This window comes from Labrus bergylta, chromosome 14, assembly GCF_963930695.1.
Source record: "Labrus bergylta chromosome 14, fLabBer1.1, whole genome shotgun sequence".
In the NCBI taxonomy this organism is placed as follows: domain Eukaryota; kingdom Metazoa; phylum Chordata; class Actinopteri; order Labriformes; family Labridae; genus Labrus; species Labrus bergylta.
Window position 1 is genome coordinate 6,599,066 of NC_089208.1, and position 60,948 is coordinate 6,660,013.

The 60,948-nt window shown below is 40.1% G+C and overlaps 3 protein-coding genes across 3 annotated transcripts; 1 reads left to right on the forward strand and 2 right to left on the reverse strand.

The window, feature by feature from the left end:
* Window positions 1-28,913: 28,913 nt before the first annotated feature.
* Window positions 28,914-42,760, reverse strand: LOC109993296 (A disintegrin and metalloproteinase with thrombospondin motifs 15). Its single transcript, XM_020646204.3, has 8 exons — window positions 41,573-42,760; window positions 37,091-37,223; window positions 36,825-36,992; window positions 34,474-34,757; window positions 34,209-34,386; window positions 33,934-34,106; window positions 32,274-32,449; window positions 28,914-32,148 (listed from the first exon to the last, which is right to left on the reverse strand). Exons 1-8 carry the CDS (start codon window positions 42,506-42,508, stop codon window positions 31,353-31,355), a joined length of 2,844 nt encoding a protein of 947 aa, XP_020501860.1. The 5' UTR covers window positions 42,509-42,760; the 3' UTR covers window positions 28,914-31,352.
* A 2,168-nt stretch (window positions 42,761-44,928) lies between these two features.
* On the forward strand, window positions 44,929-53,461 carry stk36 (serine/threonine kinase 36 (fused homolog, Drosophila)). The gene is made up of 20 exons (XM_020646203.3): window positions 44,929-45,085; window positions 45,158-45,298; window positions 47,902-47,979; window positions 48,075-48,205; window positions 48,282-48,531; window positions 48,664-48,757; window positions 48,884-49,071; window positions 49,157-49,329; window positions 49,422-49,500; window positions 50,095-50,226; window positions 50,308-50,478; window positions 50,569-50,660; window positions 50,782-50,845; window positions 50,951-51,061; window positions 51,155-51,229; window positions 51,313-51,430; window positions 51,520-51,646; window positions 51,746-51,926; window positions 52,136-53,041; window positions 53,241-53,461. Exons 1-20 carry the CDS (start codon window positions 45,002-45,004, stop codon window positions 53,283-53,285), a joined length of 3,240 nt encoding a protein of 1,079 aa, XP_020501859.2. The 5' UTR covers window positions 44,929-45,001; the 3' UTR covers window positions 53,286-53,461.
* Window positions 53,462-54,326: 865 nt separating this feature from the next.
* On the reverse strand, window positions 54,327-59,237 carry atf5a (activating transcription factor 5a). Its single transcript, XM_020646167.3, has 4 exons — window positions 58,982-59,237; window positions 57,857-58,105; window positions 56,354-57,545; window positions 54,327-56,263 (listed from the first exon to the last, which is right to left on the reverse strand). The coding sequence occupies exons 2-4, from the start codon at window positions 57,996-57,998 to the stop codon at window positions 56,077-56,079; spliced, it is 1,521 nt and encodes a 506-aa protein (XP_020501823.1). The 5' UTR covers window positions 57,999-58,105; window positions 58,982-59,237; the 3' UTR covers window positions 54,327-56,076.
* Between the last annotated feature and the right edge of the window lie 1,711 nt (window positions 59,238-60,948).

Below are 60,948 nucleotides of genomic sequence, written 5' to 3' on the forward strand. Positions count from 1 at the left end.
GGACCAAACCAAAAAAAATCACAATACATATCAAATTCAAATGGCAAAGAGTTGGTTTTTGGGTGAAGTTTATTTTAAAGAAGTTCTTTGATGCTTTAAAGGTTACATGATATGCTTGACAGCTTTGTTTTCAAATGCGGCGCCTGTGGTGCAGGTTTCACTGGGAAAGCAACGTAGATGAGTAATGGGGACAGGAAATGTAAAACAAGAGTAATTTAACTTTCCGTAACCGTTAGTGTCTGCTTCAAACCAACTTCAGCATCTGTTCTGGTGCCGACTGCCGACCTGAGTCATCTTTGCTGTTTTATCGTTAAATGTTTGTTTTGGTTTGCGGAAAGGGCAAGATGTGAAAACTGAAACTGCGGCAAAGTCTGCTGTTCAACTCTGGTCGGGGGGGTGGATTTGCCTTCACTTTTAAAAAACAGAAGGAGGCGAAGATGTGTCGTCAGTATCTATACAGTCAATGGTACTGGTGTGCAGTATACTTGGCCGAGTTAGCTGTGCCCTCCAAGCCTCGAGTTTAGTTAACCTAGGCTAAGCTGCTGGCTCTAGCTTCATTTTGATTGGACAGATAAAAACAAGTTACAATCTTAAACCAGAGGCTGAACCCAATCTGAGTTACACTTTCTTTATGCCCAAACCCAGATTGACTAATTATTCAAAAGTGTTTCTTGTAGAAGATCAGTTTTGCATGGATCTACCAAAGTTACAAGTTCCAGCATTTTCTTATTGTTTTACAATTTATCCAACTTGGTTATAATGTTTCCTGCCTCTCGGCCCCATTTCATGGCCTCGTTGCAAACATACATTCTCCCTCCTCCTCATCACTGCTGGCAGCTTTCCTTCATATTGTAAAACCAGCTCTCTGTTTTAACCATTACTCTGGGAAATATCAAAGCTGCGAGTCTTGGATGATGTCCACATCCACTAGATTGTGCTTGCTCAGAACTGTTAGCAGGGAGTGTAAGCATGTGTTATGAACTGTTAAACCAAAAGATAACTGCGGTTACTCACTGGTGAAATGTTTCAACTCCTTCTAAAGTTGATGCATTAACTGATTATCAGACCAGAAAGTGACAGATGCTGCTTGACTGTCTGTGCAAAAACACAGCTTTTCAACCTGTGGAAAAAAAATCCACATAACGGATTTGGTGAAACTTGATCAGCATATTTGGGAGATGATTTCAGAATGAGGGATGACTTTCCTCAAGTGCAGCATTCAAACTGCTGGGAAGTCAAAGATGTCAAGCCCGGAGCAGAGGCGAGGAATGTTGGGGAAGTTTGACTCAAAGGGAGAAACTTTATTATTGAAGGAGACACCGACCAGGACTCTAGACATTGGGACTGATGAAAACATTGATGGAATCGGAGAGGATTTGCAGTGAGGTTTGGCGTTAGTCTGTTCCCCACCTAAAGGACTGAGCAGGTGTTTCAGTGGGCTGAGACCCATGATGATCTCAGTTGGTCTAAGGAGTTCATATGAAACTCATGTTCCATAAAGTGTCAGCAGTAGTGTTTTTCTTTACTAAATGTTTTTGTGTTTTTGCCTTTGAATCACTGATATTGCACATTTGCTGTTAATAAAGTTGTTACGGCTTCTTGAAGAGCTTTTTTTTTCATTTGCAGCACATGTCCAATTGTTATATATTTTTATGTGTTTTGGAATTGTAGGAGTTTGCCCAAGTAGGAGTCACATTGGTCAACAGAGCTGTCAATAGTGATGTTATTTCTGCTCATTTTCAAATTGAGATTCAAGATCTTGAATCTAAACTTAAATTTAACTAATTCAACTTTATTATTATTATTATTATTATTAATAAAGTGCTCCTTTTAAAATCAGCAAATCAAATTTTTAAACTGTGTTGCCTCTCTCTGAGAAACTGCTGGATTGTTTTGGCCTTTCTATGTGAAGATTGCATGTTTATTCCCAAGTAATGCTGGTTCCCTGGACAGTACGAAGACATGCTGGTGTTGTTAAATGTCTGTAGGTGTGATGATAAGAGGGAGTGGTTGTCTGTCTTTATATTTTAGCTCTTGGTTTCACTTGATGACCTGTTCAGGGTGTAAAAGGTTTCCCAAGGTCAGCTGAGATTCAGCCACCCACGATCCTTCAAGGATAAGCGATGCAGCTAATGGATGGATAATTCTAAACATTAACAGAACAAGTCAACACATGGGGGTTTCCCTTTTAAAACATTGTGTGCGAGAGAAGAATCTTCGCTTTATGAAATTTTGAAAGATTTGGTCAATTATTCTTGTTTGTACTCGAACAAAAGGAAGCAATTACTGGACTCTGCCTGATTGCTGGTGATGGCGATGATTTCAGGCTTCCTCATGTATCTGACATTACCATGTTTCTCATGTCCAAGTCTTCTCTAGATGTGGTTACACTTTTGGTACTCCGTTTGTGAGAAGGAGGTCTGTTTTCGGTACAGCTGTTCTCATTACAGCTGTGGTCAGTGTCTCCACCATCCACAGAGGTTTTCAGATGTGGGAGAAGAGATTCATGGGAAAAAATGTAGTTCACTTACCATCTGAGGTCTGCTCAATGTGTGACCACAGCGCGTGTGTGCTCTTTGGAAAGCTCTCAGAGGGATGATGATGTCTCCTTAAAAGGATGAAGAGCACCATCTGTCCACTCTTTAATCTTAACGTATTTATGTGTGCAGGTTATTGGAAAAGCGATTAAATCCAGCATCGAGAGATCATGCTGATTTTCATCGTTTTGCATTTATCTTTGCATGTTTACACTTTCACTCTTTGGTGTTAAGTAATTGAGTGCCACATGGACTAAAGCTTAACAATCAAGGGACTTTTACCATCCAGGCAGTTTGATGGAATTCATTTGGACAGGTTATGAGCTCTCTCTAAATCATTCGCAGGCTTACTTTTGTAGGCCTTAAAGCAAACAACTTAACTCAACATGCAACTTTTACAAACTCCCAGGTGAGGAAAGTTATTATTTCATTGCAATTTACCATTTTAAAGGCCTGCTGGGCTACATTTAGCGAAACAACCCCTGCTGTTAACAGACGTTTCCTTCTGGTATCAAGTTGCTGCCCTCACACTTGCAGAGATCCTTAATATAATTCGGCAGACGCATACATACGAGCTCACTTTAAAGCAGTGAAAACACACATTATATGCTACAAGTTTTGACCACAGTTTGACCCCTCAGTCTTGCATTGGAACACGACGCCTGCTTTCACTTTCTTACCTCTCGTACTAGAAACACATCACAATGTCTGATAAGATATCTCGTGTTGATTTTCCACATAGATATAAAATGTTTTTACACATTTGATTGGAAATAGCAGAAAACTGCCTTAAACAAAATCTAAATTTGAGGGGAAAAAAACAAGTTGAACTGAACTGCACCAACCTTCTCATATAGATCTAAAAATGTGGATTGATTTTTTTTCTTAGCTGTTTAATTTCATGTTCATGTATCAAAGACAGGATTAATAACAGCTGTTCGAATGAAGCTTATTTCCAAGAATAAGAACGTGAGGATTTATCTGTGCTGGATGTCACATCATAACAAAGAACCATCATGCTGTTGATCAGAGGAACCATGTCTGTTGCTGTGGTTTTCTGCCAAATGTTCATTATCTAAAGAGTACATTTTGCCTTTGAGTCAATAACATTTTCTGTGGGCTTTACAGATGTTTGGAAAGAAAATGAAACAATATGGCGGACGAGGAGGAGGAGGAGGAGGTAAATGACTCAGCCCTCCTGCTGAAGAATAAGCAAATTTGATAATTTAGAGGGAAACTCCATAAATGCCAGATGAAATCAGTTAACAGGTTTTGAGAAGTACAGCCCTGTGAAGAAGTTGGTTATAGCCGGTTGTTGATCCAGAAGGGTCTCATCCTGTCACACTTAGTCTTTAGGATTGGCTGACACAGGAGCGATGTCTACTGGTCAATCAAACGCACACGATCACACATTACTATTACGTAGTTTTCTTTAGCTTACCTTGCAACCACCAGCATTGAAACAACCACCATGACTGTTTGTGTTGTTTTAATGCTCGACCATTTCAGACTAAAACGCCCTCTACCATAAACTTGTATGACCTGAGGGCAGATGCACACCTGCAGATAAATAGATGGTGGAGGGCAAAATGTCCCCAGACTCAAAAGAAACTACCAGCTTCAAAGTGTGTGACTGAAATTAAGAGTGTCAGGTTGGATAGAGTACACCTCCCACACAGAGAAAATAAAAGGCTTTGGAACATCTATAAAATATCTTTTATTGAGGTAATTGAAGGTTTCTTAAAGGTAGAATTACAAGACAACTTGTACATGTACAATAAAGTGCATGAGCTGCACCTGTACTGAACTTTCAGATTAATAGAAAATACTAAACTACTTGAATCCTCTGATTAATTTTTTTGTGCCCCAAATGCTGTTTCACAAAGTTTTCTAACTTCCTTTGTAGTGTAAACACAAAACCCAAACCAGCGCCATCCAGCGCGCTGCTTTCCAACAATGTTTCTTACACAGTTTTACAACATTTTTTTTGGGGTCCTCTATACAATTTCATGCCAAGATTTCCATTTTATGTGACACAGAGTGCATCTCTCCATGTGGAACCAATTTGCTGCGAGATAATGAGTTTTGCAGGTGGCTGGAGCTGTTGCGTGCTACACTGTAGTCGAGATCAGAGAGCAGATAGTGCAGTTTAGCTTACGTTACTCCTCCCAGCATTGTTACTGATCGCAGAGTTGTATTGAATCCAATTTTTACCTTGAGTGGTGTTTTTTTTGTTTTTCAAATATCAGGCGTTTCTTTCTTTTTTTTAACTTAATGCTGGGAGTCCACTGACTGCAAATTTCCGAAAAAGAGTATTGCAATGTCTTTGAATCCATGACTGAATCTAACTTTCTTTGTTATTTTTTTTGTTGCAAGAATGCTGGGTTTAGTGCTTCTGTCACAAATATGATTTCATACAGAGGAAGCTGAACGCAGGAGGACTAACTGCTGCACAATAGTGATAAGCTGCTGCTCGATGTGTGTACATTTTCTGCAGAAGAAATCAGAGTTACACCACAGCTGTTTGAAGGCCATTGCTAAATACAATGGATGGCTTTTGCCTTGGGGGGAAAAACAGAAATGAGGAGGGGAAAAAAAAGAATATTCTGTGAATGAGTCACTGGGTAAAGGGCGGAGTGATGTCGGCCCAGTCTTCACAGCTGAGTGTGTGTGTGTGTGTGTGTGTGTGTGTGCATGTTTGTTGGGGGTGGAGGAGGCGGGGGCACCATGAGGATCACTGGGGCCTTCTGGACCCAAGCTGTTGTTCTGAGCTCAGACAGAACACACTCTTACATACAAACACACATGATTGCAGACAAACAATGAAATAAACCAATAACACTTCAGCTGTCCTAAGACTGGGGTCAACCCCGACGCAGCTACTGTCTGTTCAAGCTCAGCATGCTGCAAACATGCAGAAAAATTCAATTTTTCACAACAATTCCATAAAAGAACTGATCAAAATGAACCTTTATGAGCTTTCCAGAAAATGTAAAGAACTGGTCTGAAGAGAAATCTGAGAGTATCATTCTCTTCTATTAAATACCAAATGAATTGTCATGAATGCTGATCAAAGCTCACTATGTCAATTTTGGGAATCTCCACATTTACAGGTTAAATGTTGAGAAAGAATTCATGTCAAAAAACAACGAGGCTCTTATGTATAACTTTACCTACAGTCTGACTTTGAAATACTCTCTTCACCTTATTCTTGCTTTAAACTTTCCCATGACAATTTAACGACAATGTATTTTTTTACCTCTTTGCTGCTGTGCTAACTTTATTCCAGTAAATTGTATTTCCTCATGTGGAGAGGAGTAGGCTGGCTGAGTTACCCTGATGATTAATGGGTACACAACTTTTTTAGGAAATCCATTTCAACAGATACCAAAGTTTGTACGAAAGGAAAAATGATATTTTGCAAGCAAGAGAGATGAATTCAGTGCTAAACGCTGCCTACACCAGAATTACAGAGAAGTTGGCCATCGTTCCCGGAGATATAGGAGAAAACCAATGGGCTCTTAAATTTGTTGCTATGTAGCCATGGAACTTAACTCACAGGAATGTATACTACAGGTGTGACATTGCCTCTGAAGTGCCTGACTACAGAAGTCTGTAGGATCAAGGCTAAGAGTGTGCAAGTTCCTGCAGTGTTGAATGTTCTGTGCTGTCACTATGAAGTAGTTAAAGATGTTTGAGACTCCCACTGTTGGCTCATCTTGCAAGATAATTTGTCCCATACAAAATTAACATCAAGTGTCATAATCCCAAGTAGATCTTAAGCAATCATTTTGGGAAGTCACATTCAGTTAACTTATTATTGTGTTGAATATTCTTTATCTTTTCTTTTTCTTTTAAAGGTTTATTTTTGGGCGTTTTATTGAGAGATAGGAGAGTGCATGGAGTTGGAAATCAGGGAGAGGGAGAGTAGGGAATGACAATCAGGAAAGGAGCCACAGGCTGGATTTGAACCTGGAAGACTATAGCCTCCATACATGGGACTAACCACTGCGCCACCAGCGCACCTTGAATATTCTATATCTGAATTATTAGCGGATGTATGAGTGTCAGAATAGATAGATAACCGATACAGAGTAATGTAGAAAGAGAGCAAAGGAGGTCACAATCAATAACATATTCTTAATCACAACCACCAGGCCAGTACTGTGGGATTTTACCATGAATCTGTTGGGACACTTTTTTTTGTGGTGTGTGTGCCCTGAGGGCTCAGGGAGGAAAGTATTACTGACATCTGCCATTTTTCAGTTTCAACATTTTCGCAGAGAAATAGGTGTCCCAATCCAGATAAAGACAAACCTTATCAGACACATCAGCTGCAGTAGAAGAAGAAACAGCTCCATAAAACAGCTTGATTTCACAAACCTGTAGCTTTACAGTGTGCTGACTCTGCTGTGAATATTTTTATATCAAATCTGAGAATCTAACACTGACAGCAAAACAAACTCAAACCTGTAACATCACGTTGAGGTGGCAGCGTGAGCTTCATGCTTTGTTCTGCCCCACTTTCCAGTCGATCAATGACTCGGAGGAAGACGGTGAAAGCGGGATATCCTGCAGGATGATAATTACGTGCTGTAGGCATAGAGACAACGGCCAAAACAAAAAGGTTGAACAGTTTCCAGTTTTTAAGCTATTGTGGTTTTGAATGGTTAATTCATCTTGAAGTCCCACTGCAACTGCAGTCAATGAGTCACTTCTCAAGTGACCCACTTCTCTCAAAGTGTGGTGAGAAACTCTTCAAAGAAAAAACAACCACAAGAAGTGTAGTTTTTACCCTCTCTATATACCCTCTCTAAATGTAGTTTTAAACCACTTTGACCTCTTTAACCACTTTACTCTGCTCTCTCTGCCTAAATCCTGCTGTCATCTCTGAGAGGAAGACCGGTGACATCCTAATCTCTGTCCCGCCGCCGCCGTCGCCGCTGCTTTTAAATTCTATCAACATCCTGCTAATTGCTGTAACTTCAACAGTCGTCTATAACCATAGTGTTCAACTTGTTGTACAAAAAGGTGGAATAGGGACTCTCCTCCATGCCTGGCTAATGTTCTCATGTTGGTCTCTGCTCGCTGCAAAATTGAACATTTCCAAAAAAGGGAAACAGAGAAACCCTCAGCTAAATGTTCCTATCCAGCTTTTAGAAACCAGATCCCTAAAACATTCTCTAAAAGCAGGTCTGCTTACCTAACTCCCATTTGCCAACTTTGTAAACCATTTGCAGAACTGCAGAATCTGCTCACAGACCCAGTCAATATTTACCTAATTAGTCTCCTTTTTTAGATGTTTTAAAGTCTTGTACACCATGCCAAGTCATGTTATAACTTCTACATTGTTTAACTGCCCAGCAGAAGCGGTGCATCATGGAAATATGCTATGTCGTCTGTGTTATTGACTGCCTGAATGTTTTTATTCTGTTTATGTATCTGGAGAGCCAAATTTCAACCTCTAGTGGACAATCAAGATGTATTCTATTCTATTCTATTAGTCATGTAAATGGAGGCTATTAAAAATGTCCTTGAAATAAGGTTTAACAGCACAGTTAGCAACTGTGAGTACAAGAAGCTACATCATGCACATCAGTCAGTTTTTTATGGATGCTTCAACAGTTAATTTTTTTAGCCCCTCATGCTGAACTTTAAATCACTTGTAATTTTTTTGATTCAAAGACACAGAGTTGATAATCTCTTGAATCATTTGGTTGGACGAGTTGTAAATCTGTTGCTAAATGTTTGTTTGAAATGTTCTTCAATGCCGTTTTATGCACTATAGTCTCGAGTATAGGTGTAGCTGGTTGTCTTTGTTCCAGACATCAATCTTTTAATTCAAAGATTTTGTGAGAAATCAAGGAAGGATTTGAATGGAAAAATGTACTTCTGGAACCAGAGCCGGCGAAAAAAGTGGGCAGTCACTGTTGAGCTCTATAGTAATCATGTAAGAGTTACATGGAAGTCAATAATGTTACAGCTCGCTGTAGTGTAGTAACAAGCTAACGTTACAGTATTTAACTAAGCCAGCACAACACTAAGATCATGTTTTCTCCATATTGGTAAATGGCAAAAAAGCTCCTCTAAAATAAAACACAACATAATAATTTAAAATGACTAAACTTTTGTCTTCAGCTGTTTTTTGTTGTTGTTGTTTGTTTTTTTACTTCTCATTGTTTTAGTATTGTTCCTGAGCTGTAACACAAAGGGTCTCTAACACCATGCCCCACTTTAAACTAAACATATACCAGAGATTCATTTAGAAGAAGCAGAGATCAAAAAGGAGGAGTTGGAGAGAAATCACAGCAGTATAATGTCAGGATATCAGTGGCAGGTCATCTGTTTGTAGGGCGTCGCTTTACTGCTTTGTCCTGTGTTGAAATGAACTCATACACTGATGCTCTACTTATCTGTTAGACCGGCTCTGACCCAGAGCCACACCTGCATGAAGGGAAGCCGGAGATGTCTGTGCGCTGAAAGGGCCCTGAGCTGCTGTGACGGCTTCAGTGAAGACATCCACATCCGCTTCACATGAACTCGAGTGTCTTTGACTGACGCCTTTGGCAGACAGCCAGACAGAGCCTGTGGGTCATAGCTCCGCAGGGTGACAAGTGAAGGACATAAAGAGATGAATACATCCTGCCAGACATGTGTGCACTTGATAAGACCTTTGAAGTGGCCTACTCTGAAGAGTGCTCTTTTTTAAAAACATAAATTCAGCCCATCACTGCATGTTCTTTTTTTAAATGGACAAAACATTGCTTCATTGATGCATCAGCATATTCACCTGTTAGACTGTGTAGCCTGACTTTAAAACATGGGGCATGAGCTCAGTGACTTCACTGTTTGTTCCTGAAGAGGAGTTGTGTAGGCCAGCGATGGCAGTCACCATATTGGAATAGATGACGATGAACAACCAGCTAATCTAGAAGACGGCAAAAAGGTGGAGTTGAGGCTCGTCATCCAGTTAACATATTCAAAACTACAGAAAAACAGCATGAACAAAGCCGACAATTTGTAGACTATAACAGGATTTGAAGCCTGGCATCCTTTGTATATTCCCTTATTATGCCTAATTATGACATTTAGCCTGAATAGAATCAAAACAGAGGAGTTATAAAAAAATATCCCCCCATAGAGTTTTTACCAAAACATGTTTCCTTTTTGAACTAAACTGTTAACATATTTCTAATGTAAAAATTGGCATTTTTGTTTTTAGCTCTAGTGGGGATTCGTTAGTGAGCACGCCTCAAGTGGACACTTGAGGAACTGCAGTTTTTTGCATCACTGCATTTTCTTAGTTTTTCTTTCAACACGGGAAGATGCTGTTTGGTTTGCACACAAAAAAGACCAAGAACTTTTGTTCTTAGGGGCTTCTTTGAGGGAACTTGAAGCTTCAAGTCTGTAGTTATCTGACTCTCCACCAATGTCTAAAGAGGTCACAATTATGCAAAAAAAAGTCTGGAGACGTTTGAAATGTCATGTCAGTGAACTGCTCCAGTATATTCTGAATGCATGAGAACATTTCACAGTTACATAATTCAGTTTAAACTTATTAACCTATCAGTGGTGAATCAGCCAAAATACCTTTCCCTAATCCTATGTGCTATCCCCTGTGTCAAAATATTGAACTTAAAGGATGTATAATGGTGTATAACAGCCAATACTTCCTTGGAGCGCTGTAAATATTTAAAAATGGATTTTCAACATTTCCAGACATGCCAAACCACCTGCTGCTCAGTCTGTCTGCCTAAACACGAAACAAAACAAGAACAAGCCCATTGTTAAGGTCCGTTGTACTTTTGGAAAGAACTACGGGTAAAATGAAGTCTGAAGAATTTAATTTTAGATGATCCCTGTGGTGGAATTGCAGCTTGAGAATCAGCTGATTGATGTTAGAAGATGGAGATAATTTTGTAAAAGGCTTAGATAAATTCCCTCCCTTTGTGGTTATGTTGACATTTTAGATTAACCACATTATTTTCATTCCAACACTTAATCAACCAGAACCAAACAATAAAAAGGGCTCCAAACAAAGAGTGCAAACATAGCTATAAATACTTTTTTTTCCAGGACAGCATGTTTCTGGCCTTACAGATTGCGAGCATGTGAAGGGTTAGCGGAACCATCTGCAGTCCAGATAACAAAGAGACATTGCCATCTCTCATTATGAGCAACACTGGAGTAAATAATCTTTATACTTTCATGCATTACATTGAAACTCCCAGATTGTATTGCCTTCAGCAGTCAGCAGAAAAAAATATTCAATGTAGGAGATAAAAATTAAAGTGGAGTTTGCTCAGCATTGATGAAATGTTACATCAGTTCCCTGCAGGGTTTGAGAACACTTTGTCTGTCTGCATTTTTATTACCGACTTTTCCGGCCACTTGAACATCATCTGTATTAATAACGTTACATTCCAGCTTTGCTTTATTGGACGAAAAAAAGAGGAGGACGACATTGCTCGTTGATCACTGTGAGTGAGTTGTCCCAGAGCTCCACATTTCAACATTTATTTCTTTGACTGTGATGAAAGTGAGAACAGTGACAGGTCCCACAGGCCCAGCTAATTTACTCTGAAACTATTGCTTTTCTTGATCGTCTTGTTTGTGTTCATGTGCAGGAGGAGGGTCGGAGCCTCTGTGGAGCTTCTGAACACAACTCAGCTACTCGAGGGCAAAAGTTTAATAGACTGGATCAGATAAGGCTTTCTTGTTGAGTGATTTAATTTTAAGAAACAAATGTAGCAAAACTCTTCAATATGTTTTAGTCTGACTTCTCGTATTTTACACCGACACATACTTCTGAAATTTATGTACAGCTACAACATAAACAGAAAGAGGAGACAACTGATTAAAGGTTGTATACATGCAAAGTGAATAAAAAGAGAAATATTTTCTCTGCAACAAGGGTTTGAGTGTAGCAATCAGGTAACTCCTAGACAGCTTTGTTTGTCTTTAGACTGCAAACATGTGAGGTTGAATCAACACTGTTGGATATGTCTCAGGACATCAGTCTTGCAGCTTTTTCACACGTCCTGAAAGTTTTTCAGGTTGGGCTGTGTTGTGTGAATGCAAAAAGCTGAAATTTTCACCCGGACTTTCAACACTTTTCACTACCAGCCTCATTGTGGTGAGCTTAGCAGCATGTCATAGTCAGGAAATTCACTCCCAGTCAGTGGGGAGGATGTGACAAATAATGTTTCTTTCCAGTGCAGTCCTCATGCTTTATACTATTCTCTGCTCGCCCGGTATGTTCTCTTCTGCTCTCAACTGTCAATGTAGATACATTCAGAAACATGTAGCATAAACATGAAGACAAGAACTGTGAAAGGGTTGGACCCTGTTGCTTCGTCCTCCATCTTGGATGTGTTGTAAACATAACGGCGTTCCTTTTAAAGTCATGTCCTGCCTCCTTAGACACCGCTCGCCTGAGAAATCTCCCGCTGTGATGTACATGTGAGAAAAAGCTACTTAGGCAGATCTCAGCAGCAGACTGTACTGAAATGTTCTAGAAATAATCAGGAATGCACATGATGTGTGAAAAGGGCTTCACTTGACTACTTTACAATGAGAATAGCTTCTACTTGTAGTATTTGATGCCAAAATATCATCAATTATTACATTCTTAATGTGTCATCCCATTTCTCTTTTATCTTTATGTTTTTTTTAAATATATTCTTTTAAATGGTTCAGTTCAGAGGAACCAAAGGTAACTACATCTAATCTATCTTCATGTTTTGAAACATTTTTGAACAGTGTCTCTTAAACAAACCTGTGTGCTTTTTAACTAAGAAAGCTGGAAATGGTTTCACAATCATTTGACCACACGAGCTTCAAAAACCAACACAAAAAAAAGTCTGCATGAAACGATTAGATGAGAAGCGTGCTCTGACATAACAAAACAGATCAAACACAAATATTGAAGCTGTGAAATGATACTTATGGGTCTCAGTCTTGTTGATGTTATCAGGCTGGAATGTGAACTATTCACCCACCACTATACATTTAAAGGACTTCTCCAAACACGCTTATATCATATAGAGTCCCATATTGAGATGGTTCACTTGTTTTGAGAGGAAACAAAGCCGTTTGTTATCATTGGAAGGGAATCATGGTCGTGATGAATAAATTGCAAACAGAAATCATGCAAGCAGTGGATGATTTCTTTGGAAAGGCTGTAAAATTCATGAGCCATCACAAAATAATGAATAAATGTCTGAATTAAATGTGTTTTTAATTATCTTTCACATTCATTTTAGACAGACTTTTCAACTCTTCATCCAGGAAACTGTTGCACCAGTGGTATAAAGTTACAAGAAAGAATTTAATATAGTCATCAGATGCCATTGAAATGAATGTTTTCTAACTATTAAAGATTTTCAATAAATAGTCCAGACATTAAAAAGCTGGCATCAGGTGGCAGCATTGTTTTGTTATCAGTATGAGACAAAAAAAACGACGTTTAAAGCCTCAAAGACTGTGCTCAGTTAAAGCTCCTGTCAGGAGATTTCATCTCGTTATGAAACATATTAATACTAATGTGACTTACAAAAGCCAGACCATCAGGAAGAAGACTGTTTTACAATACAAGTCACATTTCCATTGCGTTCAGCAAAGTTCACATCGTGCCGTTTCAGCGCAGCTGTGTGGCTCGTTCCATCATCTTTGACTGTGTGGAGTTTTCACTCCTACCAGCCACAGTACCGTAGTCGAGCTCTCGGCCGGCGGTAAAAGTTCTGAAATATGGACTCACAACCTGCAAGTCATGCATGCCCACCTTCGCTGGTCACCTATTGTCTTTTAAACAAACAAGCACTCCCAAGGTTAATCTACTGAACACTTAACCCTCGTTTTCTCTAAATGACTTAATGAGAGAGAAAAACGGCTCATACCATTTCTTCATCTGATGTGCAGATACTACGTCTTATTTCAATAAATTAAAAGCAAAAAGTAATGCCTGAATTGTACAATGGCAAAAAACATGCCAGTGCAACAAGCAAAATATACCTCAGTTTCTGAATTCAATCTCATTTTAGGAACCTTAACAAGTAAATCTGAGATTTTTTAAAAGTGGAATAAGATATGTTTGACTAGAAATTAGACATATAAACTGAGTTACACAAAGTTTTGTAGTGTGCTGAGGGATACATTCTTAGTTAGTTAGCACGTCACCTCTAATCTGTGGAGGTCTGACAGGATACGTTCATGTCTGACACTAAATAACTTTAATTTTCACAAAGAGCATCTTCTTCTTACTGTATAACTCATCTCTTCTTCTGCAAAACATAAATCAGCTGCTAAGTACATATATTAATTGGGCCTTATTCTCCAACTTTTTTAGTGTGTGAAACAAACAGCTTTAATATGCTGATCTTGCTTCCCTTCCATTCTCTTACCCAGACACACACACACACACACACACACACACACACACACACACACACACAGTCACACACATGCACATACATCTGCACCTCTCCTCTTGATATACACGTGGCTTGTTCTGCCTCACCTCATTCTCCAGCTTAATTTTTTGTGTTTCTGCACTGATGACAACAATCATCAGCAGTAAGTTTCAATAAGATGCTCAAATAAGATAGATAAGCTCAGATATTCCTTTGTTCTCAAATGAGGAGATCTGTGTGTGGAGGCTTTTACTGACGACTCATATCGCAATGAAACTAAAAGTGTAAAATTAAACTATAATTTTGTTCTTTCTCCGCCCCTGTTTAAGTCACACAGCAACTAAGAAAGTGAATTAAGAAGTCTTCATAAAATTGACCAAACTTTTGTTGATTGAATCTGCAGATGCTGCTGCCAAGCGTCCAGATAAATGAAAATGTTTAAGATACAATCCCTAAAACTCCGGCTCACTTGGGTCTACAAAGAGCCGGCTGGTCTTCATGGCAAGCCAGCCCATGTAGCTGGAATGTTGTTTATTGGCATTCAGCGTCTTTAAGCAAATTCATTTCCCCCAAAACACTTTCCACTGTGTCACAACCTTGACTCCAGGGACCATTCCCAGGTTCTCGGCTACAACACGGACATCAATCATAGTTTATACTTTGAAAGAAAGCATCGTGGATTGCAGAAACTCTGGCTGTAGTTGAGGGTTTTCTGACCCCAAGACCTACTTCTCCAGGGACATTTATCAAGCTGAAATGCAGTGAAAGCTCACAGGGAGTCTGGCCAGCCAGGCAAAGATCCAAACCATAACATAGCCAGAAGAATGTTAAAATGTTCCTGGGAACGTCCTTCCAGCACTCATTCAACTTAATACATTAGGAATAAAAATCACTTTGCAACTCATACTTTACAGTCGCAATCTGCGTCTGGCTTCAGATGTGATTCTGTGTAGTTTACACTTTTGACAGCATAGATAAGACTAGAGAAGAGTGAGATTAGTTTATCTCCAAAATCTTTGCATTATTGTCCAAACATGGATAATAAACCATAATCCTTCTCTACTGAGACTAAACCCGCAGATTTTGGATTATGTAGTTACTCCCTGTTTCAGACAAAGACAAACATTTGTGCACCCATGGGTCAGGGGATGTTTGAGATAAAACAGAAGAAATGTCTGATATTTCTGTCCTACAGCAGCTAATGTTAAACTCGGCTCCCGCAATGATCAACCGTATCATCTCGGAGCTGGCTTTAGGATGAAATAAAGGAGCATCCGTGCAATCTGACTTTTACTTTCTCACTAAGCTTTATCTCTGATTTCCCAGCTTATCCGCAAAACATAATTCAATTCAATTCAATACCTTTATTTTAACTCGAAACTGAGGTTTTCCCTCATTTACAGTGACGCCCCCAGCATAGAAGAGGAGATACACATAAAAGCAAGTAGAAAAGAAGAAAAATAATCAGCTAAAAAACAAATAGAGAAAACAGTACATATCCAGAAAACAGCCAGAAACACAGCTAAAATACAAATTACAAAATTACAAATTGATGAACAATGGTCCGTTACTATGGCCTTAAAGGCTGCATGTGAGGGCAGAGTCCTAATTTTAAAAATTTGTTGGGGGCGCTGGTGGTGCAGTGGTGCAGTGGTTAGTGCGTGCGTCCCATGTATGGAGGCTGTAGTCCTCAACGCAGGCGGCCCGGGTTCAGATCCAGCCTATGGCTCCCTGATTTCCAACTCTATCCACTGTCCTATCCCTCCATTAAAAGCCCAAAAATAGATCTTTAAAAAAAAAAAGAAAAAATTGTTGGATGACATTCCAGGAATCACGAGCATTGAATGAAAACGCAGTCTTTCCCAAATCTTAATGTGCCCTGGGGACCTTAAGTACCAGCCAATCACTGGAACGAGTGAAATAGGTTCCATAATGCAACTAAGCTTTGGTTTGTTGTTTCTTAAAGGGGAGGGGGGGGGGGGGGGGGAGGAGGCTGCGGATGAGGCTGCGGATGTGGCGTACAAAGAATCAGTTAGATGACAGTTTTTGCCATTATATCAGTGCGATGTGTAATAGGGTGTATTCACAGTATCAACAAAGGAGTGGAAAACTACAGAAAAGAGCATGGAGCAGTTTCATTACATGCAGGAAGATCACTCCTGTGGCGCAGTGGTCACAGGATATTGATGTAATCACCGTTGTCAACTTGCTCCAAGTGAAATTACCTGATTACCTGCTGCGTGCACACATTGACTCACTCTGACTTCTTGTAGACATTTTACAAGGGGAATGAATGGAAAAAAACAAAAAAGAGATGCAGATGGGTTGAAAATTCCGCCGATTGTGTTCACACATATGTGCAGCTCACTCGGACAAAATCATGATTTTTATGCATGTGTGAAATGGGCTGTATCGGTAAATGTTTTTACAATCCGAGCATGTACTGTCCCCTTTTTCATTCATCCTAACAGCCATGAAGGCATGCCCGGACATTACATTCATCCTAAGTAGTAATAATTGCTTTCAGCAAATCAGAAACGTTGTATGTTCATTGCAAAGTTTCCTGGCTGACTGAGCATTCCTGCTTGGTGCAAAAACCCCTTTCTGACTCGAGGTTCTGGTGTCTGACTGATTGATTTTGTACACAGAACCAAAACTGACAGTCTTTGAGCTCACTTTTCAACTGCAGTGCATTTCATTTCATGTTTTGTGTGTGTATAATCTGTGAGTTCAGTTGCTGGCATGTGACTTTAAATTATGCTTTGTTCTTATTTTGCATTTTGAATTTGTAATTTCTCCTTCAAAAGCTATTTGAATTGCTGTTTGATAAAGCTTTAGACAACCAAACTACAGTCTTCTCATCTGTCTCATGAGGTAATTGCTTGCAATGGTATTCTGTTAACTGAATATAACAACTTGAAGCATTCAAGAGTGTTCTACTACAAATCTCCTGTGAAGTGAAATTGATGAACCTGTAACCAAACAAAACTATACAATCCTTGACCTTATATTTTTTTTTTAGCCCTGATTGAACCATGCAACTATCCAAAACTTTAGTCATCAAAGTTTTTGTCAGTGGATTTTGCCAAAATGCCTTTAAGGGTTTTTTAAACTTGTGCTGTTTTGCAAGACAATGCCTCAAACAGTAATACTGATTTCTACTTTTCAGTCAGTCCAACTTTTTTCTTTTAAACTGCCTTTCTATGCATGAATGTTAACATCTCCCAAGTGGGTCATCAAAGAGGATTTGTGGGAGCCAACAAACAGGGGGATTCTTTCCAGTATGTTCTCTGAGGACAAAAAAATGTGGTTTATCATCAGAATAACAACCAAATATGTTGCCCCAGGGCAATTGCAAATGCTAGCCACACAAAAACCACTGTGTTGACTAAAAATACTGTAAAGCAAAACAAGGACTACTACAGGGGGAAAAGGAGAAGAAAGAAAACTCCAAGGCTTCTAAGATCTTCAATTGGTTTCTAACAAGAACTCAAATGTTTGCTTGAGTGGGATAAATCAAAAGCCTCTCTCTCTCTTCAAATGCTCTTTTATAAATCAAACATCTGACTATTGTTCTCCTGACCTCCCACAGTGTGTTGGTGCTCTGCAGCCACCAAATGTAGATTGTTATTTGAAATAGGTGAAGAGTAATTTGGTGAAATTGGGTATAATTGACTTCCTCTCTACTTCCATTCCAAAGTATAAAAAATCCAGGGTTTTAAGCATTTATAACAAAGTACTACTGTGCATACAAACTATAAACCTTGATGACAGACATCGGTTTGTTGGCTGCTTTTATGAAGCCTTGAGTTCTGCATTTAGGCTCTCACCATGATGGAATGTTTCAGCAAGAAATAACCATATTTAGAGGGAGGAGGGGGGCGCTAGAGAGCAGCAAAGCGAAAGAGTTAAGTGACACACAGCTGTACAGTCTGTGGTTGTGACTTATTGATTAGCTTGAGAATGAGCTAGTTTACCAAAGTTTTCCAACAGCATGAGAATCTATTCATGTAGCAGACTGGAGTTGTTTATCAGTCTGAATAAAGAAACTAAGAGACCACGTAGTCTCCAATGTGTTTGCCAACAAACAATATCAAAGAAACTTAACTAACTAACAAGCCAGGTATGGTGAGAGCCCGCTAAATGGGGCTTTTATGGTGTGTTCTAATTCAAGTGGAGAGGGGTTGGAGGTGTGCCGCTTCAGAATGGCGGAGGCGCAGCCAAACAGCAGTTTGTTTTGGGTTCATGCTGGTGCTCGAGGGCGTCATCTACTGGATCAGAAAGTTATGCATTCCTCCTTTAAAAACTTTCAGTGATTATGTATTATCCAGTCCAACATGTCATTTCATTGAATCATTCTTACCTTGTTACATGTGGAAAAACCACAAAAGCCATTCTCATAAACATAATCATTCTTTTGTGCTCTGCTTGGTGATGTGTTTGGCAGTCCCACCTCTGTTCATAACAGCCTTTTGAGAAATAGGCTCATAACGTTAAATGTTTGGGCCTGGCTTAAGATGACTCCCCAACACAACCTCATCAGCATGTTGGAGGGACTTACTAATGAAAACAACTTGGTGTGTATCGCCATAAAGTAATAGAATAATGGCAAAATGATCATCTTGTGGCCATCTAAAGTAAATAGGGTTATGATTACTTTAACTCAGCAGTCGACCGCAGTTCAATAACTCTTTAACTGTAATGACTGATCGAGACTGAGTTTATGACCACAGTGTTTCAGTTTACTTACTGATTAATTATATTAATGCTCGTTTAATCTCACTCTACTTCCCCATGACCAACCTTATTGTGGTTCCCTCCTTCTTGCTTAATTTTTAGCGATGGCAGCCACACGGTTTTATGGATGGCTGAGTCAGTCTGTCGGTTTGGTTGATCAGTTTCGTCCATAATGCAACAAATACTAATTGTTTGATGGTTTAGTGAAATCTTTGCAGCATTATTGTGGCAGTCAGCCATAAATATTGTTTTTTTTTGTACGTAAGCCAAACTTTGCTGTTCCTCTCAAACAAACTACCCAGCTGTAGTGCAACCAGCGTACCTTGTTGTTGGGAGTAAGTCGACATCTTTGACTCGTAAAAACTTTAAACAAAAAATGTGTTGTTTGCTCTGCTGGATGGCTTCGTTAAGCACGGTTAAACCGCTGCAACATTAATGTTCATATTACTTAAATGTAGTACAGACATGTGGGATAAACATGAATCCCTTGGTGATCTTTGGATTTTCAGAATCAGATAAATACCTAATGTGTCCCATACTTTTAGTAATGACTGTATTTACACATAAAGACATTCCCATTGGCCTCGACTTTGTAATAATGATCATATTCTACCAGCTCGACTTAAATGTTGAACATTTCAAATATTGAAGTTTCATCAGCAACATCAGCATCTTATTTTGAGCCTGTTAGCATGCTGATGTTAGCATTTAGCTCAAGTTCAAATCAAACACAGACTCAGGTCTCCCGTTCTACGATCAAAAAGGATCGTTCAAAGCCCTCAACTTAAGGAGGAACACTGAGTTCTTCTCTTTATTTCATCGTTCAACCACAGGCTCTCAACATCTCCCATAAATCACAGCGGTTTCACCACCGTGATCTGCTTGTGCCATTTAAACTCGTATTATATTGTTTTTCCCCGGGTTTGTTTTTGTGATTTGCTTTATGTCTACGTATTTTTCCCAAAACCAAATGACAAGACAAATGATAAACTCAAGTTATTTAGGGTCTCACATTTTACTGAGGAATGTGAAGGGTTTAATTTTTTTTATGAATGTGTCATACAGGCATTCAGTGCATGAAATACTACAGTTAGTCTCCTTGTAAATCCTGTCTACATCTTCCCCCCTGTCCCCCTCCAAATGAGCATTTACGGGTTGTTTTAAATCTGCCCTCAAGCCCCTCTGGCTCTCCGCCATGATGCAGTTGTTGGTCTTCTTCAGTTTGATAGGAACCCTTAGGAAAGAAAAACAGAAATTTTTCATCGCAAGAATATAATATCATTACTCATGTTGATCGTTGGGTGTCACAGCAGGAGGAGGAGGAGGAGGATCTGGGGCTGGTTTGATAAATTAAATACTTGCAGAGACTGAAGCAATAACAAAACAGAGGTGCACCTGAAAAGAATCCATCAAATCTGGTGTCTGGTTTCGATTCTTAGAGGAAAACAAAACTTCTTAATACATTTCTACAACATAATACTTTTCCAACTTTGATGTGGTGGTAGAGTGTATCTTGAGCTTAATTTTTTATATTGATACAATTTTGATGTGACTGAGCTTTCATTGGTCATGACATTGGACACACATTGATGGCTGGCATAGTCTTTGGCAGAACTTGAGAGACACCACGGGAACGTTAGCTGTTTTTACCAAACTCACATAAATGACTTTACTTTTCACTTGTGCTGCTTTTTCTGATATGAATTCCAGCTCAGCCTGTGCTGACAGAGAAAGCTAAGTTCTGAAGTTATTATTCACTGTAAGTTTCTGTTGTATTTTCTGTTTTACAGAACTCATGTAGGGTATGGTTTCATGTTAAAACCAGCCACCTGCACTCTTGTGACCTCCTAAACAAAAATAATTCAACTCGGGCTGAAAACATGGAGACCAAGACAGGTTTGAAAAGTTTTAACCCAGAGCTTTATTAAACATGGAATAAGATAAGGGCGCCGGTCGCCTAGTGGTTAGTGCTCGCACCCCATGTATGGAGGCTGCAATGTGTTTAAGTCCGACCTGTGGCTCCTTTCACGCAGGTCATTCTCCACGCTCTCTCTCCTCGATTTCAGACTCTATCCGCTGCCCTATCTCTAAATAAAGGCATTTAAAAGCCCACCCCAAAATAATGAAAGAAAGAAGAAAATGATGGAAAGGTGCTGAGCAAACCACACAACTCTCAGCAGCGCTCCCTAAAACTGCATATAACAAATAACCTAAGCAAAAAGAACAAAAGACTGAAAACAGGACTTCCACGAATCTCAAGCCCAAATTAAAATAAACAAAACCCAGCAATCTAAACATGCACATGGGATATAAATAAATACCTGGTTGGGGAAAATGAGAACAAAACGAGATGGTGAAATACCACAAGCTGTCACAGAGTGTGTGCGCCAACCTCCCTTCTTTACCTGCTCCTCTAAATCCCCCTCCTCCTACCTGAGTTTTAGTTGCATTCAGGTGTGTAGCAGGCAGAAGAAGACCATGAGAAAGACCTGCACAGACTAGGTCTTATGTAACAAGTACATCTTATAGTTGTCCTGATCTGGACATATTGAACTGCATGTCAGTTTTGTGTCCACATTGGAGAAATATGTATTTATGATTTTATTGCTGACCCATGTATCATCTGTTAACATGGAGAGGGCGGAGCTTAGGATGTCAGCAGGGGGAGCTCCAAAAGTATTTGCTTCACTTTTGGGGAGCTGTCTTGTTCTCCATCTTTTCAATCACTCTATGTTCAGGGCCAAGTTACAGATAGAACTTTCCATTTCAAACCCAGCCAATTATTTGTATCCACCTGTAACATGTTGCAGGAAAAACCCGCTGTATTATTTCCCTCAAATGGCTGTCAGGTATCATTAGCGTTTTCTGTTGAAACCGGAAGAAACAGACAACTAAGCATAAATTAACCCAGATGGCATTCATTTGCAAAAAGAATAACCAAAGTCATTTTATGTCCTGCCACCACTGGACTATTTTTGGGCACATTTTAGGAAGTCAAACTATCTCAGAGTGAAGGTTAAACAAAGGACGCAAAGCAGCCAGACCACCCAAAACATCCATGATTGGGATTATGAGCGGCCAGAGTTCCTGCAGTATTCTGTATACACTCTGTGACTTTGATCACAGCACCAATGATTGATTCCATATTTCTCATTCACATCGGGTTTGTCTTTGTGATCCAAATTATAGTGTTAAGAATAAATGTCAGAACTCTTAAACAAGCCCCTCGACTTTTGGATACCCACTTTATTCCCCTCTCATAAAGACACAGATGGTTCTACTTAATCTCTCTCCTCATTCTGGGACGTTAAAAACCTCTTGATTAGAGTTAATGGAATATCCAACCCCAGATTTACATCCCATGGTTTGCCTTTGGATGAGCAACTCAAATGAAACATTAAATTATTTCTCAGACGGCTGCACTGAAGCAATCTACAGCTGGCTGCGTTACAGGACTTTAGTGCTGCGTTTTTGAATATCAACATATGAACTGATGTGTATCATGACAACTGTTGCGTTCACGTTTTTGTCCGTCTTAATTTAAACAACACAGACAGAAACAAAAATTTGACAAAAGAACAAAACTTGACCAACTTTATTTGAAATATACTGATCACACACCTTTGAGTACAGCCCCAATTCTTAAAAAGGTGTGATGTTGTGTTCTTATAAATAAAAACAAAACAACATATCAAATGTTGAAAGTGAGAAACGTCATTGCTTTTTGGAAAATGATATGAACATTCTTCAATTTATGTCAGGAACGTTTTTGGGGAAATGAGGAGACCAATTGCTTTTATTTTAAAAGTGAAATGTTTAACCATTCTTGTTTAATGTAGGATGTCTGCTGTTCAACAGTTGATGGCCTCCTTTGTTTTATTTAAGGCTTCATAATGAAACAATTTTCAATGGGTGACAAATCGGGACAGCAGGAAGGCCAGTTGATCACCTGGACTCTTTTACTTCTAAGCCATGCTGCTGTAGTTTGCCAGAATGTGGTTTGGCATTATCTTGCTGAAATAAGCATGACCTTCCCAGCATGTCTAGTCTTCTGTTGCCTCTGTCCCAACTTTTTTTTAATGCATGTTGTTAACATCAAACTCAAGTTGAACATATAACTTTCCTCAAACTGACATTTCTCAGTTTGAACATTTGACATGCAGTCTCTATGCAATCTCTATCAAATGTGGGGTTTCAGTGTTTTGCAAATCAGCACATTATTTTTTAATTTAGATCTTAAGCAGTGTCCCAAGCTTTAAGGAATTGGGGTTGTACATTGACACCCCTGTAACAAAGGTTGGGTACATCTAGCTGTGATGGGTTTTCAATGTGGAACCTTTTTGAACATATAGAGAAATAATGATGGGAGTCGCAGAATATATATTCAAATACAATCAACATTCTTCCATATGACAAGTTTAAACATTAGAAGGATCTTTGACCATCTTAGCCAGATAATAATAATTTACCATGGCACATGTATTTCCTCTGTTTCTCAGACTGATTGTTTTTCTCGTTGCCTGTTGCATAATTTAAATTTTCAAATCCAGAAACAAAAGACCAAAGCCAGAAGCTTTATCATCATCATCATCATGAGATGAGAGATTTTTTTGAATTAGTATTCAGTCATTTTTATTGATTTGACATTTTTGGGGGGTTTTTAAAAGTCCAGAAATCTTGCCTGCATGTTTCATAATAAAAGCTTTTGGAAGAAGTTAAAGGATTACTGAATACCGTCTGAACTCCTGGAAGAGCTGGACTGTGATTTTGAATTAGTCCTGGCAGAAAAAAAAACATGACAAAAAAGACAAATGGGAGAGCTTAGATGGGCTTTCCTCTAAACCCTGCTTTCCAAACTCTGGGGTTGTGAACCCTGATATGACAAACGGGACAGGAAACCAAAAAACATAAACCATGCATATATGTATTTTTAAATTTTACTTCAATGTTTGCATCTTTCCTAGATAATTCTTAGATTGTCTAACCTTTCAGGCCTCATAAAATAAACACATTTGGCATAAACAACTGCTGATGAGGGGTCACAGAGAAGCCATAACCCGCAAAAAACGACTTAACATGCTCAATAAAAGTAGGCAGATGCTAAAATATATGCACATTTTCTGTGTTTTTTAATATACGTCATAGATGGATATGAAGGGTGTGTTATTTATTTGGCTTCCTCTCAGTTGGATGGCTAAAGAAATGAGGGCTAAGTACAAGGCTATGGCACTAACCTTCAAACAGCATATAACATGAACATAAACACCAGGAGTCTGACATATAAGGCATGTTTGTTTTTATCAACTCTTTAAGCTTTATGTTGTTAACCTATGATTGAAGAAGCTCACATATAGAGATCACTTCTGTGCTTAAACTAGAGCTCCATGCCATTCTTAGCTTGGTGCAGATAACACTGTAGATTATGTAAAACTCCAGTCCTGTCTTCAATGTGCCAAAGGAAACCCACAGAGCACAGGTAGAGCCTATTTTCTGAAGTGTCATGATGTCGATACTTGCGCTCTCAACTTCAAGACAATCTCAGATAAAGTGTGGCGTTGTGTAACCTACTTTTCAAACTGTGCATTCAGAGAACTGGTTTAAATGCTGGAGCAATGGAAGTAGCCAGATCATTTTAAATGCTCTGAGATTTTGTAAATATTAAGCTCTGACCAGAGTGTCCTCAGTGACCCTCTCTTTACACAGACACGCTACACAAACAGCTCACACTGGAGCCAGGGGTTATCTCTTTTCAAATCTCAACATGCTCCACAATGAAGACTGTTTTTTTCCAGAGTATTCTTAAAGATGAATTATAAATCAGATACTTAGATAGCCAGATATCTCCAGGTTTTAACACTTCCTTTAAAAATACACAATAAGGACAAAAAAAAGAGAGAGCAAGATTTTAGAATTTGTTTTATCTTCTCTCTCCCATTTACCCACAAACATGTCCCCCCCTCGAGCAAGGTTAAAGGTGAGAGTTACAGTGACGTGACCAAACCGACTGTGTTTGGTTTGGAGCGGAGCCACAGCCCTGCAATCGCACTGAATCACCACAGTTAACTGTTGTTGTAAGTCAGTATCAACAGAGGTGTCCCAACACTCTCCTGCAAAGTTTCCTCATGACCAGTGTAAAGTAGTGGGGGCTGCATAGACTGTATAAATACATGGACAACAAGACAGCGCTCCAAAAGTGAAGCCAAAACATTTGAAGCTCCCTCAATTGACTGGCTGCAGTTTAGAAAGTTCAGAAACTGCTTCTCCATGTGAATAATGAATAATATGGGACATAAGTTGAAATCATTATTTGATGCTGAAAAATAAATATAATGCCATTATTGACAGCTTTGTTGACACCATTAGAAAAGTAGAGGAGGCATGGAAAGTGTTACCTTTACGAGCACTAACACAAAAGTTACTGATCTGTCCTTTCTTATAGGTGTCTGCTTCAAACTGACACAAGAATCTGCTCTGTAACGAAAAACCTTGGATATCTTTGACGTTGTATCTGTAAATTATATGAGGTTAGCGAAAGGAGTAGGACATGAATACCCCGGCTGTACATGCTCATGACACTAACAAAATATGTCTGCACCGATCGCAGGGGGTATTTTGGCTTCATTTTTGTTTCACAGGCGGACGTGGAAATGCACCATCCATCTATATATACTCTAAAGTCAATGAGTGGGACAATACTTTACTACATTTACTTCCATTTGTAACATTTGTTCAAAGCTATGTTAGCCCATGGTAGCTTTATATGAAGTATAGAGATACAAGAGTGGAATCAATATTCTTTGTTTAAAGGTTTTCTTTGTTTGATGTGTGTATGCCAACAAGGCCCCAGAGGATTATGTTTGGAGAATTGCTTTTGACTGGTTAATAAAGTTTTGTGGCAAACAAAGGCACAAGTCTTCAATAAACCTGAATGTGTCAGATGAGGACGCTTGCAGTTTTAATGAGCCACCTTAAGCTGAATCATTGGAATAGTTTCCTTCAGCAGCGGTCAGCTGTGGATCCGTCATCACTGTTGTTTTTCAGACCGATCCCGTTCCTGCTGCAGTCAGCAGACATCCTCCAACATGTGCATTAACTAGGTTGTTTATTAAGTCTTCCCATGTGCCCATTCAGAATCACATGGACTGTGTACAAAGCACTTTTCTCAGAGTGGATATTTTTAAAATGGTCTGTGGCATGCAGTCCGTCTGACTCAACAAAAGCTGCATAAACAAAATCTGCTGCATATCAGACACAAGACACCACATAGAAGAGATGTCACTGGGCTCCTCATCCTAATTGCTAACAGGAACCCTTAGGTCTTTAATGGTTTAAGTAATTAGGGGTAGGCCTTTCCTTAGTGGGGGGAGGAAAAGAATGTGCAAAAATGTTGTTTTTTAAGCGGTAATAAAATTATATGCTGCTGACTCTTCCACCTAGTTAAGATTGTGGCTCAGTTTTAATCTTTTGCAGCAGTGGTGATAAAGAAGGACTTCTTGTTTTTGCTGAAATAAAATCAAGAACATACAACCTTTATCTATTCATTCAATGGTGAGACCTGTTCTGGATGCAGGATCAATTAAAATGCTGCTTTAGCAAAACAGTAGCTTTACTTGCATAGTTTGGGCTATATGAACAATAACATTGTATACAGATGAAGCCACCAGGAACTTCCCTTATTTCCTAGACGTATACCCTGTTGGGTCTGTGCTAGGACCTTGCAGAGTCCGTGACTGTAATGAGATCCCCCACGGTGATGTATTTGATGGTGTAGTCAAAGCGGGTGGACAGTAGCTTTACTTGCATAGTTTGTGCTATATGAACAATAACATAGTATACTGTATACCCAAAGTCATTTATGAGATCTGGGAACATTTTAACCAAACACAGCCATTTGAATGATCCAGTGTGTGGAAAACAATCCATCAGTTCAAACACATTTCCTAAAACACTTTATTTGGAGGTTAAACCAAAATGTCCAGTATGTTTTAATACACAGTAAAATACATAATTACAGTTATTGTGGCAAAACAGAGCAGGAACAGTGGGGACCATTGATGTGTAAACGGTGATGAATGCTTACGAAGTAGTTTGACAAAGAATTGTACAGTTTGTTTCTTTCTACGTGTTTTTAAAACTTGGTTCCAGCATTTTTCCAACTATCCAAAAAGCATATTGTTATAAACCACAATTTTGTTTAAAGGACAAAAAGTTACCACCCAACTTTCAGTCTTCTGTTCTCTTTCCCCCCTGACTCGTCCTGCATGAGAGATTTCTTGTTTTAAATTGTTGAAATGTGTATTGAGCTATATAAACTTCCCACTGTTTAAGAGACTTAGATTCTTTATCCATGGTATTAAGTTCAAATATAACTTGGGCCTCTGAGTCCATGAGATTTATTTTTCCGAATCAAAAACTTCATTTTAGAAAAGCTGGTAAAGTCAAACATTGTTTTTGATAAGAAGTCCAGCTCAATTAAATCCATCAAACCAGCAACTAGATATGACCATAAAACCCAGGCAAGAGGCAACTAGGGGAAAAAAACAAATATTTCCATTGGCGATGAGCCAGGTTTTTCTCTATCTGCTCATATGTAGGTCAGTGTATCCAGCCTTTCTTGTATTACAAAAACTTTAAAAAATGTCTGACATAAGACCTCCCGTGCTAGACTCTGACCTTTTCTTCAGTCCCCAGACATGCATGAGTCATCGTGTCAAAATCGCTAAATTTCCACCTTCTCACACAGCTGCATTCTTGGACCGGTCATGGACACAGACAGGCAGAATGAGTCCACGTCAAGCAGCGGAAAATATCTGTAGTTGCATGTCTGAAATGTTGACCGTGAAATAAAGACGAGCGTTTATAGGCTACAGTGAGCAGCTACAAGGCATGCTGACCACCCATCGTACATTTAGACTCACTGTGGCTGCAGATGTGACAGCTGGTAATGAATCGGGATGTTTCACAGAAAAAAGATCAGATCATGGGCATATGCATATGCATGCATACATATGGTTTTTAGGCAACACTTCCTCTGTATGTTTAATTTCAATGCTTACCCTTGCCATACCTTGCTCACCATGGGTTCACTTTCTCTTCTAAGTAGTAATACTTTTGGGGAATCTGAGAGCATATGTTAAAATGCCCATTTTTACAACAGAAATAATCATGTTTACAATTTGGTATGAAAAACAGTTTTGGTCTATAACACATTTCTTTATTCATTAAAACTCTACAAGGGATGATCTGTTCAAAATTATTACAAGGGCTATAGTTTTACCAAAATGTGCATAATCAGGGACACAATTTGATTGTCTGAAAGGTGGTCCCCTTGTGACTTTATAGCAGGAGGCTTATGGCTCAGCTCTGGCCTCTTTGCCTGTTTCTGGACTGATCGAAAGTGTTCGAGTTAAAATTTTCAATATGGCCATCGCCATCGTTGGGCTTCATAACGCCTTTCAGAAACCAATAGGTGACATTAATAAGACTATATCTATGATGTCAGAGCATCCTTTCAAACATTTTGTTTTTAGATCTGAAAGCATTTTCTCATATTTCTTTCAGTGATCAATTTAGACTTTAATTATCTGCAAGTGCTAAATAGCCCAGGGAAAAAATGGATTTGCTGTATATTCGCAGATATTTTGCAGGTTATTAATGAAGTCTTTTCTGATTCTGACTCAATAATGGTTTATATGAAGCATTTCAATTTCCAAGTTTAACATCTATATTAAGTTAGAGGCCCATGGAAGTTATCGAGCGAAATGATCTGTTAAGGCTTGGTGATGTAGAGACCACTATCTTGGTGAACTTCTACAGCTGGATAGGCAACCCTCTTATTTGCACCTGGCCGCCAACAGAAAATAACTTCACAACGTTTCACTATAATCCGCTTTAGCCTTCTGTCTTGTTACTGTGAGTCATGGCTTCCTAGAGAATCTGTTCGCACTCTAATAAAAGTAGAGTCTAAAAAGCTACTGGTCTTTCATTTTTGGACTTCCCAATCCCTTACATATCTAGATCAACAGAGCAACTTTTTTTTAAATCAAAGGTGAGAATTTGCAGGTCCATGTTTAAAAAGTTTGGATGGATCTACCATCAAATCAATGCTTTGCCGCATTAGCTTTGGAAGACATTGAATTCTGACTAAAATGTTGCTGTGGTGAATGTTGGTTTGAACAGGACATTAAATTAAATAGTGTCAGAGAAGGACAAAAAGCAGTACTCGTCGTAACGTTTCATCAACGGCTTTATTTTGAATAAATATACTTAAATCAAAGACAATAGGCCTACAAATACCTGTGTAAAAAAAAAAGATAAAAAAATATTTACATTATTTTTTGCACAGAGCTGAATAAATGTATACATAGTATACGACACAGTCCATGCAGGTCATACTGTACGTTTCTTTTGCTGTACAAAGTGCAAAAGCTGATATAAAAAAAGAGAGAGTGACAATCCTGCCAACCTAGGATCCATCCTTTAGTTGGAGGTTAGACTGGACAATGGTTCCCCTTTAAGAAACAAAACAAGAATATAATGGATAACAGGATTTCATTGAGTGTGCAGAAAGAACAGCTTGGCTCAGGCTAAAGGGACATGAACAAGGAGATCCAGGAAAACACTTGCATGTACAGCATACTAGAGGGCCAGCCAGTTTTTTTCTTAACCTCTCTGCTTTATTGTTTCATTGATAATAAATTATCTGTATTAACTGTGCCAGACAGGCATGACTTAACATGGCAGAACATTATGAACTGAGAAGACCATTGTTGTGGTCGTATGATAAAAGAAGTGAGGGAATGAAACATGCTGCACACATGAGGCAGGAATCAAACCCTTGTGTGTCTACATGTGAGTGTGGTTGCAAGTCTATATGATGAGCTGTGTAATGTTAGGAGCAGCCTGATGAAGTCACTGAACTGGCAGCAACACGCTGACAGGGAGAAAAACCACTCGCCATTGTTTCCTGTCCCGCTTCATTTAGTCAGTTCTGTCCTGAAAGCCACCAGTATGACTTTAGATCTGGTTTAAATTGCTTGCATGACTTGTGCTAGTGTGGTCTGCACACAATCAGTGTCTAGAGATCAGGTGAGTTCATCCAAGTTTAAAAAGGGAAATACCAGCTTCATCTTCATCGTCTATTTCTGTGAGAGTTTAAGGAGTTTAGCATGTTATAAATGATACAGTGGCTTACTGTAGAAACCTGTTCAAAGTTGTTTTAAACTGTATTTTCTGCAGCAGTAAACCAACAGATTTTTTACAACATGTTTTTGAATGGACAAACAAGGCAGCAGCACATAAATTATCTGATTTTTCTTATTTTGGAATTGATTTAGAAGGAATTGAGGGGTTCCCTAATAAATCCAGAGTTGTTCTGAAAACATTTTAAGCCTCGATTAAGCCTAAATTACAATATCAAGTTTCAGGATTGCATTACTTTATGCAATAGTCAGACATCACCATTTTTACTCCCCCCCCCCAAAAAAAAAAATCTACTTGTTTTAGGTGATAATAGAGCTTGCTGAAATTCTAATGTCAATCTAATGGTGCTTTCATACTTGCACAAAACTCCTGAAAACTTCCTGAAATGTCAGGGCGAATAGCATGTGTGAATGAAAAAAGCAAAACCTTTCACTCCAACTTTACATGGAAGGTTTCCTGTCAGCCCCTTAGTACATTGTTGCATGAAGGGGGAGCTGAAGTGAGAACACTGCAGGAAATATTGAGGAAACTTTTCCCCAAGCAAGAGGGGGGTGATGGCATATATATCTTGTGATCGGCACATGTCCATATACTGTATGAAAGTGGCTCTACATACGCGTGTTTGTTGTTAGCCTGTATGTTCTTCTCATCTCTTTTGTTGATATTGCGATTGTGTTGAACTTAACAAATCATGGATATAAAGGCTAAGATTTGTCATTGTCTCATTATAGCGTCAGAATGTAGCTTTGTCCGCAACTTCCGCTGTCATTTTTTGTGCGTGTGTTTGATGTCTTGCGTCCTGAGATCCCCTCTCCCACCCGACAGGGATAGTCTCCCGCTGTGAGGACGTGAACAAGCTACTGAAGGACATTTCCAGGACAGTTTGGCTGAAATGTGATAGACATTTTGGTATCAAAGGGAAAACCTATCAACCAACATGCAAGTCTAGACATCGTAATCTGTATCTGTGTGATCATGGCGAGGACACATCTCGAGAAAAATAACCTACAAGATAAACGAAAATCCCAAATTCTCTTGAGCAGAGACATATTGTCCTCTCTCTGTAAAGTGTTGTGCAGCCCATGGGCATTACCATGTAGTCCAGTTTATAAAAAGTTTGAAAATGGTCCCAGACTCATTAGGTAACCTAGATTGATTGCTTTCAAACTTGGTATTTTTTTAATCTACTGCCTGTAGTAGAAATTTGCAAAATATCATTTGACCATCTAATTTGTTACTTTGCCATCAAGGCAAGACCTGGATGTCGTCATTTAATGGCAGTAACAACATTTTCCAGCATTTATCCTGCAGCTTTACTTATTCTTGTAGTTCTTCCAAGCAAGTGTCCCGTGATTCAGGTGGAAAACCTGCACATGGCAGACAAGGTATGTTTGATATTTGCAGTTGGATTCAACTCAGTTCATTCAAAACAAAACAATTATTCTCAGTCTGTAAATTTAAGTTACTAGCAAGGGCTTAGGTTACAGAAGTCCAGCTCCTGTGGCTTGCGTAAGCCTTTGCAGTGGTCCCTGGGGAGTAAATGCCCTGTTTGGGTTTTGCATTGCAATGGACGTCTCTTAAAGCCCTTCCCACAGGTTCTGGAACAAGGCGACCACTGCCCCAGAGACCACTCAGGACATGGGTCTCCACACACTCTGGTAGCTGGAAGTCTTTGTAAAGGATCACAGTCCATCCCTGGCTTCCCATCGGGTGTCAGACACTGCACCATCCTCCTTTGGATACCACTGCCACAGGTCACAGAGCACTGGTCCCAACTTGAAGATATCCATTTCCCAAGAACGGGATCCACCTTGCTATACGACTTCTTCAGGATGTCATCTCCCTTCTCCTTGACACCATCCTCCGCCAGGACACTGTTGGACGCAGAGTTCAAACGCCCCTCCTTCTTCGGAGCCTTGTCCTCCTTAATTTGACGGGCGAGGTAGAAGGAGTAACGGATGCGAGGAGGTGTCATCTGGCCTGCACATAGCACCTCCACAGTCAGGGTTTCTCCCAAGGGTTTCACAGCCTGCAGGGTCTCTGAGAGGCCAGCTGTGCCGCTGTAGCGCAGCAGGCTGCTCTTCACGATAATGTCCCTCTCCCCTGCTGACACAATGTAGTTCCCATTGAGCAGGTAATGACCCTGGCTGTTCTTTACCGCCAAGTAGTTGTCATCACTCATCATTCCCTTGTAGCCTCGCTGACGGATGTCTATGTTGGCTGCGCCTACTGGCAACATGACCACAAAGTTGTAGCCGTGCCTGAAAGTCAGAACATATTACAGTCAACGACAGCTTGTACTAGGTAGTGTGATGAAGCTGATAATTCAATCACATTTAGGTAAGTTATGATGACGTAATCCAATGACGATGTGGGTTTTACTTACTCAGGCTTTGTGAAGAGTCCCGACACCTTCTTGCAGCCCTTGTTATCACCTCCGCAGATTCCACACTTATCAAACTTCTTGTTGGAGCCAATTTTTCCATCACAGCCGGCCTTGATGCACTTGCCTTGGACACACACTCCTGTGGAGTCTGGGGAACATGGAGTTCCATCCACAACCTGAACAGCACAAACATACTTTAGAGTTCATATACTCTCACAATAGTCTACAGTCATCTAAAAAAATAATCAATCAGAAGAAGCATAAAGGCCATACGAAAACACACTACAGACGAAATACGGCCCATTTGAGTCTTGTTTTCTTTTATTAATTTGTTGTTTTTTATCCTTTGGTCTTTTTTGCTGTATTCATTATGTTTTACATTATTGTCCATATTTAAGAATCTTTATTTTTAATTGTTGTTTTTAGACTCCACTAGACTTGTTTTTAGTCTTGACATTCTTTTGTGTCATGTTCGTTTTAATGGAACGTAAATTGCACTGAGTTGTATGTTTCGTTTGCACTATTGCTCAAGGCAAATAAAATATTTCTTAATCCAATAATTTTTTGTTATTGTAGAACCGTCTTTAAAAACCGTCTTTATAATAGAGCAACCTCGCTGTAGGTTTGTCTGCAAATGCCTGACTGTTATGTTCACTTAAAGCTCCAGTGATGAACTTTAGGTTCGTGCCGGTTTTGGCACCCCCGATAGACAAATAATGTATAATGAAAAATATCATTCTGCTTTCTTTGAACAGTCAAATGTATCACTCATTTAGAATCTTTACTGTGGAAAATGTAAACAAAGGCTGTATAGGCAGCATGCTGTTAACAGACTCGTCTGACACCTACCCCTCAGCTGCTTCAGTTTCAGGAATTTAGAATTAATATCTAGAAATGGTATTGATGCTGATTGTCTTGTTTGTTTTTGTAGCTCATGAGACATCAATATTAATCTCAGTCTGTTTTTGTAACCAGGTAAAAATCCTCACAGGCGCTTTGATGTGGTTTTAAGAACCCTGACACAGACATTGTTCATTCTTATGTCTAGACTGTTATCTTTGTAATATTATTTACAGGGACACAACTTAATCCACCATGAGCAAGTACTTGGAAAATCTTCTTTTTTATCGGCAGAAACTGCAAACTGGACTTAAAGGCGTATTGCCATCTGTGATGACCCGTTGGATTGAGAATTTTATTAAAATCGGACACAAAATGAACCAGCTCTTGTTTGAAATTAAACTTAGCAAATAAGTGCAGTAAACATAATTGCTGCCCAAAGTCAGGACTCTGTGGTTAAATATTCCAGCAGCACTTTGATTCAGAGCTACGTGTCCTTTGAGTGCTCTTATCTGCTCCTCCTTGGACTCTATGACGGAGAGTGAAGTGTGAACTTGGTCTGACTGCTGCAAAACATCACTCTACACCCTGCTATCTAACTGAGCTAAACTGTCCCCCGCCTCTCCTTCATTCCTCCTCTCACTCTCTGCACATAGTCCAGAGGCAGCAGGATGTTCTTCCACATTGACTCATGGTTATTGTGGCCTCATATCTCAAAATTTAACCCTGACTTGTTCAGACTTTTGTCTCATCACCAATCAAATGATCTTTAAATTCACTCAGGCAAAGCAGAAAACACGCTTGAGATGTTGCTGTTTACCTTTGGTAACAGGACGTAGAAGTAGCCGGTGCCGTTAGCCCGGCAGATGAGTTTACACCTGTCATTGGTGGACACTCCAGAGTACTTAGGCACCCACACAACAGAGGGGGCAATCCTGTTACTGTTGAAATTGCGTCCACTGTTCTCACACTGCTCCTCACGATAAGTCTTACCTACACAGAGGGGAGAGAGGGAGGGAGGGAGTGTACAGGAGGTGAGAGGTGGGAACGCTCTAGGGGTAAAAATGTCATTGGACATAGTTGTCTGTTTCGTACCTGCGTCAGGGCAATGGTTCAGGTTGCAGGAGCGGTATTTGACCCGAACCCCTTGGCAGTATTTACCCCCATATGACGGAATTGGGTTGTTGCACTCTCTTTTCGAAAGTTGGACTCCGCCTCCACAGGTGCGTGAGCAGGAACCGAAAGGACCCCACTTACCCCAGCGCCCATCGACCTGGATATGTACAAAGTAGAAGAATATTGAAAAAGAGAATAACAACACTGATTTTTATTAAGTTGCTATCAAGAACTAAGTCCTTACCTTCACATTTTTGGCCTGTTTAGAGGAACATATCCCTCGGTCGCAGACCTGTCCGTCCCCACAGTGGGTTCCATCAGCCCATGGAAAGTGGCGAGTCATACAAACCAAATGGCCATTGGATTTTCCTGTGCACCACAGACGGCTACACGGTGGCTGCATAAAAGGACAGGGCTTTGAGCCTTCTCCGAACGCGAGCTCACACTGACGGTCAACATTGTAAGACGTTCCTGGCAGGATGTCAGGGAGCACCAACGGTTTCTGAGGCTGGTCGAGCAAACATTCTCCTAGAAGAGAGAGACACAATTAGCTAAAGGGCTTTCCTATGCCTCAATATTTCCACTATCCTTTGTCTGTGTGTGTGTGTGTGTGTGTGTGTGTGTGTGTGTGCATGTGTATTGTGAGAGGGTGGGTGGCATTATGGGTTGAGGGTAGTTTGCAACCATTACCCTTTGTGATTTTGGCTCTTTGAAGGAAGACCACCTCTTGATGCAGTGCATGCAACATACCACACACAGACCCATACACACAAACATAAGCACAGCAAATAACAAAAGCTTCCCACATACAGCCACCCACCCTTATACCATCCTCTAACTGCTCCCCAAAAACCCTAAGCATTTTGTTCAATCCCACCCTTGTTGCATGATTTGCAAGGATACAATTACACAAGCTAATCTTTAACTTTAAGATTTGAGTGTAAAACCTTAGCTTTGATTGCTTGGCCTGCAGCCAGCATGCAGTATAGACGTCAAAGGAATTTACTCCATTCACCACAAATGGTGCATAGAAACCTTTCCAGGAACAGGCTAATAATAGAAAGTGTTTGACGAGCAGGTGCTTGGAAACATGAAAGATCAACGTTGTTGGTTGAGAGGGTTTCCAGGAGGAAGTTTTTTTATCACTCAGAGACACAGCTTCTCACCCTTATGGGGTATTTACACATCTAAAACAAGTCATTTTCACTAGGGAAAACAGGGTTTATTATGCCATTGGTGTTGCTGTGAATTCATAACAAATAAAAGAGCAGTTAGTGAGTGAGCTGTAAGTGTTGGCAAATTAGTTTCCCCTCATTCCATTGCAAATTTGGCAACTGAAACGCACTGATTTACTGATAGTACAATAATATATAAACAAGTCACTATTCACTGAACCAGCTGAACCTCGCCTCACACTTCCTCTCTTTCCAAAAGGCAATTATTAAAACTGTGTGTGTGTGTGCTTGTGTGTGCGTGCGTGTGTGGCAACGAACAGGTTACAAATATTTTTGGACGAAGAACTTTATGAAAATTTCCTCAAACATGTGGAAGCATGTTTTTTCTCCTCACTGCTTTTTGAAGTCAAGATTTATGACAGGCAGCCTGGAGAAACCAAGTTACAACATTGTAAGAAATCACTCCCTGTCAAGTGGAAAATGTTATTCCTGTGTCTCCACTTGTGTTCTTTTGTTTAAGATCATCTATGAAATGGACTCAGAAAGTAGCAAAAGAGTTGTCTATTTGGAGCAAACCTGCATGGGAATCACTGGGCAGATACACCTCGCTTTCCAAAACCGCTGTGGTGACTCTCCCCAGAACAAGCCCTCTAATTTGAGACAGATGTGGAGGCAATTTTAAAACAAACGTTTAGCATCGTTCCAAGGCCAAGTCCTGTGGTCTGGCCTGCTTGGCAAACAATCTGCATCCAACCAAATACATTTCTTTTTGGTGTTTGGAAGTCTTCTCTCTGACCATGGAACTAAAGAAGGTTAGGCAGATGGCACATGGATACTGAAATTAAATCATGCTCCAACTTGCTGTTGCTTCAACTGATTTAAGTCAGATTGAAAAACTAAGAAGCTGACAGCACAGGAAAATGAAGTTTAAAAAAAAAAAAACAGAAATGTAAAAAACAAAAAAGAGCTCCTCTTCGACTGCACTCATTTTTGTGTTGCTTTTTAATATGAAACCAAAAATGAGTGCACACATTGAGGAAGTTTTATCAGAAAGACTAAAAAATGTAACCCTGGAACTGCACCATTTCATGTTGAGTGTTTACAGTGTGTACAGACATTGGTATGGTAGCAGCCGTGTAAGAAGAATCAAGCTGCATGCCTCAAACATAGACGGGGAGGGGGCCACAGAGGCCAAGTCACTTCTTTCTAACGCCATTCCTCTAGATTGCATCATTTTGAAACATGAAGTCTTTGGCAAAATAACCAAAGTCTATTCTTTTTTATTCACACAGCTCCTTCTAGTGCCACAACAGTCTTTGTAGCACTATTTCCCTGTAGCAGTGCTCACAGTTCCCACCTCTCAAACACACTTTGAGGCTGTTTGCAGTCAAACACAAGGGTCAGAGGTCCTGGAACTCACCGTGCCCGCTGTCCAGGAATTCAGTGATGATGGCAGCACTGCAGGGGGACCAGGGGTTGGTGCGGTTGATCTGGATCAGAGTTGGAGACATCATGTGGTTATCCTGCAGTTTCCCAAACACATCTTCACAGGCCTTGACGTTGTCGTGGGGCATGTTGAACACGTGTCCTGCCGACAGGAATGGAGAGGTCAGATTTCTCTTACAAATACAGTAGTCGTTTTGGTACTAATGTATTCAAACTCTGGATAATGTAAGCTCTGCTCACCGAGCTCATGAGCAGTCGTGAAGGCTGAAGGGAGGCCGTCGTCTTCGATCACAGAGCAGCTTCTCTTGGGGTCACACATAGTGCCGACATCCGCCATGCCCAGAGTGTCACAGGTGGAGGCTCCACACAGATCCTGGACAACATAAATACAATTTAGCATGAGTACAGCTGAACAGTTGTGAACCATCTAGTCGTTATAAATATAGCAATCTGGTTGCAACATTTTTGGATGCACTGGAAGACATCATCAGTGTTGTAACTTGTGTTCATTTGGTGTTTAAGGTATAACAATATCAGACACCTTTAAGTGATAATGTTGCTCAGTAACATAGTCATCTGAAAAATGGGAACAATTCCAAAACGCTGTGCTCAGAAAAGTCAACCTTTCAGGTGGATTATACAGCTGGAATATTTAAATCACTTACTTTGGGGTTAGATTCATACTCATTGTTCCAACAATAATAAATTATAATAGTAGTCAATAATGCCATTACTGTTGTGCTTAGCTTACTCTGTTCCTTAAGTTATCATATGTTGCTCCTTTTGTAGGCATGGTTTTTGTACTGCAATGTTGGAGCAACCTGGAACCAGAATTTCCTTCACAATTAATAAAGTTGTAGTTTATCCAGAAACTGTCAGGAGTTGGTTTTAAATATGTCACCTTGGTCTTAAACCTCATAAATATAGTGCTATTATTAACAATAGAAACCATGGCCAGAGCTATTTAAATAAGGAAAAGAGTCATTACTGTTCATAAGGCTTTCTGTCTGACAGCCTTAAAAGTGTTGTATATAGGCACAAGTGTTAAGAGCACACCTTCTTCCATGACGTAAAGTAACTGTCCCCATCACAACATTTCCATAACTCAGCCAGAGCAGAGTTTCCAGATGACCTATTTCTCTGCCACAAGGCTTTAAAACCCAATCTTAGAGAGTATCCATTTGGAGCTGAACCTCCTAATCACAGGACATCATCTTCACCACCGCAGAGAACCGCCCATCTGCTCGGCCCATAAACAGCATCGTCTCTACATACCTAGAAACACAGAAAACCAATGGCGGTCGGCTGACAGATAGAGCACAGCACTGCTTTAACGTCACACAGCCTCTAAATCCTCTGCTGCTGTGAATCTATACATACGACTCTGTGCCAAGTGAAGACCTCTAGCCCTGTGACAAATCATTTCTAGAATAAACCGCAGAACCACAATAGTTGGCCGGTGCAAATCTAGTCCAGATGTTCTCATGTGCAGACGACATCTGAAGGTTTGGTCCATTTAGGAGTGAGAGAATAAAATAACTGCAAGAAGGACAGGAGAGAAGAAACAGTCGTGTCAATGAGTTTGTTCTTCGCTATGACCTACTTCCCACATCTGTCATCTATCTTAACATTTTTTTGTGTTTGTGCAATTTTAAAAACAATATGGAGTTATCTCAGCCAATTATATTTCTAATTTATTTTCTATGCACAGTTCAGTGCAAGTGAAAAAACATCTGGATTATTACAGTTTGTGTTTTGGCTTCATTATTCAAAGTATTAGGTTGCTAAGAGTTTCAGTTTGTACTTTTTCAATTAAAAACTAGGTGGGAAAAATGGCCTGATACAGCAGTGTCAGTTTACAACGCCTCGACATATGTTTGTGGACTTTCCCAGCCTATTACCTGTTATGTGAGTAAGGGCAAACACGCTGCGAGCAAAAGTACCACCACCTTCTCTCTCCCAGGGGAAACATAAATACATCAGATTTACAGTTAGTTTTAGTTTTTTACAGATTGGCTGCTGACAATGAACTTTCTGTGTAACTTAATGAACTGAGTAAACATTCTTTACACAACAATCATGCTGGCTGGAAGTTTAAAGAAAACCACAGTTGCCTGTGGACAACACCGAGTTGGTCTTCATAAAACCAGCAAATTACTCTGTGGGCTGTAAACAACAGACAATGGATGTGTCTTGAATGCCCACTAAAAGCCGAGGTAAACCTGAACAGCACCACTGACTAAAGTGACTAACTTTGAATCACCAAGTCAATAATTAAAAGATAGACAGCGGTCTGAAAATGTTTGACTTGGCTTATTTGCTTCGCAGAAGGCTCCATTATCTGTGAACATGTGTGTAAACGGACAGTTTGATACCTGAAGCTTATGCATTGTTAAGGCCTCTACAGCAAATAGTTTGACAAATGTCATTCTCACAAACAAGACCTGGCTGTTCTTCACTCCAGAAGATGCCTTTTAGATGAGAAATGTGTTCAATGACCTCAAAGTCCAGTTGCCTTTTGGATTACACTTTGAATGACCTTGACCCTTCATAGATGTGCTGAAGGTTCCTACTGGTGTACCTAAAAAGGTGTTTGAATTGATAAATGGGGATTAATGTCCTCACGTGTATATGTTTGTAGATTTCTACACGTTTTAAAATTGTTGTAAATACTATTCTGCATGCTTGCACTGTGACAATATTTACAAATGATTTGTCATTTAATGCCAGTTATCCTTGCATCATTAAGAGAAGAAATTCGATCCAGAGGAACCTGTGGGAGTAAGAGCTGTAGACCAGATATTTTCTTAGATGCATCCTGATTACCTGCTTTTTAAATACAGAAATTCTATGTACAGTTTGTCAGACCTATGATCAAAGCAGCTAAGCTCCCTCATTCAGTCTAATACAATGTTAAGTCTAGTGACTGAATGGTTTTGTGTGTCTTTCTGCTTTATATAGCACTTTATAACCACATGACGCACTGTCTGACTGCAGGTCTAGTACTATTGAATGGGGTCATCTAATCTTAGCTATGGTTAACAAGTTGGCCTGTTGGGCTTATTATCCAAAAACCAGAAACACCTGTGACCTTATTATAGCTGTTTTCACACATGCACTCCTGCCCCTAAAATCTACCTGAGCTACTTGTTCACACATGACCCTCACAGGGGGAAGTTTTTCCATGTCTGAAGATGGGTTTTATTTAAGAAAGGCTGCGGAAAGAGCAGAGAAGACATCGTTTGAAACGTCATAAACCCCATCCACTCGATCGCGGTGACTTTCATGAATATTTCCTGCTGCATTCCCACATCAGCCCAACCATGGCTTCTTATAGAAATTACACTGGGGGCCTGGCAGGAAAAATCCTGGATAAAGCTGGGGTAAAAGATATGGCTAGTTTTGTACTCACAATCAACTTGCCTGTTTCTGGAGTTTTGTGCAATAGGGCTTGTGAAATATTTTTATAGAAAATACAACCTATCATTGAAGATTCATAGCCTTAACATGAGGAATATACAATAAGTACATAACAACCATAGAGCATAAAGAATCAATGAGATAGGAAGTACATGACAGATTGAAGAATTTGCTGTAAAGCTTGCAGCAGTGCAGGCTGACTGCAGCTGTGCAGAACTGCCCCAATGGACTTGGAGTGAACAGATGGGGCAGAAACATGAAGGGAAATGACTTCTCTGACATGCAAAGGCACCCCCTCATCCAACATCACTCCCCCCTCACACCATCTCTCCCTTCAGGGGCCTGTTTAATGAGGGAGGGTAGGGCTGGAGAACCCACAGCTGGAGGAGGAATGGGAAGGGCTGAGAGAAACAAGACACTTCCGAATGTTGCATCCCTGAGGGTGCAGAGGTCCCTTAAATATTTAAAAGTTATTCCTAACTAGCTTTGGTTTGAGGTCAGACACAATCATCGTGTTCTGTCATATTAGTAACTTTTACCAAAGGTAATTGAGTCACTTATTTTGTTGTATTTGAGTTCTTTTTCCAGGCAGTGGAGGTTTTACAGCTGTAATTGTTGACATCTTTACTGCAGACTGAAGGATATCCAAAATTATCCTTAGCTGTTATCTGGCAGGTTAATGTATTTTTCAAGTTTTCAATGTTGAAGTGATCTTAACATTGCCCAACTCCTGAAGGCAGTTAGTATATTCATCAGTGCGTTACACTTTGACCAATGAATGTGAGCAATGACTTCATCTCTGACCCTGTGTCATCCGCCAAATATTTGGGAGTGCAGAGGTGGGTTCCAAGTCCATAAACTGCCCTCTGAGGATCCATGAAGTGCAATCAAGACTCCCTCTGTTCAGCTCAAGTGATTTCCTAAGTGACCCGGCCTCATAGTTAAAGCTGTAAGGGTATTGGTGGATTGGACTTTCACTGAATGTATGCTCAGTGAGTTCACCAGAGGTGAAGAACATGTTATATGAGCAAACCAATTTACTGACACTGCAGAGTTTGGTGAAAGTCAGTCATCTCATGTCTAGAGCATTTTGACAACAAGGTCGAGTTCTTATCAAAACAAAAAAAGAAACACTTTTACTGTCCATTTAATATGTGTTGTCATTTTTAATAACATTAAGAAACATTATGTATTTCCAGAGAAAGAAAATCCCATTACGCATTTCTGTGCGTAATTACGCATATCATTCTCCCCAACAACCTCAGACCCTGCAGTGTGAAATCAAAGTTATTTTTTTATTACCTGTCTAGTGAAAAGGATTGCCGTGTCCCAGTAGTCAGGATGCTTGTCGTTGTTCTTGTTCATCTTCTTTTGCCAGGTGCAGAAGTTTCGCAGGGTCATGGCCGCGTTCCCGGACACCTTGGGTCCTTTGTCCTCCTCAGATATAATCACGATCTTCACCACCGTGATGCTAATGGAGTTGAGAATACTAGGGTGCTTGTAGAGCTTCGCTGCCACTGACATCAGAGTCAGAATGTAATGTTTAAGGTCATCTCCATGGAACTTCGCCATGGACTCGTCCGCCACCACGAGCGTCTCCACGTACCTTGGCACTGAGGCGAACCTCTTGGCTCTCCCCATCCTCTTCAGCATCGTTTCGGTGACATTGCTGTAATCTCTCAGTCGTTTGTATTTCTCCAATGATTGCGCAAGCTGGAGACTGATGTCGCTGTCCACCGCACACCGGGAGGTGGAATTTAGCTTCAGGTTGTTGCTGGTTCTGCGCCGGATGATGTGCGCGCTCTCTGCGCTTGTGGTGTCATTTTGCACCGGGGTAATAAAATATTCCCATCCTTGAAATCCAAATGCACCTTGTAAACCTTTGCAGAGGCTCAAAGCAGCGTACGAATACGGATCTGAATTCACATATCCGGAGTAAAAACACCGGCTAAGGTCAGCTGTTGCGTCGGTATTTGAGATCCTGTATGCGTCTTGGTTAGAGATGGAAGGAGCGATAAAATGAGAGTCCTGCTGTAAATCGATCACTAACTCCTGAGCGAAAGCTTTTATTTTGAGGACACGTTTTCCATGTATGATGTCCACGTCGTTGTCAGAGTACCTCCTGTCATGGTTGTGGGTATCCAGTCTAATCGGGTAGCAAAGTTCACTTTCCATGCAACGAGCAAGTGTTAAGAATGTCACCACAAAGTAGAGGAGAAAAGTTGTTCTGATAAACATGACGATGTTTGCACTCAATAAAGAATGCAGTGACCAACGGAGAAATAAAATTGTTTAGAATCTGCAAGCTCAATGGATGCGGTGAGAAACACAAATGAGGATGAAGAGCATAATCCAAAGCGCTGGACTCTAAAACAAGCGTACAAGTCCACTCAGTGCAAACTCCTCCTGGTCATGACCCAGTCCCATTCTCCACCTGTGTGTGTGCTGAGTCGACTGCTGCCTTCTGTGGACTTTATGCATTTTCGTCCTGTGTAACAAATAGGGAAACTCTATCTCTCCTGTGAAGGGGGCAGTCTTTGGAGGCGCTCAGTGGATGCGCGTCTCAGACTTTTTCTGCGACCGCTTGTAACTGAGCAGACAACAGGCCTATCATCATGCTCCCAACACACTGTGACTGTGACATGATCAGATCTTCTTCTCTCAGTCGGTATGCTGCATGCGAGATTTGACGCCACATGACATGCAGAGATCTATACAGTCCTTAGGAGGCTAAATTTACATTTTTCGACCAGATTGATAATATGCAGTTGTTAAAGTCAATAAACCAGATGGCTGGATCAGCATATTCCTCATAGGTAGGTGATATGAAAAGATGGGGGGGACCTATAACAACACCCCAAGTCACTGTACTTTATTGTAGCTGATGTCCCTAAGAGCACTACAAGCTCTGGTTCAATATAGGCTTACATGCAATGGTCAGATATCGGTTGGATCACCTACGACACCTGGTGGACAATAGAAGGAATGGAGGTCTTTTTTTTTTTACTGTTCTATCAATCATAATGCAATGACACAAGTGCAAAGCAGTGATAAATAATTGTTACATTTACTTAAGTAGCTTTACTTCATTACAGGTTTGAAGAGTAGATTAACTTTACTCCACGATACATTTTATGTTTTGTGAATAGACTATAGGCTAAATGTATCTGGGCTGTAGTTGTTAATTATTAGAGATAAGAGCTTTGTTAAGAGATCATGTAATTATCATTTGAAATACATTGACTTGTTACTGCCCCAGATTATTTTTTCCAATCAACAACCCTGAATAAATAATGTGATGCCTGACAGTGGCCACTTAAAGTCCCCTCCTTCTACTAGCCTACTACATGTAAAAGTATTAAGCTTTCTATGGATATTAAGGTCATTTGCACGAGTTCAATACTTGAGGCTAAACACAAACTCTTACGTAAGGCCTCGGCCTAAATTTCACTTACTTTTAGCGAAAGCTATGTACACTAATTAAAATAAAGCTTTGAAACTGAGCTGTTTCTTACCTTTGTTTTTCCAAAGTAAAAAGAAAAGGCATCAGTTTAGGCTACTGCCTTGTTGTTATGGGGTGCTGATTGTAAAAACGTTGTTATATATATATATTTTAAATATTTAGTTAATATTCTTCACATTTAGCTCGTTTTACACATAAATAATTGCAAAGTTTAAGTGTTGAAGAAATATTTAATTATATCTCTAGGCTAAATGTAAAATATAAATGTAAATATTATATCTAAATGTTAAATCTATATGTAAATGTTATATCTATATCTAAATGTTAAATCTAAATGTGATATCTGTATCTAAATGTTATATCTGTATCTAAATGTTAAATCTATATCTAAATTTTATATCTAAATGTTATAGCTCTATCTAAACGTTATATCTAAATGTTATATCTCTATCTAAATGTTAAATCTAAATGTTATATCTCTGTCTAAATGTTATATGTTATATCTAAATGTTAAATCTAAATCTAAACATTTACATATAGATTTAACATTTAGATATAATATTTACATTTATATTTTACATTTAGATGTATAATTCAATATTTCTTCAACACTTAAACTTTACACATAATTATTTATGTGTAAAACGAGCTAAATGTGAAGAATATTAACTAAATATTTAAAATATATATATATAACAACGTTTTTACAGTCGGCTCCCCATAGGCTAAACTAACTGGTTCAGCAAACACACAAAACGGAGAAGTGTCATATATTCTATAAAGTAGGCTTATGTAGTACATGTATACAGTATGAAGTGCATGTCTGACATGAATAAAAGCATTTCGTGTTAAATGTGTTGATAACCTGGGTGTGGCGCCCTCTTCAGGTGAAGTCACTCTCCTCCTCATTTGTTTTCCCTTCTAAACCCGTTGCCATGCACGCAGCAGTGGTTGCTAAGGCTAAGGACCCCTGCTTAGGTGCTGTCCAAGCAAGAGCCAGTTTGAACTTTTGCATTCAAAAAAATTTAAAATAAACCAAAACAACAATTTCTTATTCAAGTGCAGCATTAAACAGCCCCGCATACTAATACGAAATTAATACTTATATCGAATATAAGCTATCTTTTTCTTGTGTAACTTTTGTGAAACGGCAGCTAGACTTGCTCTCTAAGCTTGTGTCGTTTACCAAAAAAAAAAAAAAGTTGTGGACAACAAAAGTAAATTGTGCAAGCTCCGCCGGTTTAAGATAACACGACCCTACCGGCGACATGAACTCGTATCACGTCCTGGAGCTGGCTGGCGAAGGCTCCTTCGGCCGAGTGTACAAGGGAAGGAAACGATTTACTGGCCAAGTAAGTTTCTAACATGCGGGTTTGTTTTGTTGACAAGTTAGTGTTTTAAAAACACCTGTCTGTGTCCGCCAGGTGGTGGCTCTGAAATTCATGCCTAAAGTGGGTCGTTCAGAAAAGGAGCTGCGGAGTCTGAAGAGGGAGATTGAGATCATGAGAGACCTTCAACATCCAAATATTGTCCAACTGTACGACAGCTTTGAAACGGAAACTGCGGTATGTTTAGTAAAATCCTTAAATTAGAAACTCAAAGAACACATCTTACAACCCGAAACTGAGATGTTGTCTTTTCAGATTCTTTGATTAAAGTCATTATTTTTGGAATAGAATAGATGTTTATTGCCATTTGCTTTTGCGTTTCTCCCTGAGTCAGCTTCTACAAAAAAAATATATATATATATATATATATACTTAAAATAGAATAACATTATAAGAATAAAAAGAGTAGAAAAGTACCAAAAAAAAGTAAAAATAAATAAGTTGTAGTAACAACTAAGTGATTTAAAATAAACTGTACAGAAGTTATATACTGTATTAAAGCAAAGATATAATAATAATAATAATAATAATAATAATAATGATAATAATGATAAGGTCAGACTGAAACACTCTTTTGTTCACCAATCAATCCTAAAATTGAATGTGGAGCTGAATCCTCGACCAAAGCAAGTTTAGGGCCTCTGGGCATTTGTTTGGCATTTGAGTGTGGTTTCAAATGTTTGTATCTTGAGTGTTGTGTTTGAGTGTTGTTTCAAATGTTTGTATCTTGAGTGTTGTGTTTGAGTGTTGTTTCAAATGTTTGTATCTTGAGTGTTGTGTTTGAGTGTTGTTTCAAATGTTTGTATCTTGAGTGTTGTGTTTGAGTGTTGTTTCAAATGTTTGTATCTTGAGTGTTGTGTTTGAGTGTTGTTTCAAATGTTTGTATCTTGAGTGTTGTGTTTGAGTGTTGTTTCAAATGTTTGTATCTTGAGTGTTGTGTTTGAGTGTTGTTTCAAATGTTTGTATCTTGAGTGTTGTGTTGTGTTTGAGTGTTGTTTCAAATGTTTGTATCTTGAGTGTTGTGTTTGAGTGTTGTTTCAAATGTTTGTATCTTGAGTGTTGTGTTGTGTTTGAGTGTTGTTTCAAATGTTTGTATCTTGAGTGTTGTGTTTGAGTGTTGTTTCAAATGTTTGTATCTTGAGTGTTGTGTTGTGTTTGAGTGTTGTTTCAAATGTTTGCATCTTGAGTGTTGTGTTGCGTTTGAGTGTTGTTTCAAATGTTTGTATCTTGAGTGTTGTGTTGTGTTTGAGTGTTGTTTCAAATGTTTGTATCTTGAGTGTTGTGTTTGAGTGTTGTTTCAAATGTTTGCATCTTGAGTGTTGTGTTGCGTTTGAGTGTTGTTTCAAATGTTTGTATCTTGCGTGTTGTGTTGCGTTTGAGTGTTGTTTCAAATGTTTGTATCTTGAGTGTTGTGTTGCGTTTGAGTGTTGTTTCAAATGTTTGTATCTTGAGGGTTGTGTTTGAGTGTTGTTTCAAATGTTTGCATCTTGAGTGTTGTGTTGCGTTTGAGTGTTGTTTCAAATGTTTGTATCTTGAGTGTTGTGTTTGAGTGTTGTTTCAAATGTTTGCATCTTGAGTGTTGTGTTTGAGTGTTGTTTCAAATGTTTGCATCTTGAGTGTTGTGTTGCGTTTGAGTGTTGTTTCAAATGTTTGTATCTTGAGTGTTGTGTTGTGTTTGAGTGTTGTTTCAAATGTTTGTATCTTGAGTGTTGTGTTTGAGTGTTGTTTCAAATGTTTGCATCTTGAGTGTTGTGTTGCGTTTGAGTGTTGTTTCAAATGTTTGTATCTTGCGTGTTGTGTTGCGTTTGAGTGTTGTTTCAAATGTTTGTATCTTGAGTGTTGTGTTGCGTTTGAGTGTTGTTTCAAATGTTTGTATCTTGAGGGTTGTGTTTGAGTGTTGTTTCAAATGTTTGCATCTTGAGTGTTGTGTTGCGTTTGAGTGTTGTTTCAAATGTTTGTATCTTGAGTGTTGTGTTTGAGTGTTGTTTCAAATGTTTGCATCTTGAGTGTTGTGTTGCGTTTGAGTGTTGTTTCAAATGTTTGTATCTTGAGTGTTGTGTTGTGTTTGAGTGTTGTTTCAAATGTTTGTATCTTGAGTGTTGTGTTGTGTTTGAGTGTTGTTTCAAATGTTTGTATCTTGAGTGTTGTGTTTGAGTGTTGTTTCAAATGTTTGCATCTTGAGTGTTGTGTTGCGTTTGAGTGTTGTTTCAAATGTTTGTATCTTGAGTGTTGTGTTGCGTTTGAGTGTTGTTTCAAATGTTTGTATCTTGAGTGTTGTGTTGCGTTTGAGTGTTGTTTCAAATGTTTGTATCTTTGTTTCCTCTCTTAATTGTTGTTCCGCAAACGGAGCCGCTGTGACGCAAGGCAAATATCAGACTACGTCTGACAATAAAGTATTATCTATCTATCTATCTATCTATAAATATGTTTTCTTGTCTCTAACTTTCTACATCTCTTATTGCACCTGAGGTTATTGCACACATATTTTTCACATTATATAATTGCACTGTTTTTTTGTTTTTAAGGTTAATATTGCACACTTGTGTTGCACTGTGAGGTGGTCAGCTGTCCACTTAGTCTGTGAGGTGTGGGGGTGAAGTACTTCCTTCCCATCTTAATGCTCCTGTGCTACAACAGCAGGGGAGATGCTCTCTGGCCTGTGATGTCGCAGGTTATAGCCCGAGTTCTTCCACCTGAACAGAGCATGAGCTGGCTGCTGTTTTTAACATTTTAGTTTAGAATCCCGTGACCAGTACTGCCTTATATGTTTTTTTTTACAGGTTGTGGTTGTAACTGAGTATGCAGAGGGACAGTTATTTCAGATTCTTGAGGATGATGGGCAATTACCAGAAAGCCAGGTATTTATGTTCAGTGCACAGAAATATCACATGCACATATGTAGTCACTGCATGTTTTATCATCAACATTTGCTTTTTTGTTCATTCTTCTAAAGGTGCGTGAGATTGCCTGCCAGCTGGTCTCAGCTCTGTATTATTTACACTCCCATCGCATTCTTCATCGAGACATGAAACCACAGAACATACTCTTGGGGAAAAGTGGGGTGGTGAAACTGTGTGACTTTGGGTAAGTATATGGTTTTAAAAAAGCCACTGTATCAATAATTTCAAGTAATAACAATATGCACTCAAACTGTCTGAAGGTTTGCTCGAGCCATGAGTGTCTCCACCTTGGTGCTGACTTCTATAAAGGGAACACCTCTGTACATGTCTCCTGAGCTGGTGGAGGAGAAGCCATATGACCACACTGCTGATCTCTGGTCGCTGGGCTGCATCCTGTACGAGCTCCACACGGGGGCGCCTCCGTTCTACACTAACTCCATCTTCCAGCTGGTACAGCTTATAGTGAGGGACCCCGTCAAATGGCCAGAGAGTATGAGCCCCACCTGCACGGTACTCTTGAACCACTGTCTAGTCATCCATGGGTCTAAATCAGCAATTTAAGGATGGGATTTCAAACAAGGCCAGATGATAAAAATAGTGACATTTTAAGCCTGATGTGTTAATCTGATTTTTCCCTTGCAGAGTTTCTTGAAAGGATTGTTGACCAAAGACCCTCAGAAGCGTTTGTCATGGCCAGACCTCCTGCACCATCCATTTGTAGCTGATGGTGTTTCAGGTGATGCATAAAACCTTTGATTATATATGGAAGTTATTTAAATAAACCAGATGTTGCTATGTTACCTGAGATTATTAAGATGTCTAATTTTCACTGTGTTATCCCTGTATCGATGTGTTGGCTCAGTGCTGTCAGACCCGACTGTTTTCAGCCCTCTGACGGTCTCACCCAGCCCAGACATGCTGGCGCTAAAACTTCAACAAGTTGCAGAAAAGACGGTACCCAATTTTGGAGAAAAGATGTTGTTGCGAAAGGTCCGGGAGCAGATGGAATATGGTATTAAGGGCAGGGAAGCAGGCAGTGACGCTGCAAAAGTGAGTCACAAATGTACGTTTCATTCTTAAATAAGTCACATTGAAATCTTAGAGAACATCTAAGTCTCTCTGTGTGCAATTACAGAGAAAGACTGATGGAGTGGAAGCTGAAACGGACAACTCTGCAATGGCAGCAGCATCCCCAAGAACTAAACCTTCCATCCCTGATATCACTGTTACCCCAAGTCCCGTTTTAAAGACACCCCACAATCAAAGTCTAAACCCGAAGAATCAAGCCAGCATGAGATTAAAACCCAGGTATTTGTGGAGGTTCATGATAAACAAACATTACCACTAAAACAGTCAAACTGTTGTTTTTTTTTATTGTTATGGGCTTTTTCCCTGTGCAGGGGTCAGATCAGCATGGACTACGAGCAGGAGTTCCCATCTGTAGAAGTCGGGCCTCGGCGGGTACTGAGATGCAGCGAGGTTAGTCACACCAGAACGCACAGGCAACTCAAAATGGCTTTTCAGAACTTCTGTGAGGAGTGCTCAGTCGCTTTGCAGATTTATCCTGTATATGTTAAGGAACTGCTTTGTAACCAAATAACTCATCCAGCTTTCATTTAAAGGCGCACTCACACTAGGCCCAGTTGCCCCGTACAGTGCTGAAGCACAATTGTCGATTTATGCACAGCAGGGATCGTTGATACATCGCATACACATTGCATTCCCATGCTTGTGATTTTGCATGAGCAACTGGTACTGTGCTGAAGCCCTCCTCTTCCAATCATGCAACGGCCAAGGAAGTGTATCGTGCTCTAGCACTGTATGGAGCACTCACGCTAGTCAAACGCACTGTAGGGATTGTCTAGTGTGAGTGCGCCCTAATAGTCAAATGTTCAGCTTTTTTCTGTGTAACCCCCCCCAAGCTAAAAACTCCCCATGGGAACTTTGAATGTCAATTTAAAACTTCTTTTTCATTATCATAGGATATTTATTATTTTCTAGCAATAACATTTTTAATAATACAATTGTGTTTGTTGCATTAAAAGTAATTGTATTAGTTTCCTTTCCTTCCAGGATGTTGACAATGAGGACTACTGGAAGAAACTGACTCAAGAGTCAGATCCAAACAGCCAGCAGCATCATTTATTAAACTACAGTGACATTGTACCTCGACTGAAATCCAAGTTATTGGCTTTTAAAGCTCAGGTATCTATCCAACGTTTTAAAGAGGGCATAAAGTTGATTTAACCTCTCGCCAATTTCACATTCAGTCTTCTTTTCCCAAAGTTATCAGGTCGTGTTGTTAAAGAGCAGATTGACCAACCGCTGAAGGTCTTGCGTAACCTGATTTTGGCCTCTGACCCTGAGAAGTCGCACCACGTCTGCTGTGAACTCGGACTACCTCACGTCCTCTTTGACCTGATCCGTGACGCGGTAGAAAACGCAAATTTCAACAAGGTTATTGCTCAGACACAGAGCCATTTTTCAATTTGTTATCATTCCTGCAGCATTGTTGCAGACTTTTTGAACTTTCTTTTCCCCGCTCAGCGACCGTGTAGTGTACCTGCACTCGGAGAAATGATTGCTGTGCTCGTGGTGTACTGGGAGAAGCACTGTGACTGGTTGGAGGCAGAGCATAGGTGTGATTATTTCCCTTTTCCTTTTATTTCTTCACTGTAACACATTTTGTTTACACTTAGTATTTAACATACGCTGAAGTTTTTTAACAATTGCATTTCATCATCTGTTCTCTTGCGGTAGACTTGAAGAGTTCACCAAGCCCTTCATCACAATCCTCACTCAACAAAACCTGAATGGTTTGGAAGTAAGTTCCCTTTGATGTGACTTTATATACAGTGAACAGTGATTTTGGTTTAAAGGTTACCTTGTCAGTTGTGTAACTCAGATGCTTATGTGATCTCTCCTTTAGCCTCTGGCTGCCTCTGCTTTGTCTCTTTTCATTCAACATGATGTCGATGTCCATGTCGATATGAACAATCTCACGCCCTTGCTGGAAAACCTGCTTCTGAACTCGTGTGAGGTACTGAATCTCTGAGAGAAGTTCTAAAAACATGACAACATTTATAAAGTTATCCTTGCAAAGTGATCCTCATTGACTCCTTTGACTTGACAGTCCTCCATTCCTCTTCCCTCTGGCTGGGGACTGAGTGATGGCCTCCTGTCTTTACTCCTGCACACACTTACTGAGGTCAGAACGTAGATAAAATGTGTTAAAACAGTTTGGATATTTGTCTCTGTATTATTCATTCATATTATTCCTCCTTTTAACAGCATGGACACGTCCCTGGATCCTCAGATTTAGATCAAGTACTGTTTCTGGATCTGTGGAAGAGAATTGGTACTTCTTTAACAGGGTCAACACCGGACACAGACTTTTGTTCAGCACATGGTAAATACACAGTAATGTATTCAGTTTCACACAATGTATTCAGAGAACGATAATGTTATTCTCACACTGTTTTTTTTTTTTGATTTTAGGGCTGTATTTCTTTCTCTCTGTGGCCCTCTACGTCTTCACCAAAGATCCCCTCTCATGCGTTCCTCTGTTTTCTGACTGCCAATCAAAATGTGTTTACACTCTCGGCCAGCTGCTGGGCACTAACTGGTTGGTGTTCAGATTTCCTGACATTAACTCAACGTTTTACTTGCGCGAGCACAGCCGCTAAGCCTGAAAGCTAACAATAGCATATTTTATACCCTACAGTCCTCATTTGTTTGCTAGAGGCAGTCCTGGGAGACGTGAGGAGGATCTGAGTCACGACAGCCTGCCTGTCTTGAGCTGCCACTTGTTGTGTTTTCCATTCGCCCTGGACCTGCCTCCACACACCATGTCCACCATCATCCAGCTGTACGACAGTTGTGGTATCGTTGTAAGCCTCCTGCAGGTCAGGGTCTTTACTTGCTCCAATAGAGACCTTACTGATAGACATAATTCTCTGATGCAACACAGGATAACTCTTGCAACAGGCTCTCATCAGGCACACACACCGCTGTACATCTTAATGTCTCCTATGAGAGCGTTGTGTTGTTTGTTGACAGCTGTTTGATCTGTGACAGGCTGTCTGGATGATTCTGTTTTTCCGTGCTTTGACAGGTAATTCAAACTCTTCCCGCTCCGCTATTAGAGCTGCCTCTCTCCCTGCTGAGCCGTTTGCTCCTGTGTGACCCCGAGTGCTCTGTCTCCCGCCTCGAAAAACACGCCTTTGGTTTTTTTGTGTCGCCCCGAAATACTGCGACCAAAAGTCAGGCTCCGCTCACCAGAACTGCGAGCTCTCTGCTCGCCGACCTGCTGCAGGAGGAAGAGCTGTGGGAAGCTGCGGTGGAGCTCCTGAACCTGTTGTCCCAAGTGGCCCGTTGTTCTCCTCCGCCTTCCCCCTTCCAGCTCCACCTGGAGGCCTCAGCGCTGCACGGGGCGCTGGCTCACTCTTTTGACCAGATCAGGGCTGCGACATGCAGACTTTTGGGACATTTGGATCCATTCAGGTCCAGTACACTGCACACTCTGACTCCTGACGTGTTTGGAAGCGTGATAGATTTTCTTCATGATTCCTGCGTGCCCGTTCGGCGGGCGGCCTGCAGGGCAGTTGGAAATTGGTTGGGACACATTGCAGCAGGGTTTAAAGTGGGGGACACAGCAGAGTGGGTTAAAGAGGAGGGACGAAATAAACGCCCATGTACACACTCAAAGGCCACAGGAGATTTGACCACCATAGAAGAAGAGGGATTGAACAAGGAGGAGGTGAGCAGATGGACAGAGGAAGCCAGGAGGACAACGGCCATCTTGGCCTCTCTGATCACTGACCCTGACGCCCTCATACGTCGTCACTGCTGTAACGCCCTGGGGAACCTGGGGAATGTCGAAGGTGCTGTAGGTCTGTTGCTGGATGAGGACGTTGCCAACTTACTCCTGAAGGTTGCATGCACGGATTCCCACAATGCAGTGAGGCAAGCTGCCATAGCAACCCTGCAAATGTACAGCCAGCAGGACGCAATACGGCAGGTGATTAAAAGAACAGGAGGGCCGATTTTGACACTATGAGTCTTGTTTCTGTAGTCTGTGTGTTTACCAGTCATGTGAGCTGTGAATGCTTTAATATTTAAGTAAAACACAATACACCTGTTTGTCACACACCTCTGCACAGGCTGACACACAAAAAGAAAGGATGGTTTCAAGTGACTTTCTTTTGCCTCTATTGCAGGTCCTGATGCCTCTGCATGCCAGTGATAAACTTCTTGAGGCTTAACAACATGCTCCTCCACACTTTGACTATCAGCAGCTCATTGCACAGCTGTGAGAGAGTCCTGTTCACTGAGCGAGAGCCGATTTTGATGTCACCTGGATATAATTGTTTTCTTTTATTGGCACAATTACTTCCTCCTTGTAGACACTGTGGTGGAGAATTAAAGAGAGTAAACATTTTCAGTGTGTAAAATTATTTTTGAAGGTGTGTTATTCACATAAAGGAAATCGGTGAAAATTAAGATACAATCCGGCAAAAATACTTATTTAGTTCTGCCTTTCTTTTTGTCTTCATATATTTGATTAAAAAGGTGTTTGAAACAGTTTTTCTTTAATAGTGATCAGTTTATTCAATAACTGTAACCAAGAAAGAAAAAATAGGAAGGTTGATTTTTGTTTTAATTTCAGAAGCAATTCTTTTAGTTGGTCTTTTTCTCCTCTGTGCCAATCACGAAGCCGCTATGAGAGCAAGAAATGAATCACCTTTTGTATCAGAAAGTAGTGCTTCAATCATGGCAGCGGAGGTGACACTTTGTGCTGTGGCGAAGTTATTTTTTTTTTTTTTAATGTTGAACAAATCTTCCTGATGATCTCGGAGGTTGTGCGGATTGTGAAGACATTTAAGGTAAAGTTGTAATTTTGGTCTACATGAACAAAATTGACTTGATTTCGGCCTTTTCACCTGACGGATCACTACGACGGAGTTTTTAGAGACGGCGTTTTGTCTCTCGGATGTTTTTTAAATGTTATAAATTAAGTTTAAAATTACTCAGCGTGACGTAAAATCATTATGACGGGCTGAATTATGATTCTGATTTTATATGTTCACCTATCATAGCCTAATTGTGTTATAGGATACACCGGCGGAGGAATCCGATTGAATTTATGGCAGCGTCGTCAAGGCCGTAAAGTTTCTTTATTAGGTAAAAAAAAAAACATTTAGTAATATTAACGGGTTAAAAACACAGTTACAGCTCACACAGTCATCGTTTTAAGTAAACTCCTCCAAACTTGCAGAAAAGCGTCAGAAAGAAAACACAACGGGCTGAGTTACGACTCTTTATTTTTAATGTGGAAAAAGAAGTTGCAGTCACACAGAGGAAATGTGCATTTTTCGGTGAAATGAAAATAAAATTACACAGCGTTAATTATGTGCTTTCAATTCACATTTTTGGTTTTTCACAATCGCAGCTGATAGTACACCGCAGAGGGCTCAAACAATGTGACACGATTTTGTTTTCTTCAAACTGAACAGACATAATAAATATCAGTCAGTCAACGCTTTTATCCAAGATTGTCTTAAAATAAATATGCATAGAAATAAATCTACCCTCAGTATAGGCATGTGGAACAGTACATGTGGTTGTTTGCTTGGCAAAAAAAAACTAAAATCAATTCCGACATTATCATTTTACACCAAAGCTAACACTGCAAAAGCCTTCACAAATAATCTAATGAGATTTTTTTAGGTAAATTCCTACAAAGAAAAGGCGAACACACTCCACTCCCTGAACATACAAAAGTTGTTACAAATTAGTGCAGATCAGCCAGAGGCCTAGAAAACTTATTGCTTTAACAAGCAGTTTAGATAAAGAGTCCCCGACTTGTTCTGAAATCCTACATTTTCTATTCCAAGAGAGTGAGAAAAACATGCAGAGGGAGCGTGCTAAATCTCCACTATAGTTACAATGTTTGTACAGAAGAAAACGTGTTTTTACATCAGGGAAACCCACAGCAGGGGAATCAAATGAAGAGCAGAAGTCTGTAGTGTCCTGCCATGAATCCTCAGCTGAAATGTGTAGCACTGAAGGACAAACTGCATATCCTGAGCTGCAAAGTAGATTTTATAATTTGCTGTATGAATTAAATAAACAAATTGCCACAAAAAAAAAAAAAAAAAAAGCATCAGTGTCCACCTTCAAAAAAGTGCAAGTAATAAATTTGTTCTCTTTGAGTCAGAGAATATTACATTTTATAAATATTTTCAATCACTGCCGGGCCAACACAGGTGAGTAATGAAAATATTTGGGAATATAAAACTAATGCAAACAGAGTACTGTTTGTACCAAAGGTAAAGGTAAATGATTGAACTTGTGGAAAAAAAGAAAGAAAATAAAAGTAAAACATGAGCTACGTGCTTTTGTCCTGAAGTTTGTATCGTCAATGTTAAAACAATGACACGCTACACTTTGCTCCTCTGGATTTCAGCGGCTATTTCTACGATTTTAATCGTCTTTACTTTGACTAAAATTCAAATCATTTGAAATATCGTTTGCTATTTCAAGGGTTTGGTTTGAAACTGTAATTTAAGAAGAAGTGATGCTGTGTAACATGATAACAGCAACAACAAACCAGACTTAAGCTTTTGAACAGGATGATACAGTGTTGTAAATACAATTTAAAAATAAAAAATAAAAAACTTCTATTGCTGACATCAATTCCAATGTAAGGCTATTAAAACATTAAAACTGTGTTATAAATAACATTACTTCATAAGAAATAACCCTATCTAAATCAGTAGATTCACGCAGTGCGAGTTGTATTGAAAATGATTGTCATTTAAAACATTGCAATGCCACAATGCAGGCTCAAGTGATTAGAGTTGCGGAAGCAATGGAAGCATTGGATAAGAGTGTTGATTTAAAATGTAAAAATAATTCACATTAGTCAAGCATGCATTTATCCAACCTGTCGTGAAATTATAAAAGAAATTCAACATTCTATTTTGGACAATCATAAAGACACAAACGTTTTCCCTGTTCGCCTGCTGTTCATGTACTTGCAGGAGTTTGGTGTTAAGCTGATGAGTCCTGCTTTAGCCTTTGACTGCGGGCCTTGTAAACTTCAATCAGCAGGTCTTTGACATATTGGATTTCACGTTCTACGGACTCTGCCTTGTCCCGGAGCTCCCGGTTCCTCCCTTCAAGGCAGTGCAACTGTTCCTCCAACGTGTCAAGCTCCGCCCTTTTTCGCTGGCGATACCTGCGTAAGGCAAAAAGTGACATAATGCCGATTTCACATTTCAAAAACCTCAGAAAGAACATTTCACAAAGCAGAAATTAAGATTCGTACCTGTGAGCAGCAGTTTTGTTCTGATCTCTCTTCTTCTGTTTGCGCTCGCCGCCTTCAGCTGGCACCATGTCCACTTCGTACTTCACAGCACAGTGGTCTTCTTTCAGCCTGCATGCCTGTCTGTGCCCTAATGTCTCCAGGTTCAGACTCTCCCTCGCCATTAAAAGACACTCTGGACCCTGATCCTCCAGGAAGTTACAGTGCAAATCATGCTGTGCTGCTACCTGCAGACTCTCTGACTTCACCTGCTCGTTGACGTTGCCTAAGAAGCTGTGATAGGCCTCAGACTGTGGTGCTCCTGGAATAAAACAACCATCACCGCTCTCTGATTTCCAAGAAACACTAGCTTTTGTCACCTCCACGCTAGCTTTGATACTATTCAGCACCTCGTTGTTAGCAGTGCCTCCGCTGACCTCCCTCATGCTGTACATCAGCAGATCCTCTTTCTTATGTTGGACATCAAGTGATCCACCAAAGCCAAAACCACCACCGACAACCTTTGCACCACCTATGACATCTTGACTGAAACAGCAGTTTTTGTCTTCTTTTGGTAGAACGGCACATCGCCTGACCTCGACTGCACTACCCAGACAGTAGCTCTTCCCTACCAGCTGCTCGTCCTCTACACAGCCGTAGCTACCTGTAAGGGTCACCGCTGAGTTACCTGAGTTAATTCCTTTGGAACTCAACAAACTGTTATCGTAGCTCTCACTGAACCTCACACCGTCAGAAACTCGTTTCCTACCACACCCAGTGGGGCGACTGCAGCTGTATGGGGCGTGTCGTGGGATTTTGGATCGCCCAATGGACCCGCCACAGATGCTCAGCAGGTCCAGTTCCCCGGTTGCCAGGGTAACAAGGAGTGGGCTGGATTCCGATTGGCTGGATGATGAGTATGATGCGTATGGCAGCTGAGTGAACGGCTGAGGACCCGTCGGCAGTGGACCCCTGTCGCATTTTCCCAACCTCGGCCCTTTCTCCGGCAGTGGTTCAGACAGGAAGTAGTCCTCCAGTTGGGCGAGTTCCTCTTGCAGCAGAGAGGTCATGACCTCCAAGTCAGAGGGCACCTGGATATCATTGTGAAGGGGTGAAGGGGGAAGGGAGGCATTGGTGGAGGAGGGAGGGGAAGGAGGGTTTGGGAGGTACGAGGAGAAATCCACTTCTTCCGTCATCCAGTCAGTGAGACCATCACCTATGAAGGAGAGAAAATAAATGCAAGTGTTACGAATTGTTTGAATTGAAAGTATTACAGCTAAACAAAAAAACGTTCATGCAACGTGGGACAAATGTACCAGTCATCAGACATAAACAGCTACCTCACTACTTAATCCGATCAACAACAGTAAATGCAAATTCAGATTTTTTTAAAATACAGTTGTAGCATATCGATATATCAGACGTAGCTAGTTTATTACTTACTGTTCAGGAAGGACGAATGTACTGCAGTGCCGAGCCCACCTGAAATGGGGAAAAATATAAAAAAGCGTGCTCGCTGCAACTCACCAATTAAGTGCTGACTCTCCTCTGACACCTCCCCCCTGCACCCCTGTGATTGGCTGTGGTTAGCCTGTGGGTGAGAGAGAGCGAGGGGGTCTGCCGGGCAGACACGAAGACTCTTCCAAACAGGAGCTGATGTTGCCATCATTTTGTCTGCTGAGGCTTTGATTCAGTCCAAGTCCGAGCATATGATGAGCGCAAGTGGGATATGACAGATGGGCCACAGAGAGCGGGGCAGGGTGAGCATAATGAAACCTGGAGGGGAAACACAAACAGGGATCAGAGATGTGCGGCAGAGACAATAAAAGTTGACTGACGGTTTCATGAATATCACTCGTGCCGCCTTGAGCAAGTATGTCAACATGACTCAAGCTGTTGATGGAGGAGCAACAACGGACAAAACCACACACCTGCAGAAGATGTTTTTTTCAGTTATATTACCAACTAACTCCATGAAACACACATAACTTTAAAATCATATAAATGTGCATCACTAATATTACTAATTTTGACAACAAATAAACTGAAAAATCAAAACAAACGTCACTCTGTTATATAAAAGTTAGAGCTGTGTCCTTTGGGTTTTGACCTGCCTCAATGCGAGAAAAAAGAAAAACCCCACACGTGGGACCCAGTGACGCTGTCAGGGGCCAAACTGAATCACCAGAGTTACACCTGAGTGAGTCTCTCTGATCATTCACCTGGATTAATGCAGATCAGCTGCTCCTTACATCATGTTCTTTGACAGTTATTCACCTCTACTTAATCACTTCATCTTTAGACATTTAGCTGACAATTATGTGGAATTAAAATGAAAACCTAACAACAACAAATAAAAGTGGCAAATGCACCTCGATCTATAGGAATAGTTACTGCATATCTACAACTACCATACCCAGCAATGTACAATTATCTATTGTTAACTCGTCCACACAACCTGGAGGGAGGTTTTTAAAAAATTGCAAGAAAAGTTGGTTAAATATTCTGCATTAAAATTAAATAAACACAAGGAAACCAGACAAACAAAGGACCCCTCGCAGCTGTTAACTCTGACAGTCCAACACAACAAGTCTGACACCTGCACCACTACAAAAACAAACTTGGCACAGTAGTAAACAGAGTCTGACTTACTCCATTATTGCAGAGAAATATGTTGAGCTCTTGGAGGTGCGTTGCTAAAGCAAAGCACGACTTCTTTCCGGGTCCAAAATACTTAACGAGTTCAAAGAGCCATGTTTTTTTTTTTTAGCTCTGAATGTCCGGTGCGGCACAAACAAGGACGAGTTGTTGCTTTGTTGTGGACGACCTGTAAACTGAGCAGCAGCTTAATTGTGAGAAAGCATCAGTTCATTCACACCTAGCAACCGACTGCGTCATCGGGACGACCGTGCCGCTCAGCGTAGATCCCTCCGCCCCCTCCCTCCGCCTGCAACCGAAGGACATCCCTAAAACCCACTGCTCCGCTTATCAAACTATTATTAGTTCCTCAGTGGTGCTTTTTTTTCAAAGTAATATTACTTAAAGGTGAAAGAAAATACACAACATGAAATTATTATCATTCAATATAGGCTGATGAACAATTTAATACAATTATGTGCACAGAATCTAACTTTTCATGGAAAACGTGCGGAGGGGTTGCAATTTAGCCGACCTTTGAATATTAATTAAAGTGGAAAAAGTCAGACACGGTTTCAGTGACTCTATGGGGCTGGTAAATTTCGAGCACGTAATGTAGTATATTAGTTTTAATGGTAAAAGTTGGCTACTCAATGTAGTGTTGCTTTCACTGTCTTCTGTAGTTTGCTGTTGCCAAATAGGGGCCTATGTAGCCTATCTTTAATTTATGTATTAAGGACGTACATCGCCCCTTTAATTGTTTGAATACATCATCACAACCTGCTGATAACTCGTATTTGCCTGGACATGACTTTTAAACACACAGCACTACACTTTCAAAGCTGTACCACTACTACGTGGCTTTGTGTTGTTTTGGAGAGGGACTATTTGATTCACAGCGCACTTTGTTTTTCCTGTAGCACTCTGTTGCATCTCCGTTGCATCAGTACTCCGCGCTCAGAGCGATTGGCTGGTCGTGCTTCAACTGCCCTGTTGTCATTGGTTGGAAGCGGCTCCGTGTGAATTTTGATTGGTCGGTGGTAGGCAAGGCACCGCGTCACTGTGTTGTTGTCTTTTTTTTCTTTTTTTTTTTTTTTTTTCTCCTGCAGTGCAGACTGAGCACATGTGTGAGGTAAACAAACCGGGCGTGGATATCCGTGCTGCAGTTTTTAGCAGAGTTTTTTTTTCCTTTTTGTCACTGAGAGCATTCATGTAGTATCGAAAAAGAACATCTTGTGGCGAGCAAGTCCGTGGAGAGAAGTTATTAATTATACAGTTAAACAAACTGTGTGCGACTGAATCCCAGTACTTAACAGACAGTCTGGTAATCACTTCAGTCGGCCGCAGTGGGAATCTGTGTTAACATCAAATTGATGCTTTGCAGTCATCATATTGTTTAATTCCAAGTCATGATTACATATATTTAAAGGATATATAGGCTATTACTTTCCAGCTTGTTTGATTATGAGCACCCTTTTTTTTGTCTTTTACCTTTTTTCTTTCTTTATATCAACAATAAAAACAACAGTAATCAAAAAGTTGAAAACAATGTGTGTATCAATGTCGGTAAAGCACTGTTTGATAAAATGGCAGATAAATTATTGTCCCGTTTGTTGAATATTTTATTTTAATATAGGCTACTTTTAGAAACCTTTAATCATGTCTAATTTAGTGAGGCACAGATGCCACAATCAAATTAATGAACTGTTAATAACTGTCAGAATCAATTAGGGGATGAATAAATGTATGTTTTTATCTCCCCTTCAGCAAATCCTGACACTGAGAGTGTGCTGTTCTCCTGTTGCTATAGTAATAGCGGACACTGCCCCCTATTTTAGACTTGTTTTCGGGTTGCTGTTGCCATGGGATTTGCATCTCTCGCTCGCTCTCCTTGACTCTCTCTCTCTCTCTCTCTCTCTTCATACCTGCTGTGTTCCTTCCACCTCACCTCTGTTTGCACACCCCTCCTTCCCCAAACAGTT

Bases quoted from the DNA above. Each gene is read 5' to 3' on its own strand.
- LOC109993296 (XM_020646204.3), bottom strand. From the start codon at position 42,508: ATGTTTATCAGAACAACTTTTCTCCTCTACTTTGTGGTGACATTCTTA. The intron at 37,224-41,572 runs GTAATAAAAAAA...TATGTTGTCCAG, and splicing joins CAATCCTTTTCACTAGACAG to GATCTGTGTGGAGCCTCCAC. The intron at 34,387-34,473 runs GTAAGGACTTAG...GTACATATCCAG, and splicing joins AACAGGCCAAAAATGTGAAG to GTCGATGGGCGCTGGGGTAA.
- stk36 (XM_020646203.3), top strand. From the start codon at position 45,002: ATGAACTCGTATCACGTCCTGGAGCTGGCTGGCGAAGGCTCCTTCGGC. The intron at 48,206-48,281 runs GTAAGTATATGG...AACTGTCTGAAG, and splicing joins GTGAAACTGTGTGACTTTGG to GTTTGCTCGAGCCATGAGTG. The intron at 50,479-50,568 runs GTTATTGCTCAG...TTCCCCGCTCAG, and splicing joins AAAACGCAAATTTCAACAAG to CGACCGTGTAGTGTACCTGC.
- atf5a (XM_020646167.3), bottom strand. From the start codon at position 57,998: ATGATGGCAACATCAGCTCCTGTTTGGAAGAGTCTTCGTGTCTGCCCG. The intron at 57,546-57,856 runs GTGAGTTGCAGC...TCTCCTTCATAG, and splicing joins GGAGAGTCAGCACTTAATTG to GTGATGGTCTCACTGACTGG. The intron at 56,264-56,353 runs GTACGAATCTTA...TGCCTTACGCAG, and splicing joins AACAAAACTGCTGCTCACAG to GTATCGCCAGCGAAAAAGGG.